Source organism: Myodes glareolus, chromosome X, assembly GCF_982192425.1.
Source record: "Myodes glareolus chromosome X, mMyoGla1.1, whole genome shotgun sequence".
Taxonomy (NCBI): domain Eukaryota; kingdom Metazoa; phylum Chordata; class Mammalia; order Rodentia; family Cricetidae; genus Myodes; species Myodes glareolus.
Genome location: NC_142053.1, coordinates 134717355 through 134789443, shown reverse-complemented (window position 1 = coordinate 134789443; position 72089 = coordinate 134717355).

Below are 72089 nucleotides of genomic sequence, written 5' to 3'. Positions count from 1 at the left end.
CTTTAACCTGCTTTTATTAATCTACTTTCTATCAATTAGTTTTTTACTTTTTATTCATTCTGTATGTCTGACTCCCTCTGTCTTGTTGGCGTTTCTTCTGCACTTGACTATCTCCTCCTACTTCCTCTCTCTTCCTGGAAGTCCCCCCTACACCTCATGCCTAGTTATTGGCCATTTAGCTTTTTATTATACCAATCTCAGCAATATACCTTCACACAGTGTACAAATAGCCCACAATATCTTTGTGTGATATCGAGCATGTATGACCGACCTGTGACTAGTGTCATACTCAGTGATAAAAGGATGAAGGCTCGTTCTCTAAGACAAGGGGCAAGACTAAACTCACACTTGTTACATACCTTCTTCATTGTTTGAACTTGTTGAGGAATGTATTTGTCTTTTCACTAAGGCTTGAGGATATTTTCTCTTTACAAAGTGTCTTGGTTGAATTTTTTCTTTGAAATAGCCTCCTTATATAGCCCAACCTAATTTTGAACTTGTTATGTAGCTAAGAGCAGCAAAAACCTCAAAATCCTCCTGCCTCTTCCACCCAAATGTTGGGATTCCAGGCATGTACCATCTGGCCCTTCTCCAAACTGTCTTCATTAATGGATGATGATATTATTGTTTCATCAGTACCAATACTTTACCATTTCAAACTAAATATAAGCATCATATTCATTTTATCCCCTCTACGTTAGGCCTCTACTGTAACTTGATGTGCCCAAGTATTTCTTTTCCATAGGTGGAGGCAATATAAGATAAGCGGGGGCATCTAAAAGGCACTGCAGTGCTTAAACACACACATTTCTCCATTCTGCTGTCCTATCTCTACTCCTAACATGGTCCAATTCCTTCAGTGATCACTTCTTTCTGTTTAAAACACTTTCTTCTTTTAAGGTGGTTACATTGGAAATACATTTTCTTGGTTTTCCAAGAACAGAAACAAACAAACAAAAAACAGCTCAAAAAAGTCTTTGTTTTACCTTTATTCATGAGGCCTCCTTTCTTCTCTCTCTTTTTCTTCTCTTTTGTTAGATTTCTAAGCTGGTCACAAACCCTTGAGAAAATCAACTAGTAAGTAGAAAGGATTATTCTGGTCATGGCAGAGCATGAAGGCGCTGAGTGTGTAGCACAGCAAAGGTGTTTACCTAATTACAGTTCAGAAGCATGGGGAGTGCCACAAAAAGCCTTCGGTCTCAGTGTCTTCTACAATGGCGCATCCCTAATGACTTTTTGATAAACCCAACCACCTAGAAGTTCCTTCACCTTCCAACAGGTCCTCAGGATGGTGATCTAGCCTTTGGCATATGGGCCCTTCAGGTGATGTTGAAGGGCCAAATCATAACATAGGTAGACAATTCTTTCGTTGCATGGAAAATGCCACATCATTTTCTTGCGGTGGCTCTGAGTTGTGATGAGACCTATACTGTGACTTATGTTGACTCTTCCTCTGTGGATGGCAATCGTGTCTTTCTAGCTGACTTGGAAATGCATTCTTTCTTTTCCTATGCCTTCCACCAAATTCAGCACCTTTTCAGGCATTATTTTTCTGAATATTTTTTCAAGCTCACACTTTCTCTTCTTCTCTTCTGAATGTCTAATAATATTGATTTTAGATTTTTTAATTGTATCACATATCTGTATTTTCTGTATCGTTCAGACAATAATTTCTGTTAGCTTAACTTTATCTTTGAAAACTATTTTTTCTATAATCCCCTTTCTCCTATTGTAAGCGTTAAAAATTTTTAAATTTTTCTTTTAATTTTAGAATTTCTATTAAGTTTTCTTTTGTGTCTTCCTTTTCTTTGCTGAGATTTTTTGTTTCAAAATAGTGATTATTCATAATAGCATTTTACAATGCTTGCATTAAAATGGCTGTCAAATGATTATGACATCTTGTCATTCTGGTGTTAGCATCTATTCATCATCTATCTTTCTAATCGCAATGTTCATAGTTCTTGATATTATGGATGATTTTTAATTTTTCCTGGACAATTTGAAGATTTCACCTCTGGTCGTTATTTACATCTTGCTATTCATTACCTCCATGATTGTAGACATCTTTGTTTGCATACATAATCTCTGCAATTGTCAGCTGCTCAGGAGGAGAAGGAAATTACCTTATAATGGCTTGGGCAGGATGCTTACAGAGAGATATACGTCATTATTGCTTGTCTGGAGTGGTATTCAGGAACTGACTGGTACACAGGCCCTGTGGATACCCACCAACCTGCCAGATACTGTTGTTTCAAAATTATAGTAGCAGTCAGGGGCATCCGGTCCTCTTGTCGACTAGCACACACAATCAGATCAGGGAGTCCGGATGTCCTGGGGAGTGTTCAGATGGAGCAGGACTTGAGCTGCTGCAAGGGCTTGGCCTTGAAGGAAATTCCATTTTCTCAATCATTTGTGCAGAAAGAGAAGGCTTATCTTGTCTTAGTGTCTGTTTTTATTTGGTTACTATATGCTTGTTGTTTCTGGTTCATGAGCCTCTCTGGCACCTGTACCAAGATATATAGAAACCAAACAGTTTGTCCTTCAACTCTCACGGCTTACAGGCAAGCCCTTGTTTTCTCCTTTTCATTGTCTTATGATTGCCTCAACTAATTCTTTCAGGGGTTTTAAACATAATGTGAAATGTGCTTACTCGGGTTTGCCTAAAATTAAAAGTTCCACTTGCTTTAATGAGGGCCATATTTTATCTTAAGATATAGAAGGGATCTTTGCAGATGCTGCTGTCCCCTGTCACCACATGCTGCAGCCATAGTCAACCTCACTCTGTTCTTCGACATCAGGGGTCATGGCGAGCCCTTGGACCACATCTCTTTCGAGTTGTTTGCAGATAAATTTCCAAAGATACCAGAGAACTTTTGGGCTCTGAGCATTGGAGATAAAGGATAGGCAGATAATGATTCCACCTTTGACAGAATTATTTCAGGATTCATGTGTCAGAATGGTGACTTCACATCCCACAATGGCACAGGCAGCAGGTCAATTCACATGGAGAAATATAAGCATGAGAATTTCACCTCACCCTGACGCATACAGGTTCTGCCATCTACTTAATGGAACCGAACTCTAATGGTTCCCAGGCTTTTTTTTTTAATGTACACTTTCAAGACTGATTAATTGGTTTACAAAGATGAGGTCTTTGGTGAAAGAAAGCATGAGAAATGTGGAAATCATGGAGCATTTGGGCCCAGGAATGGCAAGACCCACCAGCAAGTTCACCATTGCTGACTGTGGACAACTCTGATGCTTTTGACTTAAGGGCATCTTTATTTATTTAACTATCTATCTATCTATCTATCTATCTATCTATCTATCTATCTATCTATCTATCTATCTATCTATAAAAATTTCCACTTCCTCCCCTCCTCCCAATACCCTCCCATTCCCCCCACTCCCTCTCCAGTCCTAAGAGCAGTTAGGGTTTCCTGCCATGTGGGAAGTTCAAGTTCCTCCCCCCTGCCTCCAAGTCTAGGAAGGTAGGCATCCAAACAGACTAGGATTCCAAAAAGCCAGTACATGCAGATGAAACAAGACCCAGTGCCATTGTCAATGGCTTCTCAGTCAGCCCCCATGTCAGCCACATTCAGAAAATCCGGTTTGATCACATGCTCGTTCAGTCCCAGTCCAGCTGGCCTTGGTGAGCTCTCATTAGATCAGTCCCCTTGTATCAGTGGGCGAACGCACCCCTCGCGGTTCTGACTTCCTTTTTCATGTTCTCCCTCCTTCTGCTCCTCATTTGCACCTTGGGGGCTCAGTCCAGTGCTCCAATGTGGGTATCCGACTCTATCTCCATCCATCGCCAGATGAAGGTTCTATGGTGATATGCAAAATATTCATCAGTATGGTTATGGGCCAAGGCCAGTTCAGGCACCCTCTCCTCTGCTGCCCAGGGAACAATCTGGAAACCTCTCCTTGGGCCTGGGAACCCCTCCAGAATCATGTCTCTTGCTAACCCTAAAATGGCTCCCTTAGTTGAAAAATATACCTCCCTGCTCCCATGTCCATCCTTCCTCCCCCCCTGTAACAAGAGGGCCGGCTTGTTGTGGTTTCTGTCCCACCCGGTACCCCACAACTGGCAACTCCCAACGAAAATCACACACAGGACTCCATAAGATTATAAAGCTGATTGGCCCATTAGGTCAGGCTTCTTATTAGTTCTTATGACTTATCTTAACCCATTATTCTTATCTATGTTAGCCATATGGCTTGGTACCTTTTTCAGCTGGGCCAGTTAAATGTTGCTTCTCTGGTGGTCTGCGCAGGAGTGGCTGAGGGAGCTTCTGCTTCCAGAATGCTCCCAGTCTCTTTGCTCCACCCCTACTTCCTGTCTGGCTTTCCTGCCTATACTGCTTGCCTGGCCAATCAGCGTTTTATTAAAATATGATTGACAAAATGCAGACAATTCTCCCACACCAACCCCCATCTCATTCCCCCACGCCATCCCCAATCCTCCCCCTCTCCCTTCTCTCTAACCATCTCCCCTTACTTCCACCCCCCTCCCCCCGTGCACCCAAGTTTGCCTGGCAATCTTGTCTACTTCCAATATCCAGGAGGATAACTATATGATTTTCTTCAGGTTCACCTTCTTATTTAGCTTCTCTAGGATCAGGAATTATAGGCTCAAAGACCTTTAATTAAGGCTAGAATCCACTTATGAGTGAGTACATACCATATTCCTCTTTTTGGGTCTGGGTTACCTCACTCAGTAAAGCGTTTTCTGTTTCAATCCATTGCATGCGACTTAAGGGCATCTTACTCACCAGATCATTCCTTCTGTAGCTCAGGAGAGCATCCCCATCCCATTTGACTGCAATATCCCATAACCTCTGCTCTTACTGAGGTTCTTTGGGTTCCATATTTTCCCCATTCATCAAGTCAAGCTGAATTGCAGAGTTAAGTTTATGATTATGAATAAAAAATAAAAAATAAGATATAGATACCCACAGATAAAAATACACATTAATTATGCAATAACATCTTTTCATTATTTTAAAGTAATGTATGCAATGAGTACCCCAAGTATCATGTCACTAAGAGTTAGTGTTCTTGCCAAGTAACAAAACGAAGATAGGAATAGGGATGTGGTAGGATACTTGCATGGGGGACTCATTTATTTCTTTTCTCTCTTATTGTTCTTTCAAGGGTGTAAACAGGCATCTTTATTAAATTTCTCTTTAGACAACTTCACACACGTATGCCATGTATACCATAGTATCTCAAGCACACCCTTCCCACAAATTTCTCTCTCATGTGTGTGTCTGTTCATCTTGTTTGGTGGCTCATTGAGATGAGTCAAAGGTGACTGTGGGACCATGAATTTGGAGTTGACTCTTGGGGTCCGGTGGGCTCAGCTTAGGTATGCAAGTAAGGACAATGACTCTGCCTCTCCCGGCCTCTCACACCACTCAGTAGTTCAGATGTAAAAGGGAGGCCTCCATGAACCTCTTCTGCTTCCTTGACTGACACTGTTAGGGCTTGTGAAGATGACAGTAATATATATATATGCATCTAGAGAATTTGAAGCCCTGCACCCTATCGTCTGGCTCTTCTATACTTCCTTGACTCTCTTCTGTCATTTTCTTCACCAAAGTCAACTTGGTGAGGGTCAGGGATATTTGGAATCCAAAAGTCCTCCAAACAAATGTTTTGTTCGGTCCCATGCAGGTTCCCCAGTTGTCAGTCCAGAGTCCATGAACCCCCACTAACTCATGTCAGCTGTCTCTGTGGTTTTCCCCACCATGATCTTGACCCCTGTTGCTCGTATAATCTGTCCTCCTCTGCAGCTGAACTCCAGGAGCTCAGCCCAGTGCTTGGCTATGGGTCACTGCGTCTGCTTCCATCAGTTATTGGATGTAGGTTCTATATGAACCAAAATAGACCCTCTGAATATGGGTGACAGTCATGTGGCTTGGTCTGTTCGGGGTGGGGGGTGCTGGTAGTGGGACCAGGTCTTATCCTGCATGCATTAACTGGCTTTGTGGAGCCCATTTCCTATGGCAGGATACCTTGCTCAGCTTTGATATAGGTGGGAGGGACTTCGTCCTGCCTCAATTTGATATATCAACTTGGTTGACTCACCAAGGGAGGACGTATCACCTCTGAGGAGTGGGCAGGGGTGAAAGGCAGAGGTGGGGATGGGAAAAGTGGAGGGAGGGGGAACTGGGGTCGGTATATAAAACAAAAAAAATTAAATAAAATGGAAGAAAACTTTTAGGCTTTATTTTTGCATCTAGGAAAAATGAACAACACAGAAAAGTTCAAAACTGTGACCCTTCATCCTGTCTAAATCTGTATATGTAAGGCAAAACGTTTTATGTTTATCCAAACATGGTATCCAATATAATTTGTAGCATATAATGCACTCCAACCAAACACAACCACATCAGTTAATTTGGTGTGTGTTTCCTTGTAACTATTACTATAATGGCAAGGTATCAATTCTTACAGCTTATTTATTTAGTGAGTCTTTTTGTGAGAAAATTATTATACTAAAATGAAATAAAATAGGAAGATAATTAAGGAAACTGTTGTTCAAAACGTGATATCTTTCTGAAGGTCATTTTCTACATGGCAATTATGGAAAGAAAAATATATAATTTAGGTCTAATTCATGTTCAAGATCTGTGAATGGAACAAGGGAAGGTGGTATAACCTCAGTGGGATTTCCTGGCATCTTCCCAGGAAGAAAAGAGAAAAGCTGTTTTCTTCAACCACATTCATGCAAAATAGCATGATCCTAAGTACATATGGAAGGTGACATTCAGTATATGTCCATTTTTGCTCTAGGTTTATGGGACAAAAGGAGTCATAAGCAATAACTGTTTTATCAGGGCAATTAAGTGTATGTAAACGCTCCTTCTCCTGGACCTTGACATTTTTTGCTTGTCACAAAGGACCTGGATATGGTGGTAGGCTGTGGTGCTCTGTGAAAGGTCGCATCATCACCCTACAGCAAGGTTGTTCCATGGCATTAACAGCTGCAATATTCCTTCCCTGCATCTGCACCTTTTTCCATCATGAGGAAGAGTTTACTTCTTCTCAGTTGTGGGTTCATCCAAGTAATCACTTTCACAAAAGAATGAGATACATATGACAACGAATCTATGTTTTTAAATCCTTTGCCGGTACTGCAAGAAAGACAAGAAAGAACAACTTTGGTCTCATCTCAGAAAAATGAGACATATGTGCAGCAGAGTTGAATAACCTTGAGTTAAACTCAGTTTAGAGTTTTAGGAACTCTAGATAAAATGTACAAGAAATCCAGTCAAGTCTACCAGAGTTGTCCTCTTGAGCCCAGTTTAGATCAGCCAGGGTTTACATGATTCTTCAGTTGCATGCCAAATAAATATTGCAGTTGTAAACCTAGAGGCCTTTGAGTTGATTGCTTAGGTGAAAACTTAGCAGCTGAGGCAGGGAGAATGTTATAGCGTGGGTCTGAGACCTCTACCAAAGCTCATGGTTAAAGGCTTGGTTCTTTAGGGTTGCATTACAGAGAGGGAATAGAGTGTTTGTGGAGTATGGTTTGGTGAGAAGTTTTAGGTATTAGGTTGCATCCTCAACAGAGTTTGTGGAACCCTGGTTCCTTTTGTTTTCATGCCCCGCCATGAGATGAATAGTTTTCTTTGTGATACACTCCATACCCTGATACGTTGCCTCAATGCAGACTCCAAAGTAATGGGCCAACCAAACATAGACTGAAAGATGTAAAACCCTGAGCTCAAATCCCCTTTCACTGTTGCAAGTAGATTGTTTCAGGTATTTTGTCATAGTCATAGAAAAGGGACTAACACAAACTCTTTCACATGAGAGGGTCCTTGTAGAAGTGCCCTTATGACAGTAATGAGGCAAAAGTAGTGCAATTTGATTAATTTCCTAATGATCAATTCCATTATTATCTAATATGAATATTATCTAATACGACTAGGGATGGATAGTTTTGAAAGTCTATAGGATACACACACACACACAACCCCCCCACAAATCTATATATAAAACATACATACAGGTATAAGAATTTTAAAAAAATAAAAAAATAAAAAAGAATTGAAACCACATACTTCAAATATATGTTATTGTATGCATACAAGTTATGCCTTGTTTTAAAAAGAAATAAAACTAAAAAGAACAAAAGTGTATTCCTGGATAGCTAAGTATATCAATTTAAACTGAAATCAGGTAAAAAATGAAAAGATTGTGTGTGTTCCATGTGCCAGGCTCTGTTGCCCTGATCCAATCACCCTGCTTTGTCTATTGCAGAATGAAAAGGGTCACACACAGTCTTGATTCAATAGTGCACAGTATTCGTAAAACAACAACAAAAAATGGCTGCTAACTCAGAAAGCCATCCTCATCAGAGCAGCCTACCCCCAAATTGGGACAACCATTCAACATGCAGGCTAACACAGGTGCATCTGCACAATGCCAAATCCATGATGGAAACGAATAATGAGCAGGCTCCTTCCATAGAGGCGTGCATGACTCAGGAGTTCTTAGCAGTTCTGGTGCAACCAGCCAGGGAGAATTAGTTGCATGCTGATGATCCCTTTATTATTCCTAAAAACACTACAGACAGAACTCAGATCTTTTCTCCATCTACTTTTTTGTCTCCTTTAGTGTCCACTTACTTTTTTAAAAACAAGTTTATTCACGTATCCCTTTCCCTCTCATGTCTCCTCAGATGGAACACACTGATGCTGCCTTATCCATCTAAAGACATTAGTTTTTAACAGCTTAATCCTGGATCATGACATCAAATCTGCAGGGCCTACACAACTACTTGTAGCCAGTGCTGCTCATGGAGTGGAGAAGTGACCATGAAAAGGGGGGTCCTTTCTGTTTCCTGCTGCACAGTACCCGTATTCCCTGAAACTGGCAACCTGAATTAAATGTGCTGAGTCACCATCTACCAAGAGGATCAGCAGCAAAGAGAAAAACAACTCCGTAAACAGCAGTAGTGCAACAGAGAGAACACTTGGCTTCATTTCTGATGATCAGAGCTGGTCCTGACTCACTCGCCATGGAATAGTAAGCCCTGGTTCCCGAAAGTATAGTACACAGATCAGCAGCATCAGCATCCCACAGAGAATTCCAGGGCCCAGCCAATACCCACTGCACTTTAATGTGCATTTTAACAAGATCCCCAGGTGAGGAATGAGAAAATCTGACTTGGGAAAATTACTGAATATTACTTTGCACATATTACTTAATGCACAGAGAGAACTTGGATCACTGCCTAGCACACACCAAAGCTATGTAAGTGCTACCTACATCATGGTTAGGATTAGTGTGTTCTTTTTATATTCATCTTTTCTTGTACCAAATTACACACAGCATTTGCCATTCTATCCATTTGAAAGTACACAGTTCCTTGTAGAGTTCATGAGTTTTTGAAAAGCATATGACTTTGTGCAGCCATTCCCAACATCCATCTCCATCGCTCTTGTCATCTGGTCCTTGAAGACTAGCGTTCTATGTTCTGGCCCTGTGATGGTGCCTGTTGGAACTATTCACAAGTAAAACCATACAGTATTTGTCTTTCTGTGCCGGACTAGCTCATTTCACTTCATGTAATGCCTTGAAGGTTTAGTCATGCTGCAGCATACTAAAGCAGTCCCTTCCTTTTGAAAACTGAATGAAAGTCTACTCTATAGATTACAATTTTTTCACCTACTCATCTGTCAGTAAATGCTGAATGACTTCTATATTTTAGCTATTTTGAATGATGCTACTGTGAATATGGATATTAAAAATACATCTTCAGGGTTCTGGGTTTTTTTTTTTGTATGTCAAAGCAAAGAGTCTTTATTCAAGTTCGAACTTAGACTCTTCATGTGTCCAGTGCATTGGCACAATCAGAGTCTCCAGCTTAGTTGTGGTGGGGGTTTTATCATAGCAGAGGTTGGGGGTGAGGGATTTCTAAAGTTCAGGATCCCTGGCTGGCTGACATTGTTTAGGAGTGTCTTGGTGAAGGGGGAGAGGTGTGTGCTGAGCTAAGGACATCAGATGCTCCTATTTGCAATGGTTGGAACGTTAGGTATTGGAATCTTAGGTACTTTTCCCTTGGTTTTAATTATTTCAAATGGCCACCTGGAAGTAGAATTGCTGGATCATATGGTGTCTGAGTTAGCATTACCTGTTAATTTGACGTAGCCTAGACTCACCTCAGGGACAAAACATCTGCTGAGTAATGGCTTTTGTTAGGTTGCTCTGAGGGCTTGCAGTGAAAGACTGCCTTACTTGTTAATTCATGTAGGCGGGTCTAGACCACTGTGGGCAGTACCATTCCTTGAACAAATGCTCTTGGACTGGATAAAGAAACTAGATGAGCCTGGGCAAGCCAGAGAATGAGCCAGAAAGCAGTGCTCCTCCATGGCTGCTGCCTTGATTTCCTGCCCTGACTTTCTGAAGTCTTGGACTGTGACCAAGGAGTATAAGCCAAATGAATCCTCTCCTCCCCATGTTGCTTTGGATTAGCATATTTTTATCACAGGAACAGAATGAAACCAGAATGTATGATGATTGTCTTTTTATTCCCTGGGGGAATTGCACTACTTCTTCCTCCAGTTGCTCTACCATGTTACACTTCTACCAATAGTTCCACTATCTAGGCAGCAGCCACAAAACTTATTTCCTATTATTCTGTGTGTGATGGTAGACATGCTAATGGGTTTGGCATCTCAGTGGAGTTTCATTTACACTTCTTAATAATTTGTGATGTCCAACATCTTTGCATGTGCTTATTGGCCATTTGTAGGTCTGCTTGGAGAAATGTCAATCTAACACCTGTGAATTGAAAACATTTTATCCAATTATTTAGGTTGCCTTTGAGTCTTAGTATTTTTTGATATGGAATATAAATTCTCATTAAATCCAGTACTTGTGTGGTTTGCCAAGTAATTATAGTTTTAGGTCTTATACATTTAGGTCTTTCATTCATTTTGAGTTTGTTTTTTAACACGATGTTAGGCAAAGGATCATAGTTTTAAAAATATGCATATTCATTTCCTAATACATTCTGTTAAGAAGATGATCCTTGCTGAATGGCTTAAACACCCTATCAAAGCTCATTTGACCATATCGTGTGAATATTTATTAAAAGACCTCTATTGTATGCAGTCTATATGTCTGATATATATATTATGCCGGCACCACACTTTTGATTGCTGTAGCTTTCTAGTAAGTTTTGAAGTCAGGGAATTGTGGATCCTCTAATTTTGTTTTTTCTTTGTAAGCATAGCTTTGGATATGTGAGGTCTTTGAAGTTTCGAAATGAATTTTGAGATATTTTTCTATTTCTGTAAAAAATATCATTGAGATTTCACAAGGATTACATTGAATCTGCAAGTCACTTTAAGTAGTATGAACTTATTAATAAGATTGTTTTTCAATTCACAAATATGAGATCTACTTCCATTTATTTTTTATTTTTTTGTTTCAGCGTTGTTTTAGTTCTTATATAATTTTTCACTGCTCTAGTTAATTCTTAAATATATTATTTTGGTAGTATTACAAATGAGGTTATTTTCATAATTTCCCTCTCATATTGCTCATTATTTGTGTTGTGAAACATGCAGCCGAGTTTTGCACATTGAATGTTTGCTGGAACTTTGCTGCATACATATAGTGGTCCTAAAAAGGGAATTTGTATTAGAATTTTTAATGTTTATACAGAGAAGATTACAATATTTGAAAACAGAAAAATTTTCTCTTCTTTTCCTAAGTTCTGTAACCATAGGTGCATGCCCCCATTCCCAGATCCCTCCTATTTGTTTAATACAAGTGATTATATATATGAATTTTCACTTACATAGTTATTTTTGTTAAGTCCTAGAAGTTTTGATATAATATGCTTTCATTTTATACTTCCCTATATTTTTTAGTTTTCTTTATGATTTCTTTCCTGATGCATTGGTTGTTCAAGACCACTATTTAATTCTCATACATTTGTGACTATCTCACTCATACTTCTGGTACTAATTCTTAAATTCATCCCATTGTAGTCAGAGAATCTACTTTGTGTTGTGTGCCTTTTTAAATTCAGACTTAATTTGTTGTCTAACATATGCTCTATTCTAGACAACACCTTTCCTAGTTTGTCCTTTATTGCTGTAATACACACTATCAACATAAACAACTTGGTGAGGGAAGAGTTTATTTAACTCTTGTGTCCCATATCACAGCCTATCACTGAGGGAGGTCAAGGCTGAAACCTGGAGCTCGGAACTTGAAGCAGAACCATGGAAGAGTGCTTCTTGCTAGCTTGCTCATCATGATTTGCTCAGCTTGCTTTCTTATAAAGCCCAAGACCACATGCCCAAAGGTGGCACTGCCCACAGTGGTATAGGCTTTCTCACATCAATCATTAATCAAGAAAATGTCTCACAGATTTGCCTACAAGCCAATCTGATGGACACATTTTCCTAATTAAAATTACCTCTTCACAAATAGCCTTGGAAGTTGGCAAAATAAACAAACAAGCAAACAAACAAAAACAAAAAACCTAACCAATCAACACCCCGTGTACACTTGAGGAAAATGTATTTGTTGTTGAGGTGAGTGTTATGTACATGTCTGTAGATCTGCTTAGTTTATTATGGTTTTCAGTTTGTTCTTTCATTCCTCATATTCTATGTGGTTCTATCAATTATTGAAAGTGGGGCATTGAAATATCAAATCTATTATTGTAGTACTATCTATTTCTTTCTTTAGTTCTATTGGGTTTTGCTTCATTGATTTTCATGGTCTTTTATCAGGGCATAAATGTTTATGAATGTTACATATTCTTTCTGTCTTGGCTATTTTATTGATGTGCTAACCTTATTTGTCTCTTATAAGTTATTTTGATTTAAACTCATTTAGTATAGCTACCATTTTTTAGTTTTATTGTTATTTAATCTGAATATTTTCCCTATTATCCCACTTTAAATTATTTATATTTTTGGATTTAAAGTGAATCTGATATGGCAGGTATATAATTGCATCATTTAAACACTCATTCTAAGCTGGCCATGATAGCTCGTGCCCATACCCACAGCATCGGGAAGACTAAAGCAGGAGGACCGCAGTCAGTTCAAAGTTAGTCCGGGTTACATAGTAAGTTTCAGGCCACCCTGGGCTATAGTGTCTCACAAAACCAAAATGAGCAAATAAAGAAAATAAATAAAAATTCACTTTCTTGTTCTCTGTCTTTTGATTACAGAGTTTAATCTATTTACATTTAAAGTAGTAATTGATAAAAGAGAGAATTATTTCTATCCTTTTGCTCTTTGCTTTCTATACACCTTATAGGGCTCTTTGTTCTTTTCCTCCTGTGTTGCTGTTTTATTCATTCTTTATTTTTTGGAGTAAAAGGTTTGCATTCATTTTGCATGTATTTTATAGCTATTTTCTTTGTTGCAATTATGGGGATAAAAATTTCACATCTTACACTTGTAATACTCTAACTTGAATTTATACCAGCTTATCTTTAGGAACATGTAATATTCTTGTAACAGCTCTGTCCTATTACTAGTTTCTTTTGGTTCTTTGATGTCACAAAGTTACATCCTTATGAATTATGTGTCCCAAAACATGAACAAATTATTCTCTTAAATGCAGTAGTCTCTTAAACCATGCAGGAAACAACATGCAGACTTATAACTCTGCTAGAATGATAATAGTTTGAGACTAATAATTTTTAAAGTTATTAATCCCTTAAATCACAAGGAAAACAAAAAAGGAAAGTTACAAACTACTATTAAAATAATACTGGTTTTATACTTTCCCATGTATTGACTTTTATTGTGATTGGTATTTATCAATAGAGTATTAAATTACTCTAGTTAGTGTCTTTTCAGTTTCCACTCTAGGAGTCTGGAGTATCTCTTTAAGGGCAAGTCTGTTAAACTTCTTCAATGTTTGATTATTTTGAACTGTGCTAACATCACTTTAACTTTTTCAGGCACTATTTCTGGACATAGGATTACTAGCTGACAAGGTCATTTGTTTCTCGTTGACTCTATCAGAGTCCACAATTTCTGATAGGCAATCTGTTCATCATCCTAACTGATGATCTCTATGCAACAAGATTACTTCTTTGACAACTTTTTGTTTCTTAAAAGTGTTTATAATGTATTTTTATGTGTCTGAGTTTGTATTATTGGAGTCTATTAATGTTAGACGTTTTATTCATATCTTTCACTAAATTTGGGAACTGCTCAGTCATTCCTCAAATATTTACTTTATATCTCTTCTCTTTCTGGTAATCATCCCTCTATGTGTGTGTTGGACAACTTGATGGTGGTACACATGTTTTTTTTTTAATTTATTTTGTGAAGCTCTACATTTTTCTCTGCTCCCCTTCCTACCTCTCCCCTCCCCTTCAACCTCTCCCATGTGTTTTATATGCTGTTCACATCAATCTCATTTGTTTGATTCTCAGATGCAGTGGTGACATTCTTTGTCTCATTCTCAAGTTTAGAAGTTTAGTTATTCTTCTGCGTACTCAACTGTACATTTGAATCCCTCTACTGATTGTTTTCTCTCTCTCTCTCTCTCTCTCTCTCTCTCTCTCTCTCTCTCTCTCTCTCTGTGTGTGTGTGTGTGTGTGTGTGTGTGTGTATGTATGTGTAATTTTTTTAAATGCAAGAGTTTCTTTTGTTTGGTAATTTTTACATTTTTGTCTTTATTGATATTTCCACGTTGGTTATATGTCATTTTCTTGACTTTTGTCATGTATTTCTTTAATAATAATTTACCACTTTTAAGATTGCTATGTTAATCAAGTCCAAATGGATCAAAGACCCTAACATAAAACCAACCACATTGAACCTCATAGAAAAGAAAGTGGGAAATACACTTGAATGCATTGGCATAAGAGACCACTTCCTAAATATAACCCCAGTAGCACAGACACTGAGAAAAAAATTAATAAATGGGACCTCCTGAAACTGAAAAGCTTCTGTAAAGCAAAGGACATGGTCAACAAGACAAAATGACAGCCTACAGAATGGGAAAAGATCTTCACTAACATCACATCAGACAGAGGTCTGATCTTCAAAATATACAAAGAACTCAAGAAATTGGTCATCAAAAGAACAAATAATCCAATAAAAAATGGGGTACAGACCTAAATAGAGAACTCTCAACAGAGGAATCTAAAATGGCTGAACAACACTTAAAGAAATGATAAACATCCTTAGTCATCAGAGAAATGCAAATGAAAACAACTCTGAGATTCCACCTTACACTTGTAAGAATGGCCAAGATCAAAACACTGATGACAACTTATGCTGGAGAGGTTGTGGGGAAAAGGGAACACTTCTGCATTGTTGGTGGGAATGCAAGCTGGTACAGCCACTTTGGATATCAGTATGGTGATTTCTCAGAAAATTAGGAAACAATCTTCCTCAAGATCCAGTAATACCACTTTTGGGTACATATCCAAAGGATGCTCAGTCGTGCCACAAAGACATGTGCTCAACTATGTTCATAGCAGCATTGTTTGTCATAGCCAGAACCTGGAAACAACCTAAATGTTCCTCTACTGAAGTATGGATCAGGAAAATGTGTACATTTACACAGTAGAAAAAAAATAATGACATCTTGAAATTTGCAGGCAAATGTATGGATCTAGAAAGCATCATATTGAGTGAGGTAACCCAGACTCAGAAAGACAAATAGAATATGTACTCACACATAAGTGGCTTTTAGACATAAAGCAAAAAAATATAAGCTTACAACTCACAATCTCAGAGAACCTAAACAACAAAGAGGATCCTAAGAGAGACATACATGGATCTAATCTACATTGGAAGTAGAAAAAGACAAAATCTCCTGAATAAATGGGGAGCATGGGAATCATGAGAGAGGGCTGAAGGGGAGGGGAGAGGAAGGGAGGTGAGTGGAGAAAAATATATAGCTCAATGAAAACAATTTTTTAAAAATTTTTATTTTATAAATCTGTCTAATAGTTTTCCATTTGCTCTTTTTTAGTGAAAGTCTTTGTCAACTGGTTTCTTTGAATGTTCATACTTCTCTACTTCATTATATACCTCGTGGTTCTTCACGTGAATATACACGGGTGTATCTAATTATGTGGAAATTCTAAAACTACGATTCTCTTCTTTTCCCAGTGACCACTATTTTTATTATTATTTTATTTTTATTGTGATTGTCAGGTTATTTTATGCTGTGTTGTGGTATCAACTCAAGATCCCACTTCCTTCTGGAGCCTGCACTTTTTCTGGCATGCATAGTCACTTTTTAAATCTGTTCTGCAAATGTTTCTTTAACCTACTAGTGTTTAGTGTTTGGCTCTTAAAAAGAAGATAAAAAAGAAAAGAAAAACGACGAGGTAGTAACTAATCTTACTGCAACTTCATAAGCATATTTGGTTGATATCCATGTGAAGCCTGCTCTTTTCTGAAGAGACATGGAGAACGAGTGGATAGGGGAGTGGGAGGATACTGTGGTCAGGATTTAATATACGAGAGAAGAAAAGAAGTTAAAAGATATTTAAAGGGCTGGGTAACCTGCTTTACGTCTCCTGGAAACCACTTCAGCTAGATGGAGAAGGCCTTGCAATAATGTAGCGAGGTACATTGGTTGCATTTCTCTTACCCAAAGCTAAAATGAGTGTTCAGGGAATTAGTTAGCCACTATTCAGAGAAAAGACTTTTCCTTGTCCATCCTGAACTCTACAAGCTGTGTGCAGGTTATTCCAAGGAAGATCATGAACACACAGCTGCCTGCTACAGAGCCAGGAATGCTGAATGGGTAACTCCTACTCTCCTGAGGGTTTACTTGAGCACAATTTAGTATCCAGACCTTTTTCTGGATGTTGTATGCCCTCAGTAAATTTCCAAATACATAACATCCAAAAGATTTTACTAACAGACTTGTTGTCTAGAGACAGATCCCTGATGTTTTCTATTTTCTCTCCTCATCTTCCTACAATCCTTTGACTCAGTTTTTGGGAGGGTCAGGTGTGCACCAGCACGCCCAGCTGCAGCATCACTTTTCTTATTGCTCCATTTTAAGTCTTTGATTTTTAGATTAGTGAATAGTACAATTTATTTTGTGGGCTAGATATACATTTCTATGAATTTTGAGTATACGTCCTCGTCTAAGCAGGCATCAAAAGCACCTAGATAGGAACATTTTCATTGCAATAAAAATCTTCATGAGGTTCTCCTGTAGGTGCCAGTTACTTGCTCTTACCTTTATCTCCTGGCAACAATTGATCTGTTCTCTATCATTATAGTTTTGTTTGTCAGAGGACATACATATAAAATACAACCATGTTCTGTGTTGTCTTTTGAGGCTAGATTCTTCTACTTGATATTTTGGAGCTGATTTATTTATCTATATTCAATTTCCTTATATCACTGAAAAAAGATTCCCCTGTATGGATATACCATAGTTTATTTATTTACCTTTTCTTTTTGAAGGATATTTGTCTTGTTTTCAGTTGTTGGTGATTGCAGTGTACAGACGATTCAAACACTAGTATGTAGTTTATTTTATGGTTTACACCTCCAAGTACTTCATTTTCTTCAGAGATATTTGAAATGTTATCATGCACATTTCACTTTCCAAATGCTCATTATGAACATGGAGAAGTAAAATTAACATTGTGTTCCGTTTATGTACTCTTTAACCACCCTGGGTTCACAGGCTTCTTTAGAAATTTTGTTTCATTATTGACAGGAACTATGATACGTTTTGTTCACAGAGTCAATTTCATTTCTTCCTTCCTAGCCTGTGTGGCTTGTTATACTGAATTGGGTAAGATTTCTACCATGGGGATCAGCATGAGCGGGAATCAGCATGAGCAGGGATCAGCCTGAGCAGTGAGCATGGGCATCCTTCTACTGCTTCTAATCTTGCAGGAAAGCATGCTGCCTGTCATCATTAAACATATTATCTACATTTTCCTTAAATGTTCTTTGTCAGGTTGTGAAGAACTCCCTCTGTTTCTAATTTGTGGAGAGGATTTTGTAAGGAGTGGTTTTTGAAACTTTTTGAAACTTCGTTGAATGAATGTGCTGCATCCCTTGATGTAATCATATGATTGGTTTTCTTTTGACTGCTTGTGTGGTTGATTGCATTGACTGATGTTTTTGAGTACCAAACCAGGCTTGTCTTTCCAGGCTAAAACCTATGTAAACAGAGAGTGCTTGTTCACTTCCTGGCTGCCCAGACCCAAATAATCATAAGAATCTATATTAATTACAACACTGCTTGGCCAATGACTCAGGGGTATTTCTAGCTAGCTCTTACCACTTAAATTAACCCATTTCTGTTATTTTATATTTTACCACGAGGTTCGTGGCTTATTACCCTTTGCTTCTTGGGCAGCTACATGACATCTCCTTGACTCCACCTACTTTCTCTACATATCTCTATTCAGATTTCACACCTGGATTTACTCTGCTAAGTCATTGGCTGAAGCAGCTTCTTTATTAACCAATGGTAATAAAACATATTCATAGCATACCCACTCAAACCTGTTTGGGTTGTAGTGTACTCTTTATTTTAATATTACTGAATTGAATTTTCAAATAAGTTATTGAGGATTTGTATGCCATTTTTTAACATAAAAATTACAGCTTTACAGTTGTCTAAATGTACATTCTGCAGCTATAATAAAATATCTGTAGTTAAGAAATTTATCAAGAAAAGAAGTTTATTTTGAAGTCAGAAAAATCTAAATACAACTGTCTAGATGCAGTGGGGGGCACTTAAATTACATCACACAGTAAATGTTAGTATCACATTGCAGGGCCATTATGAGACTATAAGAGACGTGTGAAAAGCAGATATACATGCGGTTGCCTTGTTTTAAAACAACTTTCTCTCAAAGTAACTGTCTTTCTTAGAGTTTATATTGCTGCAATAAAACACCTTGACCAAAGCAACTTAGGGAGAAAGGCTTTATTTAATCATCCAGCCTGTAGTCCATCATTCAGGGAAGTCAGAACAGGAACCTGAAGGCAAGAGCTGAAGCAGAGGCCAGGGAAGAGCACTGATTACTGGTTTGTGTGCTTTTGGCTTGCTCAGCTGCTTTCTTATACCATCTAGGAATACCTGTTCAGAGGCGTTACCACCCCCAGAGATGAGGTCCCGTCCACACCTATCAATAAATGAAGAAACTGCATTACATACTTGCCTACAGGCAGATCTTATGGAGGTTATTTTCACAATTGAGAGTCCCTCTTCCCAAGTGACTCTAGCTTGTGTCAAGTTAACATAAAACCATACATTACAGGAACTGATCGTGTATCATAAGACCTCACCCAGTCCCGTGAAACAGTCATTAATGCATTCCCACCGTGTGCGTTCATAACCTAATTTCTTCCCACTAAACATCATCTTAAGGTCCCATCATCTCAGAATGCCAATCCATTAGGGATTTAACTCCAAGCACATGATCATTTGGGGGATAAAGCACAGCTAAGCCATCAAGGTAGTTTTCTATTCTTATGCTTCTTTTTTCTGGATTTGTATCAGAGTGATATTGGCTGTACAGAATCAATTCAGAAGTGTTCAATATTCTTCTATATTCCAGAAGAGACTGTATGAAATTGGTGTTATTTCTTGTGGAGACTTCATCTGGACCTGGGATTTCCATTCCAAAAAGGTTTTTACTGTAAGTTTAAGGAATCAACTGATTGGTCTCACCTTAGTAAGTTTGGGCCACTTTCAGTTCGCAAGGTTTGATCCATGTCATCTATGTCTCCAAATATATGTGGGCAGTTATTCACAGCCTTCTATTATTATCAGATTCATATCAATGAGCTGTGTAGTGATATTGATTCCATTTAGAAATGTGAATCACCATGTTTAACTTCTATGTCAATATTCCCAGAGATTTATATGTTTTAGAAATCAGGGACAGATTGGAATTTTTTTTCTGTTGTTTTTTCTATCTTGGTGACTTTGTCTTGAGTATTTTCTTGTTTCCCATTAGACTGTCTTTAGTTTATCTTTTTTCTAGACTCTTAGTGTGTGATCTTAGATTATTAATTTTGACTTTCCTTCTTGTTTTAATATAAACTTTTAATACTGCAATTTTCTTGAATCATCCTTTATTTATAGTCCATAGATTTTGAATGCTTTTTAAATCTACATTTAGTTTGTAAGTTTTTATAGTTTTCCTTATGATTTATTCCCTGACCAGCAGATTAATTTGATTATGTTTTTAACATTCATGTGTCTGGATATTTTGTTTGTCTTTGTGTTGCTGAGTTATAGAACATACTCTATACAATTCCAAATCTTTCAGATTAGACTTTTTTATTTAAAAATATTTTGTGTATGTGGGTGTTTTGTTTACATGTATGTCTACACTTCACTTTCATGTCTTGTGCCCATTAAGACTAGAGAAGGCTATCAGATTCCCTGGAGATGGAATTACAGATAGTTGTGAACTGCCATGTAGGTGCTGAGAATTGAACTGGGTCCTTGGAAGAAAGCCAGTGCTTGTAACTGATGATCTGTCTCTTCAGCCCCCTGCGTTAGGCAGCTTTTGCTTCCTGTCATTTATTCTTGGGCACAAATGCCTTTAATATTGTGCTTTCTCAGCTATGATTCTTTTCTTATTGCATAGTTTTTCCCTTGATCTCCAGTGACACTCTTGGTTCTGAATTCTATCTGATATTAGCATTTTTTATTTCATCTTTCCTCTGATTGGTACATATATTTTCTATATTATTATTATTATTGTAGATTTCCTTCTTAAGAGAGGGTCTCACCATATAGCCCATGATGACCTGTAGCTCAACCTTTAGCTCAGGCTGTCTTCAAATTCTTGGAACTCTTCCTGCCTCTGTCCCCTAAGTTCTGATATTCCAGGTGTGAGTACCATAACTGACTTATTTTATTTTTAAAGTAGGTACATCCAACTAGCTACATCACTGTATGACAAGAGGAGAATTTTGCGCAAACATCATATACTTTAATTATTCTATAAATTGCATCTTGACAATTTATGTTTTGATTGATATATTTAGATTACTTTATTAATGCAATTAGTAATATGTTTTGATTTATACATTTCATTATTTTGTGTTTACTGTATTTGTCATCACCATTTATTTAAGCCTGACCTCTTTTGACTGTTTGGGTAATGTTTGACTACATTTTAATTAAACAATCTGTTGACTTATGTCTGTGCAGAATTTTGGTTGGGTGGTCTAGGTATTAGAATATACATACTTACCCTTCCCAGTGTACTTAGAATAAATATTTGACCAATTCCAATAGAATTTAGGAATTTATTATTACAAAGGGACCTTAACCCTCTCCCATTTATGTCCAGTAAATATTCCATTATAAGTTATTATAACATTTCTTTTGATCATTGAACATATTTTTTTCAAGAAATGAGGAATACTCAATTTTGTTTACTGTATAATTTCTATTTATGTCTGAGGGGTTTTGCTATGTTGCTGTAAGACTAGTTGTAAACTACTGGGCTGATATAGTCCTTCTGCATCAACCCCCTGAAGAGTTTGGATTGCAGCCATGTACCACCACACCTAGCATTCCCCAGAAAACACAGATTTCTATGATAGTAAATATGTGCTGCTTATCATTTCTGTTGCTCTTCCTTTTGGAGATCGTTCTGTTTTAGGAAATTCTTTTAGCAATTCTTTAAGCAAAGGAATTTGTCAACCAATTTTTTTCTTCACCCGCGTCTATCTTTAAAACTGTTAATGAATATAAGGATTAATCCACCATCCCTTCAGCACTTAAAAATATTTCCTTTCAGTTTCCACAATCTCTAAGTGGAAATTCACGTCATTAAAGTTATTGTTCTGCTATAAATAGTGCATTGTTTTGCTGCTTTTAAAGGTAGTTTCTTTGTTTTTACTTCTCAGTTTGACTAGTGTAAGCTGTTTAGTTTATCTCACTGGAGTTCACTCATGTTCTTGAATCTATAACTGATCATTTTTTTTCAAACTATGTGAAATTTTGGTCAATATTTTTTTCAAATAAATTTTCTCTTATTTTCTTTCTTTTTTTCCTGGAAGAGACTCAGTGGTAAGTTGAGTACCATGTGTATGGCTTGAGAGAAAGACCTCAAATATTTTTCAACATAGAATTCATCTTCCTCTGGGACTCTGAGGTATGATTATTATACGTTTTAGTATTATGTTTTAGCCTCATGAGGTAAAGTTAATTTTTTTCAACCTTTTCCCTCTCTGTTTTCTATTGATCCTCTTTCCATTATCTGCATTCTGTTATTGAGCACCTCCACTGAGGGCTTCTCTTGTTCTTTTTTTAATCTCTGCTATTGCATTTCTTAAATTAGAAAAAAATTCTTTGCAATCAGGTCTCACACAGCCTTGGCTGGCTTCAAACTTGCTATGTAGCTAAAGATGTATTTGAACTTCTGCTTTTCCTGCCTCTACCTCCTGGCTGCTAGAATTCGAGGCATGCACCAGTACATCTGGGATTATAAAGTGCCGAGGAGCAAACCCATAACTAGGCCACAGTCTAAAAACTAAGCCAGCCGTGTTGTATTTCTTAGTTCTATCATCTACCATTTCTGCATATATATTGAGATACTGACCCAGTACGGTTTGCTGTTGTTGAGACACAACCTTTGCATCTATTTTTAGATAACTAACACCTGTGTTAGTTACTTTTGTATCATTGGAATCAAAATACCTGCAAGGAAGCAGCTTAGGCAAGGAACAAGTGGTTTCTTCGGGCAGATAGCTGCAGAGTCATTTCTGTCTGCCATTCCAGGAAAGTCATGGTGACAAAAACAGCTTGGTCCCTCATAGTCATGGTGGGACCATGAGGTGCTTGCTTGTTTGCATGCTGGTAAAAAGGATACAGAACTCTGGCCAGAACCAAAAAGTGGGTATAACATTCAAAGGATTCAAAGCCACCCCTAGTGACTTACTTTCTGTCTTGCTAAAAAACAAAGGAATTCATTGAGATCTGGAGTGGTGGCTCAGTACGGGGTGTGTACTGCTCTTGAAGAGGACCTGGCTTCAGTTCCCAGCACTCATAAGGGCTGCCACACCACTGCCTGTAACTCCAGTTGCAGGGAACCCGACGCCCTCTTTAGGTTTTTGCAGGCACTTGCAATTGTGTGCACATACCCACAAACAGACACATGAATGATATACATAATTAAAAACAATAGCATTTCTTAAATTAATTAATCAGTGGTATGTGTGAGTGCAGGTGCCCCTAGCGCTCATATGAAGGTCAGGGGACAACTCTTGGGAGTTGGTTCTCTCCTGCCACCTTGTGGAATATCAGGCTCAAGCTCAGGTCATTGTCCCTGCAGGCAAACACCTCAACTAGCTGAGCCATCTTGTTGGCCTGACCTAATTTTATTAGTTGGGCTTCACAGCCTTTAAAAGTAGCACTATAAGCTGGGGACCAGACACTCAAGCCAGAAGCTTATGGGGGCAGTTCCGATTCAAGCCATAACATCACCTTAAGTTCCTAGGGTATTTTAGTAATAGCTGTTTCAAAATTTTAGACTAATAATTCCAGCATCAATGTCATTTCAGTATTTTATCTTGGTTATCTGGATGTTTAGTAGTTTTTATTGTATCCTAGGTGTTTTGAATCTAATGTTATTAAACTCGGGGCCCTGTTGATGTGCTATAAAGAATGTTTATATTTTATCGGTGTTCATAGGCAATCTCCCTGGTCCTGTTTAGTCTACAAATCCTCTGCGCATTGCAGTCTCGGTGTCAGTTGTGTTTCCGAGTTTCTGCCGTACAGTTTAGCTTTTCACACATGCATGCACTCCAGTGGTTGGTGTTGTACTTGGACATTGGTCTGTTTCTTAACTCATTTCTTTGCAAAGTCTTTGCTATGCAACTTAGGATTGTATCTATGTATGCACACATCTGGGATGATCCCAGTAACTCATAATAACTTCACGACTCTCCTTCATAAACTTAAGATAAACTCCAACTTCTCAATTCCCTGCGTCTCCCCCTTTCAGTTCTCTAGCTAGACCTAATCAGAATCCATTTGTATCACACTGGTGGGGACACTCTAAAATAGAGTACCTCATGATAGGGGCCTTCCTCCTGAGTAACATCTTAGTGTCTACCATGTATTGGTTTTATTCTAGACACTTAATGTACATCACTTCATGAATGTCTTTTTATAAAACCTTTTATAAAGATGGAATTATTGTCACCATCCTTGCATTACAGGCTGAGAAAATGAGACTCGGAGCATAGGCAATTTAGCAAAAGGGTGCAGCTGTTATGACAGAAAGGTAGTGTGCTAGGATTTGAACTCAGGTGGTTCTCTTCATCGTTACATGGGTGTGCATTTCTACATCATATCTTTGTATGAGTCCTTCTTTATTTCCATATCATTTTTTACTCAATTTCATCAAAACGAATGTACAATAATTTTTATTTTAATAACATCTTCTTCCATTACCTTTAGAGCAATAATCCTCCCTAACCCAAATGTAAAGCATTAGTAGCTATCTAGGATTCGAGTTCCCTAAAGTTACATAACAAATCAGCACATACTAGGTGTCTATTGCTTAGACAAGTCCCCCTAGACAATCCAGGTTGTCTTGGAACTCACTATATAGCCTAGGATCACCATGAGTTTGCAGTCCTCTTGCCTCAGCCTCCCAAATGCTGGGATCACAGACATGTGCTATCACGTTTTCTTAAATTGGATGTCTTAAAGCAATATAAATGTATTATATTGCATTTCTAGAGGCCAAAAGTTTGAAATCAAGGTATTAGCAGGATATTACTCCACTCTGGGAGAATTTTTTCGTTTAGCTTCCAGTTTCTGGTGAAAGTGGGCACTCTTTGCTATACTTATTAGGAGGTTCTGGCCCAAGCAGCCCTGTTAGTCACTGACTTTCTCCCCATCCCTTCCCCGTAGTCTTCCTCCTTGAATCCGCTGGCCCCTAAATAAGACACCTGTTGTCAAATATCTGATTGAGCCTTTCTTTGGAGTTACCCAATTAAGAGACAAGCTAATTTGCCAACAGAAGAGAGTATGATCCCTCCCATCTCCCAACCATTGCTGTTTTGATTTTTCCTCACCTGGTGTCCAGAGATAGCACCCAGCATTTGGCTTTAACTGCGGTTTTCAGTAAATAGGGAGTGAAGAGGAGACCAGGAATCTAAGTGACCAGGCATTGTGGTCTAGAGCGAGAGAATCACATTAGTTCACCCTCAACGCTAGCTTTCCATTCTCAGTACTGCCACTTCCCAGTGCTGTTGACTAAGTTATTAGTCACAGTTTGCTCTATGACCCTTCCAGAGGTCATACTGTGAAAAACATGTTCTATCTATGATTTAAGGAACCCTCTTCGTAAGCCACAAAGCCAGTGGCTTGTCTGTCATGGTTGTTTGTGCTACCAGGAATGGAGAGGATTTTGCCATGGCTTGCTATTCCTTATAGCTCTCCCTTTGAGAACGCAACACACTTCAGTAATGTCTTCCCTTGGATGGGCTAATCAGGTGCGCTCAACCAAACCATGTTCTCAGACCACTTTTCTCTTCAAGGACTTCTCTATTACACTGTCAGGGAGTGAGGATCTGTGCTTTCCTGCTTAGGCGGCCCTTCTTGCTGCCTCAGATTGCATGGGTGACAGCAGCATGGCTTGGGCCCTTGAAAAAGGCACTTCACCATATTCTTGGTGTGTGTGCGCGCATGAGCGGCCCAGTCTGGCAATCCCACATCATCTCAGAAACAAGCGCTAGAAGTACCGGCCCAGCCCAACATTCTAAAATCACTCCAGATAGCTTTCATCTCCCAGGCCCAGAGGACAAGCTCTTTCACGGTGTGTTCTATTTTGACATTATTCTACTTCCTTTTTCCCATTTTAGGGCAGTGTGAGGGGCGATGTGCATTGGCTTTTGCGGGATTTAATCAAGCAAGATTTGACAGCATTTCATATTAGGTATCATCTTTTGTGTGCATGGGGAGAAGGGATGAGAAATGTTCATTTAACTGGTGCCAGAAGAGAAAGAAGAGAAAGACAAAAAACAAAACAAAACAAAACCCCTGATAACTGCGTTTTTTCCATGAAAGTCCTGGCCCCTTTCTAAAGCACGCTATTCATCTATATTTCAAATCAGTTGGGAATCATATCTTTCCACAACAGCATTTCCTTACTTCCTGGAAACATATATCACAGGATGTATAATAAATGTTTATGCTAGCTGTAAAGAGGAAAGTAACATTTCATAAAATTTCCCATAGACCCCAAGGTGAATTTAATATAGGAGCCTGAGTGACAGATCCCAAAGCAAGTGGATGTGGGCTTAAAGCCCATTCTGAACTGACTTGGTTATGCTCAGCTGATGCTGGCGGTGGGGAGGAATGCAGGATCAGAAGGCTGAGGTCTCTGGGTGATAAATTGGAATGTGACTCTCGCATTAGCTCTGTACTTTCTCATGCGCCTCTCCCATACCACACAGGAAGGGCTGTCGATGAGCACATGGTGGCCAGTTCCCCACTGTGTCACTGAAGGACAGAACAAGAAGAAACACTTAAAACCAGTCAGAGATCAATTGTCAGTGACTCCTACAGGCCCAATTCTTCCAGGGAGTCCGAGGCTATCGGGAGATGGCCTTGCTTCAGTGTGCTGGCTACTATAGAACTACTTAGCTGTATTCTACCCTCTTCTGGGGTTGTTCAAAATAGGAGAGGTCCAGCTGCCCAAGATGGCCATGGCCAGTTCACCCCCAAGCAAAGCGTGTGGAAGAGTTCTCAAGAAGTCTGCATTTGTTTGTGAATCAGTATATCTAGTGTCAGAATCAACTAATTTCCTTTCCTTTTCTATTCTTTTATTATTAGAATCAAACTAATTTTATTTTCTTTTATTATTAAATTTTTTGAATACGTGTGTGTATTCTAATGAGAGAAAGAAAGAAAGGGTATGGATCTGGGAAAAGTTGGGGGAGGGGAAACCATAACCAGAACACATTGTATGATTTAAAAAAAAAAGATCTTCAATGAAAAAGAGTTGACATTTACTTGTCTATGCATTTATTCATTTATTTATTTGTTGTATGTGTCCTAATTTTCTTTTTGATTTCTGTGATAAACAACATGACCAAAAGCAACTTGGAAGGAAAAATGTTTCTTTTACCTTTCAGCTCATGGACCAACATGAAGGGAAGGCAAGGCAGGAACTCAAGCATGGCAGGAGTTTGGAGGCAGGAACTGAAGCAGAGGCCATGAAGCATGCTATTTACTGACTCTGCCCCCCAGTGGCTTGCTTAGGCTGCTTGCTTATACAACCCGGGATCACCTGCCCAGGGTCAACACCACCCACAGTGGGCTGGGTCATTCCGCATCAATCATTCATAGGAAAACGGCCCCACAGAGTTGCCCACAGGCCAGTCTAATGGAGCTATTTCTCAACTGAAGTTCCTTTTTCTTGATTACCCTAGCTTGTGTCAATTTGACAAAAATACTAACCAGAGTTATTTATGTGTCCATACATGTGTAGCGGTGCCCATGTGTGTATGTATGTCCACACACACACACACACACACACACACACACACACACACAAACACGCACACACACAGTGCAGCATGTATATTGAGGTCCGAGGACAACTCAATGGGATCACTCTTCTCCTCCTATCATGCGGGTCTTGCACAGATGAAACTCAGCTCAGGAGACTTGGCAGCAGAGTTTCTTTACCTGCGGAACCATCTTGCCAGCCCACTCAACTGTTTTGCTAGAGAATTGTAGGTGGAACCAGACTGAGCGAATGAAACAGGAAGTCATCGTCCTGCATTTGTCCTGCTGATGGTGTTTTATGAATGACCAGAGGAAAGGAATCTGAGGATAAGATCTGATATGAGTAATTTTCATGAGGCCTGAAGCTCTGAATAACCATCTCTGGAAGCCAAATGCCTCTGGCTGAGGGAACAGTAGGTGAAGCCTGAGTGTAGGTCTGTAAGGAGAGAGCCTGCTTATGGCACTGTAATCTGGACACATGAGTCAAAGCCTTGGAAGAAGGCAGACTGTAGTCGGGAATTGATATGCCCTATAATTCATTCCTTCTCGTTCTGCCACCCTGGTCCCAGAAAATGCACCCCATCCATTTCTAGCATGACGCAAACAAGCGTTACTTGGAATATCATATCTCTGGCACAAACACAGTCACAGTTCATTCCAAGAGACAGTTCCAGAGCAAGACCAACATGCGAGAGCCTCCCCTCTTATTAGTTGAGGGATAGCTGAGTCTATTGTAATGGCGTGCTTTCTCCTCTTCTGGGTTCCCTGATAGCTTGCCCAGGCCAAATGGGACTCAAAGTGACCCCAGGGAACAGAATGGGCTCTTCCCTGTAATTGCAATACCTTTAGTCCCAGCAATCTGTAAAAGGACAGTTTTGCAGTTCTGAGGGTACATGTTTAAGAGAAATGTAAACCGAATGCTATATGCTGAGGTTGCTCAGGATGTTGGCCGCTCACACTGAACACACTGAACCTAAGTGCAGACATTTCTCTAAATCAGGAATAGTCACACTTGTCTTTTACTGAGTCCAGAGCTCTGTACTTCCCTGCACAGCTCTCAGGACTAGGTTTCCATCCTAATGGAAAACTTTTCCCATCTAACACTTTTTAAAAACATCCTTCTGCTTCTTCAGAGAGTGACTCACTGTTTATCCTTCTCTGGTAAGATATACTCTGGGATTCTCTCTCTCTCTCTCTCTCTCACACACACACACACACACACACACACACACTCATGAGTTTAAGAGGTCTTGATTTTATTCTTTGACAATGTCAAGTTCCAGGAATTGAACAAGAGAAGAAAACACTGTCTGCTGTCCACAGGACCAGTGAAGCAAAAAGCCTCCCACTTTGTCTTGAGCAGGGTTTCTATGTGCTTTTGAGCAAAGAACCAGCACTGACCAGCCCTGGCCATCCAATAACCATTCAATTAAGCAACAGTAATTTCAGGGGATGTTCATGATCCCTCAGCCCGTCCTTTGGCTTGCCTTTTTCTGCTCCAAGAATTGGTGAGACCTACAGGGTTGCCTCAGCCCAGTACTGTGCAATTAAGATACACATATAATGCAGACACACACTGACTTTGTCCTGTTGTGCCCACTACAGAAACAGAGAGTGAAGAAACTCAACCAGTGACTCTAAGGCCAGAAATCAGCAGGGTGCCTACCCGACAGGTGAGGATTGCCTTTCACACTTCGATTTGAGAAGCGCTGAGCTGAAGTATCCTCCTACCTCTAGAGTTTCCCAAATATGCCAGACCATGAAAGCTATGCCCAACACTCTTAAAACAAAGGATAGGTGAGGCCTCTTTCTTGTTCATCTTCTGCTACTTTCCCAAAAGACAACAGAGCAACAAACTGATGAATAGGAGTTTATTTTCATCATATTTCAGGAGGCTGGGAAGAGCAAGAGGATTGTGCTTGCACCTAACAAGGGCTTGGGCCTGTTTGATTTCATAGTGGGAAAAAAAAGCCAGAAGTGATCACATGGTAAAAAAGGAAGCAAAAACAAGCAGAGGAAGCAGAAAATTGCTTCTATAATGACCCATTCTTGAGGAAGCTGACCTTGTCCAGCGAAAATACTGTGTGCTCTTCCATGAGAATGAAGCTGCCATGTCTCAAATAACCACTTAAGGTTCTTATTAGTTTTCAAAACTGTTACGCTGGAGAAAAAAAATTTTAACATGAATTTTGGACGGAACAAACCGTATCCAAACCATAGCAGCACCCCTCTGCTGGGTAATCACAACCTGTAGAGCAGAAATGGAAATGCCACCTGAAGAGACCAAGAGAGGGTCTTGCTCCAAATGGGCCAGGCATATGAGCTGAGGAGCTCTATTCCAGGAAAACATTGCATGGCACAAGAGTTGGCACACGGGCTCTGGAGCCAGACTCAGTGGAGAGTCCATCTTCATCTCGGTTTAGCTGTGCTACCTTGGGCGTATTGATTAACATCTCTGTGTCTCCTTTGCCCTGTCTATAAAAGATCTGTAAAGAGAGCATCAAGCCATAGAGTTCTTGGGAAGACGAATTCAGGAATTGTATATCCACGGTTCAGAACAGGGCCTGGGACTCAGTAAGAGCCATAAAACGGTTGGTTCTTACTCACAGGAAGGGTGCTAACAGCCCTGCTTAGACTGGTCCATTGACATTAGATGAAAGGTGAAAGACACGCACACTGACCAGAGGAGAAGCCAGGTGGCAGGAAGCAGGCCTGTCTAATACAGAGACCAGACCAGGCCTCTGGGCACCCCTCCTCCACAGTGTGCTCACAGTTCAGCTATCCTCTAAGGACCAGGGAGGAGGGGGACAAGAAGCCGAATTTCTCAGCAGGAGTCAGATAGACAAGACTTCCTAGTGGGGAGGAGAACTGTCCTTCCCTCACCCCTAGCAACCAGACTGCCTCCCTTAATAAGAAACTGCCGGCCTTGGTCCTGATGTCTCAATCCTCCCTCCCTCTCCTTGCGCTCTGAGCTGCTGCCTCCACCACCATCATGCCGCTGAACCTCCCTCGCTTGCCTGGGAGAGCTGCCAGGAAGAATTGGCACAGCAGCAAGCTCCAATAATGCTAAACAATGGATTAATTACACTCCTTGTCTGTTTATCTGGAGCTCCTGGGGTCACCAGCACGTGTGGTCACAGCACACAACCACAGGTGTGAGAGGTTGGTTGATGGCTGCATCTACTACCCACGGCGGCACCCTCTGTGTCTCCCACCCCACCACACCACACACCTTTGCGGAGCTCGGTTGGAGGCAGCGAGCCTGCCCCTCCCCCAAGAGAGATGGAAAAGCTTTTTGCCATCTCTCTTTCCAGCTTCCTTGGGGATTTCATGCTGAGTGGACTGCTTATCTTCCAGACCCTGCTTGGAGAGCTGGGGGCTGGGGGCCGCTTCTTCCCAGGCGGGCATCTGGCATGGAGTAACGGCTGGGCTGGCACAGCTCTGAGCCCACCTGGCCAGGCTGAGAAGAGGCAAGAGCTCCTTTCCGCGCCTCCAAGTGCAGGGTTTCGCAAAAGGAGGCCAGCCTCAGAGCGCAAGCTACTAATTAGGTCACGTTCTGCTTCCCACTGCCACGTTACTTTCCCCCTACCCCCAGAAAGGCTTCACTGTGAGTCTAAGACCATCAGCCCCAGCACTCAAATGCAAATGTCTCCAGGCAGAAGCTGGTAGGCTTCTTCTGGCACAGGCAAGCAGTCCTGACAGGACTCCATGAGGGACAGGAGCTGTCTACAGGGAGGGGTAGCTTAGATGAAACTAGCTTAGAAAACACGGAGTCACTCTGTGTGTGTGTGTGTGTGTGTGTGTGTGTGTGTGTATGTAAAAGAGTGGGAACACTCACAAGAGAGCAAGCATACAAAGGCCAGAGCAAGACTTCAGGTTGTCTTTCTCTATCGTTGAGACAGGATCTCTTACAGAACTGTACGAGCGTTATTATTTTTTTTTTCACACAGGCTTGATGATCAGACGGTTCTTGGGATCTGCCTCTCAATGCTGGGGTGACAGGAATGCGAAACCATGTTTAGCTTTTTGCATGGGTGATGACAATTTAAACCAAGTCCTTAAGCTTCCAGAGCAAGACTTCTCGCCCACTGAGCCATCCGCAGCACCCCTGCCCCCACTCCTGCCCCCACTCCCAGTTGCTTTGAAGAAAGGCAACACTGGATGAACTCATAGAAGCTGTGTGTTGTGAATGGGCCCTGGATGTGAGGTTAAGTGATTTTGTGTTTTTTCTTTTCTTTTATAGTAAAGATCCTGGTGACTTGCTCCAAGTCACTTCTACACTGAGTCAGTTTCTTATGGGTAAACTGAGCAGGTCAAACTTACCCCGTCTAGCCTGGGATTCTAAAAATAATTTCAAGCCAATTTCAAATTGACGACAAGCTCTTATATCCGGCTGCTCACTGCTACTATAAAAGTGGTGTGTTTTACCTCTTCCCCCCTCCCCAACAAAAGCCCCCAAATGGCGCTGGCATTCCCAGTTTTCATTTGGCAAGGGGGAAAAGACCAGAAACGATATCAAACTTGTGCCTACAGTCCTGCAGAAGGCGAGGTTTGCTTTGTAGGATGTCTGGGGTGGTGGCAGCTCTTTGACGCTGGAAGCCCTAGGCAAGCCTATACCTTTTGGGTGGAATCTGAGGTCACAGTCCTCTTCCCTGCTCCTCTGCATGATCTCGTCTCACCTGAGAACTTGGTTCTGCTCCTGTCAACCTCAGATCCACTTCCATGACCCAGAGCCAAACTTGATTCAGAAGGATGCAAGAGCAATCATTGTTCAGTCCTTGCTGTTGGTGGGAAGCCACCAGTAGCTTTTCTCAGGTGTTCACATTTCTGGCCTCTGGCAGTAGATGCTGCAAGGGTCCAAGGGTCTTCTTACATACTTTCTCTGTCAACTGCTGAGTCCCTCTCTGGAATCTGGTCTCAGCTGACAGGAGATTTTTGTCCAAGGTGGTCTCCTCCGTCTCGATGGGAGGCACTATTCAAGCCCAGACTCATTGTTTTTGGGGAGGAAGTCTGCAGATCTCCCAGCTCGGAAAGTTCCTGAAGTATAAGCTGAGGCCCCATCGCAGCGTTCCATTTCAAGTTCTTCCGCCTGCCCCATCCTGCTGTCCCCCTTACAGATGTGGCTCTTGAGGGCGGCCCTAACACATTTCTTGCATGCTAATCTCTGACTCAGATTTTGCTTCATAATAAGCTCAGCCTAAGACACCTCATTTCTTTTGGCTTCATCTTTGGGAGAAGGAATTGTAGCTCAGAGGGTGGGGCATGTCTAAGAGCAGTTTCCTTCCGGAATCCACACCACTTATTCAGGTAGCTCCTGGCACAGTTAAAGGACAGACTTGTGGGCCCAGGTATGCTCCTGTCTTGGTGCCATAGAGAGGGAGGGAGGCCCTGGCTTTGAGTTCCATTCTTAATAGTTCACGCGGGTTTGCGAAATGCATAGAAACAGCAACACCCACATAGATTCCCTGAAACACAAACTGTTAAAGCTCTGGCCCTGGTCCAGGAGCATCCACCCTGCCTCTCCTGGCATGGCTTCCTACTTCCTGGGTGTGTCACCGAGGCTCTTGCATCACACACTTTGCCCCAGTAATATTACATCCTGGACTGTTATTACCTAGTTAGTGGTACCGGGAGCTCCTGACAGGAGTTTATGGTACCTCCCCTATGTCCAACACGGAGAGAATTGTGGCCAGGGATTCTGCCAATCAGAAATGGCCCCTGAAAACAATTCCTTACTACCACTTCCTGGTTAACATTAAAACAAAACGTACTTGAGGAAGTCATGCAGCAGTCTGGTGGCTCCCTACCTTGGAGCTCTGCGCCATAAGAGGAGTCCATGAGGTGAGCAAACTCTACTCTGGGCCTCTGAACACTGCCCTCAAACAACTGCATTAACAAAACATGCATCACTTTAGCGGTATGTGCCTTTTGAGCTGAAGGAACAAGAAGGAAGAAGGTTTAAGCACCCACAAACAAAGGGTTAGAAGCCGCTCCCATTTTCCTGCCTCATCCTTGTTCTGGAGACTGCTGAGTCAAATGAGACCATTTCTCATTAATGCCTATGCATTGCCATCATGTTAGGTGGTCATGGTTGCCTACTGTCCACCAGCCCACGGGGCTCATCTGCTCGAATGAGCTCAGGGAGCTCACAGGTGCCAGGAAGTCTTGCTGGTTCGGTGCTGCTGCTGGGGAAAGCCTGGAGCAAAGCTGCCCCACTCACCCAGAGGGGACTGCTCCTGGCTCTACACCCAGAGTCTCTTCAGGAAGCCACCTCCCTCTGAGGCCCAGATCACTCCTTGCTCTAGCTTTAGTGTCTGCTAGGAAATGGTCACTTTGATGTGTCCCTTCCCTGGCCCCATGAACCAGACACTCTGCTAAGTGTGAAGACTGTTTGTGGTAAACAATACCAACTCTCCTCCACCATGACTGTGCCTAGCAGGAAGTGTTCCTATAGTCAGCCCTTACGTAGCCTGAACTGTCTAGAAGAAGCCAGTGGCAATCCTTGCTCTGCCTTGGTATTGCCTGTCTTCCTTTTGACATCCTTTCCTTCTCCATATGGCTGGCATCCCGTTAGGGCTCTCACAGTCCTGCCACATGATTCTACTCAAGACTCCACGTTTTGGTGGAGCTTTTGCTCTCAACTACCCTTGTACTGGGTTCCAGCTGTCCTCACTCTACTTGAGGCATCTTGTTCCCTGCTGGATAATACAAACAAAACAAACCCTGCTAAAGGGTGAGCTCGCCGACATGCAGGAGAGGAAATGTCCTTTGTTGTGGGGCACAGAAGGGGCCCCAGTGCTCAGGTCAGAGTGCTAAGTCTCTGAGCACTTAGACTTCCCACATGTGTGACCGAGGCAAGGGCTCAAGTGAATGCACTTAATCCTGTGTTATGGTTCAAGTGTGAAATGCCCTCCAGAAGCTCATGTGTTTACACACTTGGGTCCTTAGCCAATAGCTCTGCTTTGGAAGGTTATGGGGAGGGGGAGATGGGGCCTAGCTAGAGGAACTGGGTCACTGAAGGATGCAGCATACGGGTTATAACTAAGCACAAGTTCTGGTCTAAGTTTTTTGCCTCTTGACTGTGAATGCAATGCCATACCCAGATCATATTCCTACTGACCCAGCCACAAGCTTCTTCTGTCACCATGCCTTCATCACCATGAGACACTATACTCTGAGTCTATAAGTCAAAATAAACCTCTTCTCCATTAAATGACTTCCTTACCCTATTTTATGACAGCAGCAAAGAATATAACGCACCCATTTTCCTCACCCTTCAGCTGGAGAAGATGATGCATCATCTAGTCTGAAGGTCACTGTGAGAATTAAATAAAGGAATCCTGAAGAATTTTTATCATACCAATGATAAATTTGTTAATAAATTCATTTTTTTCTCTAAATAGTCAGTGAGCATGTTTAGAACCAGACATTATACAGGTATGGGAACATGGCAAAGGGAAATGGTGGGGTGTTCAAATCTTTACCCTCATATAATTTACACTGAAGAAAATAAAAGGAAGCTAAGCAATGTCAGATAGCAAAGTTTAGGAAGAAGAAGGCTGAAGTCAGGGAAATAGATAGGGGGTAAACTGAGATTAGCGCTGTCAAGGTCTCCCTGAGTATGTATCTATGACTAGAAACCAAAATGAAGTGAGAGACCTTATGTTCCATGAGGATGACGTTGGATGCATTCCATGCAAAAGGAACAGCAAACATGACGGCACTCAGACAATAGTATGCTGGCAGAATATTAGGACGTGAACATGAAATAGCCCCTATATGGACATATATGGAACCTCATATACTATGGTGGGTTGAATGAGATGTCAGCCACATGTCTTGGGCATATGAATGTTTTGTCCCTAGTTGGCAGCCCTGTTTGTGTGTGTATGTGTGTGTGTGTATGTGTGTGTGTGTGTTAGTGTGTGTGTGTGTTATTCAATGTTTTATAATCTATTACTCAAATTGTTTTTGTTGTGATTTTTTGCCATTCTAATTGTTCCAAAATTGGCCAGTAGAAATCCCTTAGAACAGATTATTGAACTCTTTTTGCACGCACACACACACACACACACACACACACACACACCAAGGATTCACAGTAATGCTTTTTAAAAAGTTGTAAAGGAATTGGAGCTGGCAAAATAGTTCTATGGATAAAGATACTCAGCCTAAGTCTGGAGACCCAAGTTTGGTCCCCAGAATCCACATTAAGGTGGAAGGACAGAACTGACTTAACAAAGTTGCCCCCTGAATTGCATATCCGTGATGCCTCCCATAATAAATAATTAAATAAATGGGGTGGAGGGTTAGAAGCAAAGAGGTAAGGAAAGTCCTTTACAGATGAATACCAGCAAATAAACATATATACACTGTCAGGTTTACAGTATTTTGCAGTGAACAATAGAATAAATGATTCAGACAAGCAACATAAAAAGGAGATACCAGGCAAAATGTTATTGAGAACAAAATAATCTATGCAGACACAGGGCATCACATATCTACTCAAATTATGGATTAATTACCAAGGTCAAAACGTGTCTTACTGTGGACAGATAAAACTTAGCATCATTAATAATAGAACCAACAACTATCATGCAGCTTCTGGCCTCCACACTTATGCCATGGTATTCATTCCCCCAACACACACACACATGCACACAGGCACACATACATTTACACCATACACACGCACACAATAATTATTTTAATTAGAAAAACCCTTTTTAGTGACATTTATAGAAGTATGTTTACCCTCTTTGCTTAACCACTAATACAAAAGCCTTTTTCTTCCTGGGGTTGTATTCCAAGATCCTCAGCGGATGCCTGAAAATAAGGATATAATAGCACCTATGCAAAATTTGTATCCAAAATGCACAATCTGTATTTAATCATGAAGAACCAATCAACCGTTTTGAGAGTAGGGCTCACTCTGCGAGGCAACTAACCCTTACTGTTAGAAAAGTTCATATCATGAAAGCCAGCAAAAGGTAAAGGGGATTGCTGTAAATTAGAGGAGACCAAAGAGAACTGAGGACCATGCGCAACACATGGCTCTTGGGTTCTATTTCTTTTTAAATAATTAAGCATATATTTGGAACAGTTTGAAAATTGTAAATGTAGATTATGCATTCAATGATGTTGTTAGATGTGTTTTAAATATCTGAGGCCTTTGAAGTTTTTTAAAATAGTACCCATACATCAACGTATGTAGCTGAGCGATATCATGATATCTACAACTTACATATCGTACATTTACATATGTGTGCATGCACGTGCACGCATGCACATATGAGTGTGAATGGACTACATGGAAAATGAGAGCGAGAACCTGCAAACACATAGCAGTCAATCATCTACAGGAAATGGATAGACACACTCAGTGCAGTCTTCTTTCTACTTCTCATCAGGCTTGAAAGCTTTCAAGGTAAAATATGAGAAAACTAGCAAACAAATCTTTTCCCTTTTCGCTAACAAAAAGGATATTAGGAACCAGACTTTTAAAATCTTTATATAATTAACAAGTTAATTTGAACCACTTTTCTGAAAGCCAAGACAAATCATGGAATGATTTGATCAGAGGGGCTCAGTGGTTAAGAGCACTGGCTGCTCTTCCAGAAGACACAGGTTCGATTCACAGCACATTGTGGCGCACAACTATCTGTAACTCCAGTTCCAGGGGATCTGATGGCCTCTCCTATGAGGCACACAGATGACGTACATGCAGGCCAAAACACCCATACAGATATCTTTTTTATTTCAAATTTAAAATGACATAAACTGATTAGATATAACAAATGAGAAAAGACAGATAAGAATATGACTGTGAGATCTTTTGACTTTTTCTCTGTTCTCATCCCTGTATCCAGAGCCAAGTAATTTCCTGTTTAGGTGCCTTCCCTCTTGATCTGAACTTTAGCTTTCTGATGCCCATTCTTATGTCTTGGCTCAGACCTTGCTCCCATTTCCTTTCATCCTGGATGCTTGGTCCTCCTTTCCGGTATGCCTTGCCTAAATTGCTCTGTAGTTGAAATCTGAGCAAACTTTCTAAGATGTAAACATGACCAAAACAATCCTCTTTAAAAACTTTTTCCTGGGGCCAACAAGATGGCTAAATGGATAAAAGTGCTGACTCTGCAAGCCTGGCAACCTAAGTTTGATCTCTGGAACCTACACAAAAGTGGAAGACGAGTACTGACATCATAATGTTCTTCTCTGACAGTCACACATGTGCCATAGCATGCATTCCCCCAACACACACATGCACACACATACACATCATACACACACACACACACACACAATATTTTAACATAAAAATACATTTCAGTGCCTTCTATGGAAGACTGTTTACAGAAGTCTTTTTGTTCATGGGAATATATTTTAAAATCCTCAGTGAATGCCTGAAAGTAAGATAGTATTGAAATACATTGCTTTTCCATATATATGTGTGTGTGTGTGTGTGTGTGTGTGTGTGTGTGTGTATGTACATGTGTATGCGTGTGTAAAAGCAGTGTAGTGTATATGTGCACACACGTATACATGCAAATACTTGTGTGCATGTATATGTGTGTGTAACATAGAATTTAGTATATAGATTAGGTATAGGAAGAGATTGATTTTAATAAATAATTAGAAAAGCACTGTATTAAGTAAAGTTGACTTGGAAATAAACACTGTGATACTGAGATTGTCTATCAATAACTAAGATGACTGTTTAAATGATGTATTAGCTATATTTCACTGCTGTGACAAAGTACCCAAGAAAAATAATTTAACCAAGGAAGGACTAATTTGAGTTTACAGTTCCTTACTGAAAGGGAAGGTACAGAGGTCACAGCAATTCTCACTTGGATCATAGTGAAGTAGCTGGTCCAATTTCATCCACAATCAGGAAGCAGAGAGAGATGAATCCTGACACTCAGTTTACTTTTTTTCCTTTTTACTCAGTTTGGGTCTCCAGCTCACATTCATGATGGCTCCACTCTTTAGTTAACTTTTCTTGGAAATGCCCTTACAGACATACCCAGTGACTTATCTGTTTATCTTGAGGTGATTTTAAATGCCCTCAAGCTGTCAATGAAGAGTTCCCAGAATGGAAGGCTAATGTGTATGGAGAGAATACACTGAGCAAAGGGGTAATTCAAATTTTAGGTGGCACAGGACTGTGCAGGATCTCATTAGACATATTCAAAACAGCAGACAGTTTAAAACATGAATTACTTATTTCTAGAATTTTCTACTTTATATTTTCAGACTATGGCAGTTTTCATAGCAGGTAATGAAAACTGAGAAATGAAACTATGGTTCACATAACAGAAGGACTGCTGTATACATCCTGGTCTGGTGTCTAATTTCCAGCATCTTCATGCATTGCTCAGGACACGTTTCTGTAAGCCTTTCACAGATTGTCCAAAGCAATATGATAGAGATACATCAGCAATGTCCTACATTTGCCTCTTTCTTCACTTTTCCATGCTGGACTGCCTTCAACATCCCTTGAAACATAAGCAAAGTGTCTTGTCTTTGGGAAACACTTTCTGACTCCATCAAGCCTAAGTTCCTTGGCCACCTCCGCCTTTCCAGAATTCACCGATTCTTCACTCCAGCACTTCGTCTTCCTTCTTCCTCCTTGTTTCTTTCTTTGGTCTTTGAAAGCATGAGTTTTTCAGAAATGGCATTTATGCCTGAAAGATGGTGGTGCTGACGAAATAATCAATGAATGAATGGAGGCAACATAAATAAGAACACCAGTTAGGGTTCTTCCTCTGCGAGCACCAGGAATCAACTCTGGCATGGAGAGGAATTTATGCACAGGATAGGCCACGTTATGTACTTTAGGAGTAGAGTTCCCTAGAGAAGAAAGCGATGAACAGACTGGGAACCTGAGCAGTAGAATGTTGACATGAATCTCTCAATACCACTCCCATTGAATGAGCTCTAGCTATAAGGTTGTGAAACAGTGAACTTGTACCTGTTGTATGGTTTCCATGCAAGGTATATAGAGTTTGCAAGGTAGAATAGATAGACAGGTACCGTGGAGACTTAACTTGCATTCCGGAAGACCAACAGCAGGTCCTCTGCTCTCTTTCCTTCAATGTTGAAGTTTCAGCGTAGCTTGTTTATTTGGAGTCTCTGCTGTGTCTTTCGTAGAAGATATCCAAAAGATTCAAATGTCTTGTGTTTATGGACAAAGGACTCTCTTACATATTAAAACACTCACTGTATATTCCTTTCTTGCAGCTCATGGCTACTTGAGATGCTTATCCTTTCTCTTCTTTTAAACTTTGTTTCTATTAAGGCAATCTTTTTATTTTACATACCAATCCCAGTTTCCTCTCCCTCCCTACCTCCTGCTCCCCTCACCATCCCACTACCCACTCTCATCCACTCCTCAGAGAGGGTGAGACCTCCCATGGGGAGTCAACAAAGTCTGTCTCATCACTTGAAGTGGGACCAAGGCCCTCCCCTGCTTGTATCTAGGCTGAGCAAGGTATCCCTCCTTAGGGAATGGGCTTCAAAAAGTCAGTTCATGCACTAGAGATAAATGCTGGTTTCACTGCCAGTGGCCCCACAAACTGCCCAAGTCACACAACTGTCACCCACATTCAGAGGGGTTAGTTCAGTCCTATGGGTTCCCCAGCTGAGATGTTTATCCTTTCTGATGTGAGAAGAAACTTCACTCTCAGTGATGTGGCATCCCGACACACTTAACTGCCTCTATCTTTTTGCCTGCCAACAATCCAGCTCAAATAAATCACAAAAGGCCCCACTTCCCACTTCTGTTCTGCAAGCTGTCCTCTTAATGCCTTTACAGGGCCAGCACTCCTCTTCCAGCTTAGAAAGGCTGGTGTGAAAAGGGAAGAGATACTGTGTCTGGAGAAGGGACACCTTATCAGAGTCACAGGTAGATCAAAGTCACATCTGAGAAGCCCCAGGTGGGTTGGAAAACACAAAAGTCCCCCTTCTTTCCTTCCTTCCCTTCAGTGGACTGTGGCCTTTTTATACTTTATCTTACAGTCAGTCCTTTGTCAAATCCGTGTGCCCAAAGCCTTCAGACTAAGATTCCAGGCCAAAGACATTGCTGCCATCCCAACCCCTTGAAACAATCTGCTTCTTGTAAAACAAAGCCAGTGAGATGCTGGAAGGAGTTCTATCACCTTTGGCAGCAAGGATAACCTATTTCTCTCACCCCGAGAAGTTCAACTTTGAAAATCATAAGAAGAAACGGAGAGCTCCACTCCTTCTCCCACAAGGGAACACTGTGGCCACCTTCAAGACACCCAGGAAGCCAGTGTTTCTCTGTGTTATTTCACCAGAGGACTGCTCACTCTGAAACCCACTTGTCCTGATGCTTCCAGACTCTTCTTGCCTGCATCTGTAGCAACTCAGGCTTAACTGGGGATGTTTAAATCAGGGCCTCCTGTGGTCGATCCCATACTGATATTCAGCCTTTGTGCATCTGGAATGTGCTTTGGCCTCCCGGAGCTCCAGAGGCCATGCATCCGAAGTTCATAAATATTTGAAGATTCCACCTCCACACTCGTGCAGCTGGAAGCCTGTCCCAGAGCAAGCCCAGATGGTTTTGACATAAGACTGCTTGCTCGTTGCTCAAAAATATGATCTGAACCCAACAGCTTACAGAGATACTAAGATCTCACTATGGCCCAGTACTGCAATCACATCTGGATTCTCCACTGCCCTCCCCTTTGCTCTAACCCTGATGACCCCTGAGCTAATACCTAATCTTTTTTCTTGGGCTGAGGTCATAATACTGGAATCATGCATTCATTTTCTCCCAACCTACACTGCATGGTTCTCCGGTACCTGGAGTCATCCTACCACTCAGCAAGCAGCCGTTTCTCAGACACCAATTTCCATGAATATATTCATGCTAATGAGTGCCACTGCTTCAAGTATTCTTTGAGATGTCTTTGGTGATGCAGTGATCATCATCACCATTGTCATCATTATCATCATCAATAAATGACCATGAATTATATTTGAGTAGCTCTTATCTGCCTCTAAAGCATTTGTACATGTATTAGCTCATTTTGTCCTTATGGCAATCATAGAACGTATGCAAATTACAGTGATTATCCCCATTTTGCAGATGGAACTGGTTATTTAACAGAGCAAATTATTTGCTCAAGACCACATGGGTATCAGAACTGACCTCATACTTATGACCCCCCCCCAAACAACCCACCCCCAGGTCAACAGTTGGCCCAGTATCAGAACAAAGAGCAGAGGCTTTGGTCACAGAAATATTTATACAACAATCCCAACTGAGACTAGAATTTGGCTAGGTGTGTTTCTGTTGTTGTTTATTTGGTTTGGTTTTAACCTCTTAGTTTGCATGCATCCGTTCTATCACCAAGCCTGAGTGGAAGTGCTAGGATGTGACCCAATGTGAGACAGTCCCTACAAATCCTTGGCTGCCATTTTCTTGATCAACCATATTTTATTCCACACCACTGAACTCGGTGTCTAGTCCTAGTGCAACTAGACCGTCTGTGTTCTTATTCTATTCATATTTTGCTAACACAGAGAAGAAATCCAAGCCCTTTCTCAGATAATGCTAGTATGAATTGCTTCTGGCAGGGGAACACAAATTCTTCATACCCTCTCAGCAACTAGTACATCCCATGTGCTTGCAAGGATGTAAAAGTTTAGTATTGCCCATTTGACACAAAGTAACTTTTCCTGTCTTTCTTTTTTTGTGTGAATTGAACTTGATTCCAAGCCATTAAAATTCATTTGGCAAAATGTCTCCCCTGACAGGTCTTAGCAGCTCCACTGTAAGTGGATGGGCTGACCTGCCATTAGGGGCAGCAAAGTGGAAGAAGCAGCAGCCCACAGGTGTTAGCTCCCTAGCCCAGCCCTGTGATTTCGAAGCCTGTTTTGCAGAGATTCTTAGCCTTGTACATATTCCGAAGCAGATTAGGACAACAATAGACAGCCCACCAAGGAGCCAGTGTCTGCACTGTGGCTCTTGCCAGCTATGTTCCTTTACCAAAGGGTAAACAGCCATTCTGCTTGTGACTCTTTTTCATTTCAGTGACTCCACAGAATTGAAAACCTTTTGCTCTGATGGATGAGAATCAGTTTTAGAATAGGAAAGTACTTGGAGTCACTGGGGAATGAGTATAATCTCCGAAACACATTTACTGCTCACATTCAGATGAAGATTAAGTGATTCCTTTAATATGCATCAACTCTATTAAACTTCATAGGAGCAAAAGCCTTTTGAAATAAATTAGCCAGATACTTTCTGGAAACAACAAGCGTTTGAGGCTAAATTCTCCTATGCCATTACTTGCCCTCTTGTCAATCTAAGGAATGAACCTGATAGAAAGGAGGGGGTGGAACAAGGAGCCAACTAACTTGTATACAGAGCATATCCCAACCTATGTTCTAAGCAAGGCATGAATCACTGTGACTGTAGCATGTTATTTAACAACTCTGAAATTATTGTCATCAATGTATGAAGAAAAAGATGGAGGAGCTTTTGGATTTTGCTGAATTTTGGTTTGCTCATCTGCAAAGCTGAAGCAAAGGAATGCACAGAGTGGTACTTGCGAAGGTGCAAGCAGTCAAAAATTCATGGTACTAGAAACCAAATTTGTGTCTGTCCCCCAAAGTAGTTGCCAAAGTAAATATCTCAGAGTGCAAATTTCATTATGGAAATATTCATAGCAAATATCCCAGGAAATAAAAGTAGAAAAATAGTAGACGATGGCAGGGAAGAGAGAGAAACCTGGAAAGGAGAAATAATCTTTCTTATTATTCAGATTATGAATAATCTGGCTACCATTGTGGATAGCTGAGACTCAGTCCCAGTGAATCCATCCAGGAGACGGTGCAGAACTTAGTACATGGAATGATCACACCTGAAGGAAGAGGAAACTGGGGTGTTCTCCCTCCAACTCTTCCCATTGCTGACTGAATGTGCCACTAGTATGAACCCTGACCCTTCTCACCTGCTCCTCATCCACCAAAGAGAATCCCTCAGGTGAAGAGGTGAAAGCGTTAGGAAAATGATCTCATTGCTAATACGTACAATGGTGAGTGCCGAGAGTAAGCGGTAGGGTGGCAACAGTCTCCACTAAAACTTTGAAGGCTGTATAGATGCTTGTGCTCTGGTCACTGTGGTCTGCTGACTCAATGTGGATATTTGTGTCTATATGGTTCATGACAGGGCAGTTTCCACATTTGACAATAGCTTCATCTGAAGACCACTTTCTTTTTATTGTAGAGATCATTTCGAAGACTTAAACCATGGTTGCCCTCTCTAACCATACCCTGGCTTCATTCTTCTTTAAATATGGCGAAGAGCATGGGAATGTACCTAGAACCTATGCAGGCCTCTTCCCAAGATTCTTCCTGTGATGATGAACGACACAGTTGGTGTGTTCTGTTAGCCCTAAGAGGAGGTCAAGCAATGACTGCTTCCAACATGCAGTGATGACTCTGGGGCAGTATTCTTCAGTATTCTTATGCACACACATATGGGATCTAACAACATGCCAGGGAGGAAGACAAAAGAAAAGAAAGGAAAAGAAAAGAAAAGAGAAGAAAAGAAAAGAAAAGAAAAGAAAAGAGAAAGAAAAGAAAAGAGACGTGAGGACAGGGACCCATTTTCCATGAAGTTTCCCCTCCCCTGTACAAAAGAAGGATTTAATATATGGGTTGGTGAATGTTAGCTATAGAAAAAGCGACAATGCATTTGATTATAAAAATGAATAAAACATACAATTCTGCCACCTTAACAGGAATACAGTTTTTATCTATTTGTTTACTTATTGTGGGAAAAACGAGCTATGTGGTGACTACAGAGTAACATTACTATTAATATGGCTGATCTTGGACATTCAAAACTTTTCAGAATAAAAGGTTTTCAAATTCTTCCTTGAGTGAGCTATATGACTGCTGGAAAACTTACATAATATTATTAATAACACCATTAGTATGGTATATTATTAGATTAGTAATAATCTAATCACACTGTGGAAAATCCTTCAAGAATATTAGCAAGAAATCACTTCTGTGGCTTCTGAATAAAATTAATTCAATCATGGCCAATCAAAATCATGTCGGCTGTTGGAGAAGGCAGCACAGAAGAATGCTAGTTGTTTAAGTTCTAATTTCTAGAAGGTTAGTGGTCTCCAATAACCATACAGATGATAGAAGTGAAGGAACAGGAGAGGAGGTGCAGGCTAGAGTCACTGTTTCATCAGCAGCCCCAGACAGTGTTGATTAAATACCTGCTGTGTGTCAGCAATGACGTCATGAGGCACTCAGGGAGCACCTTTTTTTTGGTGTGGTAGTTACAGCACTCACTATATTTGTATTAGCCCCCCGCTGCAAGACATGTTAACTACGGACCTCCATGGGTCGGGGCATGTAACCTCCGTCAAGCTAGTTGGAAGCTTATAATCTCTATACCACAGCAATTGGTTAGATTTGAGTACATGTTGCAAGCTAGGCCAATCAGGACTCGGAAGCCTAGCTTAGCTTCAGAATAAGAGTTGCTTTCTCTTGTTGGCAGGAGTTCTGAGGTGGTTTAAGCTCGATGTTCCTGATAACCACATGCGAAGTCCGGGAAAAAAAAGGAAATCTGAGAACCCAACTCACCTAGACAGATCTTGGAAATCCAGTCAGGCAGCTGAGTGGATTCAAGCTGCTACTGAAGGTGAACCCAGTGGCAGGAGCTAGGATGTCAGTGTTGTGTTTAAGCTAAGGTTTAAAATCACTTATATATTTCTACCTGAAAAAAGAAAATAATCATATATAACATGACATGTCTAATAATACAGGTTATAAAATTCCACTGCTCTGGGAGAAAGGAATAAAAGACACTTCCTATCTGGAGAACTTGGGGGCTCTAAGGAAGTGACTTGAGGTGGATATTGGTGGATGAATGGAAAGTGATTAAGCAGAAGAAAGAAGAATCTCAGAAATAAAGTTTTCTTAGGTTGGTTCAAGAAGATTCACAGGGTTTGATGGCTAAAGAATAGGGATCTTTTCTTAAGTGAGAGTAGAAAGCCTTTTCCTTACGGAAAAGTCCAGACTTCCAGAAGAAAGAACTGATCCTGGAATTTCTCCAGGTGTTACAAAGGCCTTATGGACAAAGGGCAGATTGCTCAAACCCTTTCCGCTTCCTTGATATCTGGTTGTCCTTGACTGCCAAAGTTCTGGCATTGACCAGTAGGAGCCAGGTTCTTTTGGGGGAACAGGTCTTCTCCTTAGCAACTCGTTTATTGCTTTCTTACCTTGTTGATAATTTCAATAAAACCTGTGCCAAGAAGGCATTGACTCAGCCTTTTCCTTGCATTTCCTTTCTAAGAGGTTTCATATTATAGGTTGCTTCTGTAATCTTTTATTTATGCATATTTTTGCAGGCCCCATTTTCTTTGTTTTCATCTTATAGAGGGGCATGCAATCAATGGTTCTGAGTTTGAGTATTTTGCATAGGTCCCTATTGATAAATAAAGCCCAGGATACTTTCCATTCGAGTCAATTTCCCAATTTGACAACTCCACTCCTGTGGAGTTCATGGAAGACTTTACCGGCAATTGTGCTAGAAAAACACAACAACATGGCTCACTTTGAAGAACGCCCAGGTTCATAGAGCCACAGCACAGGAGTGTAGGGGAGTCTTTAAGAGATCGCCGAGTTTGAGGGAGAGAGAGAGAGAGAAAGAGAGAGAGAGAGAGAGAGAGAGAGAGAGAGAGAGAGAGAGAGAGAGAGTTTGGTCTCATGTTCCAGAAAACTCGAGAGACCAAGGTAAGACTCGGGCTGGAAAATGGATCAGCTAGATCAATTATAGATAATAAGGGGGAAAAACACAGACCTGGGGCTTTTGAGATTTTTGAATTATCTCCAGCTTCAAAAAACTCAGGTGAATAAATACAACAGTAAATATTAACTATGATAAAGCCCAGGGTACATGTATTCCTCAGTTTTGTTTATTTTTTTTCATAGATTTAAGAGCATACAATATGTGCCTGGTGGTAGTGGTGCATGCCTTTAACCCCAACATTGGGCAGGCAGAGGCAGGATGATCTCTGTGAGTTTGAGGCCAGCCTGGTCTACAGAGTGAGTTCCAGGATAGTCAAGGCTACACAGAAACCCTGTCTCAAAGAACCGAAAAAATAAAATAAAATTACAAAGAGCATACAATATGCTACTTTAACAAACCTGCTCTAGCATCTACATCTCTCTTTTTTGAACATTTTATTAATAATCTTCTTTAAACTTTTTATTTTCCACTGTGCGAAGTTACATCTTTATGGTGAGCACACACCCACGATAACTATCATCTCTATCAGTACACTGTGTTAATCAGAACTGAATCTCCCAGGTTTGTGTGTGTGTGTGTGTGTGTGTGTGTGCGCGCGCGCGCGCGTGTGCGTACACGCAGACGCGCACATGCGTAAGCATGTAAGGGTGTATACTATTCAACTAGAAGGTCTCTAAAAGAAGCAAGATCTTCTGTAGGCAAGTAGAATCTTCCAGGAGGGCATTCCCCAATTCCCCATAAGAAAAGAAGGGAAGTCTATTTAGCATCAGGACCTAAGCATCTGAGATAAAGGATAGCTTCTGGTTACAGCACAATGAATATAAAATAGTGACAGGATCTGGACACTCTTTCCTCTGTATGATGTATTTTTTTTCTAACTGAAATCCCATGCAATTGTAGCACTGAGGCCTGCAATGCTCTATAGCTCAAGAAACATTCTGTGGAACTAGACTCCCCTGCAACACACCTAATTTTCTAAGACCAGTGATATGGCATTTGTCTTTCATCATCCCAGTGGAGTTGCATTAACACCAACATGTCCGCTAGAGTGTGATAGACAATGAATTAGCACTGGGACAGAATTATATGGGAAGGCAGGCATCAGAAACACGGGAGAGAAAGAGAGACAGAGACATATAGAGAGAGCCTTTTGCAGAACCATATTTCTCCTGTAATTCTTTCAAGACTAAGTGAGAAATTTAATGTGCAAATAATGCAGCATAAGTTGCTGCAGTTGTTACTTTACGTCTGTCTTGGGTCCCCAGCCTTAATAAGTATATGAGTTCCTGTTCGCTTTTATGACTAAAATGTAGCTCAGAAAGCGTATGATAAGGAGTTCAAAAATAGAGTTTGAACACTTGCACTGTTATTAATTAACCACATGACCTTGGGTTAGTCCAATAATCCTAGCAATTCTCAGCAGAAGTACGCAGAACATTCCAGGATGTCACAGCCACAGAGGTGTGTCTCACATAACTAGCTAACGATGGGCGAGCACTGAAGCTTGGACACATTTTGAAAGACATAAACTATACGGGGAATAGACACAGAGAGAAAGAAGGCGGAAAACAGAGAAAGGGTGGGTGGACAGGAGCAGTGCACTGTGGAGATATGTTTGGGAATGTCAAAACAAACCTCTTTGATTGCTGCATCGAATGTATTCTAAGAAGTATAATACAAACAAAATACATAAATTAGACTATCTCAAATTTATATTAATAGCCAGATGATTCTTGTTTCTTGTATGAAGAGAGAACATTCTAGGCAGCCGTAGACAGAATAATGGGCACTGAGAATGAATGATTCATTGTCTCTTGAACAGGTATGAAGGGGTCTGCAGGGAGCTTAAAGCCATATGATAGATATGACCATTAATGTTAAGAAGTAGTATCTGAAATGCCCTTTCTAAGTTAAAATTGCAAAAGCAATGCCTTATGGAAGAGAATGCAAAATGAGCATTAATTTTCAACTACTAAGTTAGGTGGGATGCATTGTCTTATATTAGTGGCTTTCAGGCTGTGGGTCGTGACTCCTCTGGGGGTTGAATGACCCTTTCACCGGCGTCACTTAAGACTAGAAAACATGAATATTTGTAGTATTATTCATAGCAATAGTAAAATTGAAGTTATGAAGTAGCAATGGAAATACTTTTATGGTTGGGGGCCATCACAACCTGAGGAATTGTATTAAAGAACCACAACGTTAGGAAGGTTGAGAAATACTTTCTCAGATCAATGTATCCTAGTTTCCAGGGTTAAATGTTCTTTTCCCTGAACTGGAAAATTGTGTGAAACTCTTAAACTACACTCAGCCAAAGCAGACGGTAAGTGCCCTATCAACATTAGTTATAATGATGGTAGATTTTTACAGAGCCCATGAGTTGTGATAGCATAAATGCTTCCACTTCCCTTTAATGTTCATACAGTATTCCATTTTTAATAACAAGACTGTGAGGAAAGGCAAGAAAAAGAGATTTTATGCTGCACAAAGTAAAAATGGCTTTAGGTACATTTCTGTCTATGATGCAACAGTTATTTCAAAATTAAAAGAGAGGCAAAGTGATGAAATGAGCGGATTTTTAAACTGCTCTGCAGTTTATAATGAGGTGTAAATACTCTATAAATTCAATATTTCATTATTGTAAACAATAAAAAGGAGTTTGCTTATATGTCTTTCAGTTGGTTTGCTTACTGCCTTATTAAATATACCTGCAGAATGGAAGTACCGAAAACTTCAAGATTCATTTGCCCCCCAAATAAGCCTATCAAAGAAATTTTGATTGCCTATATTTTCCCTTCTATATTCTACCTCAGAGACACAGATTTAGTTCAATTACAATCTTAGTCCCAGGTAAGATTTGGTCTTCCAAAGCTTAGTCCCAGGTAAGCCAGGTAAAATCTGGCTGATTTGGTCTTCCAAAGGTGTCTGTAACAGCGTGTCCTTGTCTGCTTATCAGCAATACAACCTACACCTCTTTCACTAGAGGTGCAATCTCTGGCCTTTCCCACTGAAACCAAGCAGGACTGTGGCTTCCCCGCAATTGATGCAATGTGACTAGGTCAGTAAAAGTGATGGACTTGCGCGCTGATCCTAGAATACTAATGTTAGAGTCCTGGACTACCATGCTGTAAGGTAGCCCAAGCCAGTCCCCATGCCAAGATGGACACATAGGGAAGCCCCTAAACCCCATAACAATAAGGACTCCAGATAGGAATGCCTGAACCAATATGTGACTGTAGCCTCATGAGAGATACCAACCACAAACATTTCCAGATACAATAAAGCATAATAAAATTATAAAGAAGCACAGGAGATGTTAACAGCCAAAACAATCAACCAAAGGTAGAAAAAAACCAGAAACATCACAATACCTGATTTTAAGACATACTTCAGAACCATAGCAACTCAGCCAGCTTGATATTAGTATATCAACAGACACACAGAGCAATGGGATGGAATAGATGTCTCAGAAGTACACTCAGACATCAACAGTCATGTGAACTTTGAAAGTGATGCCAAAAACTTACACTAAAGAAACGACAGCCTTCTCAATAAAGGCACTAGGAAAATAGTGTATCCATACACGAAAGGTTGAAACTTAACCCCACCATTCACTCCATAAAAGAATCAACTCAAAATAGATCAAAGACCTAAATGTGAGACCTAAAACTAGGAAAGTCCTAGAAGAAAATAGAGAGCAAGCACTTGAAGACACTGACATAGACAATGATATTTGGACATGACCTCAAGGCACAGGAAGACAAGTGGAGTTTGAACAAGTTTCTTCATAGAAGAGAAAACAAGCAGTGAAGAAGAGAAAGGTTTTGGCAATACTTCATCTGAAAAAAAGTTAATATCCATCATGTATACCAAAAAGACAAATAAAAAGCCTCAACAAAAAGCAACTAATTAAGGAATGGATAAGGCGATACAAATAGACAGTTCTCAGAAGACGAACAAATGGCCAAAGCGCACGCGAAAGGTGCTTAGCGGTTGGGGAGATGGATACCTTAGGAAAGGGCCTGCTGTACAAGTGTGAGGTCTGCATTCAGAATCCAAATACCTACGTAAGAACTGGCACAGTTTAGCCGGGCGGTGGTGGCACACGCCTTTAATCCCAGCACTAGGGAGGCAGAGGCAGGCAGATCTCTGTGAGTTGAAGGCCAGCCTGGTCTACAAGAGCTAGTTCCAGGACAGCCAGGACTGCTACACAGAGAAACACTGTCTCAAAAAACAAAAAACAAAACAAACAAACAAAAAACCTGGTACAGCAGCACACACAGAAACCCAGTGCTGAGTGACAGAGGCAGGCAGATCCCTGGAGTTCTTGGGTCCTAGCTGAATTGATGGGCTCCAGGTTAAGCAAGAGATGCTGTGTGAAAAAAATAATGTGGAGAACAATGAAGGAACATACTCCACACAGAACTTTTGTCCCCTCAAACATATGCACAGAGATACAAACACTCATACGAACACACATAAATCACACACAGACAAACACAGCAATATTCTTAATTATAAGGGAAATGGAAATCAAAATTTACAATGAGGCATTATTATCTTGCCTGAGCTAAAATTATTATTATTATTATTAGTGTGTTATGTGTGTATGTTGTTTGAGACAGACTTTCTCTGTGTAACAGCTCTGGCTGTCCTGGAACTTATAGACCAGGTTGACCTCGAACTCATAGAGATTCACCTGACTGCCTCTCAAGTGCTGGAATTAAATGCATGTGCCACCATACTTGGCTTAAAATTGTTATTATACAAAATGAATAATAGCAAATTGTGGCAAAGATACAGAGAAAAAAGTACTCCTATACTCTTGGAGAGAGTATAAATTAGTACAGCCATTCTGGAGAACAGGGAGGCTCATAAAAACTGAAAACAGATCAACTTCATGATCCAGCCATACAACTAAAGGAAATGAAATCAGTGTGCCAACAAAATATCTCATAATTAACCCAACTGCCTGTTGATGGAAGAATGGAAAGAAGGAATATTATTCAACGATCAGGAAGAAAAAACTATGTCATTATCAGGAAAATGGGTGGAACTGGAATTGCATTTTATGTGAAATAAATTACATATAGAAAGGTAAGTACCACATAGTCTCACATAAGAGGAAGAAGTTTTTTTTTATTCATCTACTTATTTTACATCCCTGCCGCAGGCTTTTCCCCATTGTCCCCTTCCAGCCCAATTTCCTCATTCTCTCCTCTGACCTTCATCCCCTCCTCTTCCTTCTCCATCCAGGAAAGGGCAGGTCTCCAGTGAGTATCAACAAAACATGGCATATCAAGTTGCAGTAAATCTAAGCACCTCCCTGTGTGTTAAGGTTGGGCAAAGCAACCCAGTATGAGGAATAGTTCGGGAATCCCACAGAGAAGGAGGAGAAAGGATTGTAGGAGCCAGAGGGGTCAAGATCCCCGCTTCTTTTATAACCCTAAATGTAAATCTGTGACTCCAGGAGGTTGGGGAGGAAAAGGGACGGGATAATAAAGATATGGCATTTTTGATCAGTGCATATATTGAAATATTATACTGGATCACATTAATACATGCAATGGATGCATGCTAATAGTAATAATATGGCTAAAAATGACTAATGTATTAAGCTAGGTTTGCCTGCAAACTGTTGCATAGCAATTTTAATGAAGCATACAATACTGACCTATAAAGGACTCAGAATAATGTAATGAAATAGCATGTGAGTCCTGGCTGGCCATTTCTCTAAACTTTTCTCCTGAAAAGCTACTTTGAGCTGATTGGTTTCATATTTGCATATTTGTAAAACTTTTTAAAATAGATGGTTCCTATCCCTATCTCACCCCCCGAATAAAAAATTAACTTTATAGTACTAATTGTTCGCCAGAGAAAATAATTTTCTTCTAAATTTGGTCAAGGGCAAGCAAGTGCTTCATGCAGATCCTAACTGGTCCTTGCCCTGTCTGTAAGCATAAAGGCTGGAAGAAACCTCTGATTCAGTCCCTCTGGGCTTCCCTTTCCCTGGTGTTAGCCCGAGAATGAACAACAAAGCCTCTAGATGCAACCATGCAGCAAATAAAAAGGAAAGCGCTTTATAAGCGACCCAGATGCAGATCATAAAGCTGCAGTGTGTTCACACTTTCAATATATGTGGCTCACTGTCCCATCTCCTGCCCTAGCTGGGAAACACAGGTGACACCCTCTTTTCCAATATGTGCACTTGAAAAGTCGTTGTTAATGATCCATCGCCTGAGTGGCACAGGCTGGTACGTTTCTCCAGGATAGGGACCGCATCTGTCTGCTTTATTTTTCTCGCATTAGCAGTATAATACGGCTTTATGTTTAATATTTTTTCCTACGCAGATGTACAGAAACCTGGCACAGTGTTAAGCCTAAGAGAAATAAGGGAGTGAATGCCCAGCTTGGATTCTACAGGAGGGGTCATTACAGAAAGACCAAGAGGGTCTCATTAGCCGGGAGTTTTGCCCTCGAGGCAGCCCCGTGGCATGGCCTCTAAGGAGAGCGTTACAAGGGTTCTATAGTGCCGATCCTGAGACTTTTGGAACTAGCATCCAGATGTCCATCTGCTGCATGGACACCGAGAGCATTGTTTGTGATGAGAGGGTGATGTGTTCCCGGTTTCTATTCACTGGCTGTGCACGGCTCCTGTTTGCTTGGGGAATTAGAGCTGGAGTCTTGGGTGTGAAAATCCCCAAAGAGCTAAAGACATAATTTTCGGTTTTCAAATCTCACATTCAGCTCAGCCCCTAATTGCCCACAGAATTTCTGTTTACATGCAAGGATAAGGGACCATATGAGCTTTCTTTTTCCTTCTTTTTCTTTTTCTTTTCTTTCTTTCTTTTTTTTTAACCTATAGGCTGAGACCTCCTTGCAGAAGGCTGGCAATCTCGCCTTGGGGGATATTTCGCAGCTCATTATTTTTCTCTTTAGCTACGGTAGCCCCACTTCTGCTCATTAGGCTCCGTTCACTACATCATTGCTTTTCTTTAATGTGGCCGCTCTATTAAATGCCCTTACCTGGCAAAGCCCCCCAGTGTCCCGAACGAGGCTCTGCTCTCCCGCTTTCATGACTTGGTTTGGACAGCACTTTAATAAGCGTGGCACAAGCACCAGCATCCCGCATTTCCCCGAGCCACAGAGCCCCTCTGCAGCAGGGAGGGGGATGTCACAGTACTCGAAGGACATGCCGCTTAGTGTTCAGAGGTTCCTGAAGGCTTTCACAGAAACGCAATGAGGTAGACCAAAGGAGCGGCTCTTAGCAGAAATATCGGCGTCCCATTTATTCAGCGCTACCAAATATCAAAAGGCAATTGATTAAATATTGATCTGACAACCTCTTGAAAGGGAACAGGTGCTTCTCACAATCTGGCAAGAAAACAGGGTCAGGAACACCAAATGCGGGTATTGCAAAAGCGTGTTTGTGAAATCCCCGTGTCTTCTTGCCATGATTAAAAGGCTTGTTAGTCACGGGTGAGATGCTATAAGGGTATGTGCCTGAGTGTCACTTCACATTAAGCTGCATGAAATTCAGGTTTCTTCTTTACAGAGTCCCTCAAACTGACCAACCAGGGCAGTTGCCTTTGTGGTTTCAATGAGCTGCTTTGGAAATTTTCTCAAGGTCAGTCCTTGACCTGAAATAGTCTCCAAAGAGTCTTTTGGAGGTTTTGTTTTCAAGTCCAGAAAGCTAGTTGATGACTCGCAAATAGGACTTGCCTGATTAAAACACACACATGTGTACACATGTGTGCATGTACATGTGTATGTAAGTGCCACAACTCTAACTGAGAAGTCTCTGGAAAACAGCTCTGCATCCCTCCTTTCCCTCTCTCCCACCCTTTCCTCCTCCCCCCCTTTAGGGCTTTCACGGACTCTCGCGTTTATATCTTTTCGTGTCCACTTGAGTTTTCCTTCTGCTTTTCCAGAGCTCAGAATCCTCTCATCAGCTGTAACAGACTTGGCTTTCCTTGTTTGTTTTTTCCTGTCTGGCACTGGCTTCTGCTCCCTAATCACTGGCTTCCTATCATTGCCGTAAGCTGGGTGGCAGTCCCAACGTCATTATCCTTGCCCTTGTATGTGCAAAGTCGATGCTAGCCATCCACATGCCCATCATTCCAGCTGAGATCTGTGCACCGCTAGCTCTACACATGGTAAATCCAATTGCTGTTTAAAATGTCTTAGGAAAGATTGTACTGCGATTTAGCATTGAAATGAAAAGGTATCATGTACACAGAAAGCCATGTAAAGAAAGCGATGGGCCTGAATTTCATATTAGCAAAGCAAATATTCATCATTGGAGGGGTGGCATCAATTTCATATTTTTTTGCAGATCAACAGCAAAACACTTTATAAGAAGAAAGGAAGACACCTACAAGTAGATGAAGCTATGTTATATTTTGCTTCTGACATATAAGGAAAGGGGTTGTCATGTCTTATGACGAACAACGGAACTGAATACAGAGAAATTGTCAAATATTTCAGAACACACAAAGGAAGTTTCAAAGCTTCAGAAAGCTGATGTGACCAATTCAGATGTCAATTATTAATACAGTGAACATCGGTTAACACGTGCACTCAACTTGTCTATGTGTGCATGTGTGTGAAGACCGTAGGTCATCTTAGGTGCTTTTGCCAATTGCCTCTTCACCTCATTTTCTGAGACCGGGTCTCTCATTGAATCTGGGGTTCAGCTTGTCCTTTGGGGAGACTGATAAGGTAGTGAGTCTCAGAATCCATCCGTCTCTGTTTCCCAGTGCTGGGATCACAGGCACACATCATCTCATCCGTCCTTTTATGTGATTGCTGGGAATCCCAAATCAGATCCTCATGTTTGCTTAGTAAGCTTCTTACCCACTGAGCTATCTTTCCATATTCCTGCAAACTCTTCAGCTCCTAGCAATGTTTGTTTCAGTCAAGGGATTATTAATGCTGTTGACAAAGCACCAGAGTCTAATGTTGTGAAATGACTGTCACATCTTAGACGCAATAGTGCATTCTTCTGAAGTTCCACATCACCCTGTTCATGGGTGCACCGTGAACTACTGTGGAAACCCACAAACACTGACAGGTCTGAGTTTGACAGATCTCAAAAGTTAGATTTTTTTCAAAGAATGCTATGAATGTATATTATCTCTGTTTCCTTGTGATGTGTGTGCACTTTGCATAGTTAAAAAGCTACTTCTCTATGTGCAAAATAAAAAGATAATGGGCTGGTGGGGAGGGGAAAAAAGATAATGGACTGGAGAGATGGCTCAACATTTAAAAATCCTGAACACTCAAGCCTAAACAACCTGAGTTCAGTCCCTGGAAGCCATGGGGAAAAGGAGAAAAGCAGTCTTGAAAAGTAGTTCTCTGTCTTCTCCATGCACACTCCAGCACGTGGGTGCCTGCAGCCACCCCCTCCCCCCCACACACACATACATACACACAGTTGAGAAGTTCTACGATTTTGTTTTTTTAAAAAAACATTATAGCAGTTTAAGTGGATGTGCTGAACAGTTTTATGTCAACTTGACACAAGCTAAAGTCATCTGAGAGGAGAAAACCTCAGTGGAGAAAATGCCTCCATAAGATCAGACTGTGGGCCAGCCTATAGAATATTTTCTTAATTGGTGATGGTTGGGAAGGGGCCCAGAACATTATGGGTAATGCCACCTCTGGCCAGGTGGTGCAGGGTTCTATAAGAAAGCAGGCTGAGCAAGCCAAGGGGAGCAAGCCAGTAAGCAGTATCTCTCCATGGCCTCTGCATCAGCTCCTGTCTCCAGGTTCCCATCCTGCTTGAGTTCCTGTCCTGACTTTCTTTTCCAATGAACTCTGGTGTGGAAGAGCAAGCCGACTAAACCCTTTCCTCCCAGGTTTCTTTAGTCACTGTGTTTCACTGCAGCAAATGTAACCCTAACTAAGACAGTGGAAGGGTTTCTCTGCTTTTGAAAATATTTTGTCGCATCTGTGTTGAGGATTCTCTACCATATGACTCAGCTATACCACTCCTCGGTATACACCAAGGACTCGCCATCCCCCTCCACAGATGCTTACTCAGCCATGTTGCTACACTATTCACAATTGACAGGAAACAGAAACAACCCAAACGCCCCTCAGCTGATGGAGGGATAATAAAAACGTGATTTATATACACTATGGAATATTATTCAACTGTAAATAAAAATGAAACCAGGAACTTTGTGAGTAAACGGATAGAACTAGAAAAATATCATACTGAATGAGGTAACACAGATCCAGAAAAACAAACATTGCATAATCTCTCCCAATGCCGACCACCAAGTCTTCAGATGTGAGAACATACCCTGGAGTAATTACAAGAAAAAGGAAAGTGACCATTGGGAATGTCTCTGGCAGCTTCTGGATTGAACTAACTGATGTGGAAAACGTTCCCTCCCGGACCGTGGGCAGCACCATTTTGTATCCTGTGGTCATAGTCTAGGTAAAAAAGAACAAGGGAGCCGAACAACAGTCTCTTTGCTTGTTGACTGTAGATAGAATGGCCAGCCATCTCATGTTCTTTCTACCATCCCATCCCTGCTGTACTGATTGTACTCTTGAATGTGGGCCAAAGTAATTCCTTCCTTCCTTAAAAAACACATTTGCCCCGGGGAGAGGGGAAGGAATGGTGGTGGCACATGCTTTTAGTCTCGGCACTTTGGAGGCAAAGACAGGTAGAACTCTGTGAGTTCAAGGCCAGCCTGGTCTACAAAGTGAGTTCCAGGACAGTTGAGACTGTTACACAGAGAAACCCTGTCTCAAAAAAACCAAAAAAAAAAAATAAAACAGAAGAAGAAGAAGAAGAAGAAGAAGAAGAAGAAGAAGAAGAAGAAGAAGAAGAAGAAGAAGAAGAAGAAGAAGAAATGTTTGCTACATCTATTTGTTAAACAAGGACAGGCATTTTTGTTTTGCTATTAGTGTGAATTAATTGTGCACAATAATGGATATCATTATGCCGTTTGCATATACAGCACTTTGGTCATATGTACCCTCCCTCCATTGCCGGGCTCATCATCCTTTCTGCTCATCTCCTTCCTGTTCCCTAATAAGCCCCCCCCGCCCTGCTTTTCTGTCTTTCTTGTTGTTGTTTAGATTCCACATATAAGGGAAAACATGAAATGGTTGTCTTCCTGAGGTTGGCTTATTTTACCTAACATGATGCTCTAGTTCCATTTATTTCCCTATAAAGAATATGGTTTGGTTTCTCTTAACAGCCAAAATACATCTCACTGTTTGGTGGCATCTAGAATTGTAAGCCAGCTACAATTGCTGTCAACTTAGATGTAATGAAACACAGAATGACCAATATAATATTAACAGAAAATATGGGAGAAACTTCATCCTCATTTACTTAGATATTTGAGAGCTCAGAACTCTATCTCTCACTCCACTGACTGGAGTGCTGACAATTGGACGCTATCCAGTATGGTAAGATGCTAACCTTCTATGTGCAGCTATTCATGTAAATTTGAATTAAATTTTACCTACCTTTTCATGAACTACTTTAAACGACTTTCTTCTTTGTATTACATTATCGCTAGATATTTTAGTACAGAAATTCACTTTCTGTACTAGATATGTTTTGGTTAATTGTCTTAACTTCTTTCTCCCAACAGATTTTCCTGAAGTGAATTTATTTTTCAGATTCTCACATCGTTTCACACATAGTAGAATCTCACCATCATGCCTTTAATACTTAATATGTGCATCCAGAAAGATTGACTATTATTTAGAAGGTCGATATTTTCCTGAAGAAACTAGCATTTGAGGGGAGATTTGAAGGATAAACCAGAGGCAATAGAGGTATATTGCAGGAGAGAGAGGATTCTAAATAGAGAGGGTATCCAGGAGAGAGCATGCAGCTTGGCAGGGAGTGGAAAATCAATAGGTCTGGAGATGGAGGGAGGTGGGGAGTGAGGCTTCAGTAAGGAAACGGTCGTGATGGGCCGGGAAAGCCCTGCTGGGATTTCCTATTTCCTCCTGAGGGCAATGGAAGAGCTACTGAAAAGTTTATGCTTATTTTGAGCTACCTTAAAATTTTCAATGAAATGAATATTTGTTTTTCTTTCTGAAAAGCATTTGAAGGAGAGTCCCTGAAATTTTGAGTAAAGCATTCCTACATTTAGCCAGGATCTGCATGGAAGTTTCTTTTGTATCTGACCGGTATCTCTTTCTGTAGCCTATATATATGTATGTATGTATATATTTGCATTGTATTATTGTTTGGGTGACTTAAATTCATTGCTATTCTCTGTGATTTTCCTATGTAGTAGTGAAGTCTTAGGGAACAGGTAAGACCCCTGTTTTACATGTTAACTTGACTATTTTTTTAGTAGTTTGGAAGAGAAGTCTGATCCAAACAATTAACAAAGACTGATTACCGGAATCATCTGTGCTCCCAGGGAGACGGGATAGCTGTCTGGAGTCTTCTTTCCCTTGGACAAATGAGTCTAGATCTTATACTTTACGTATTAAAAAACCTGAGGATGTATGACTTTTATATGTAAGAATACAAATACATGGGAAAAAGTCAAATCATTGATGTGAGTCTAACAACTTGCCTATATTCAAATAACCAAATATTTTTAAAGATATTCATAGATCTAATCTACATGGGAAGTAGAAAAAGATGAGATCTCCTGAGTAAACTGAAAGCACGGGGACCTTGGGAGTAGGATTGAAGGGGGCAGGGGAGAGGCAGGGAGGGGAACAGAGAAAAATGTAAAGTTCAATAAAAATTAAAAATAACAACAATAAAGAATTTTAAAATTTCTTCCATGGGCTTTTGTTTTGGAACCTTATTCCTTAACCAGTGGTACTATTTTGAAAGGCAATAGACCAATGGGATGTGAGGCCTCACTGGAGAAAGTAGGTCACTGGGGATGGATACCCAGGGATAAGATTAACCTGACTCCTTCCTACTATCTTTTCTCTGGTGAGGAATTCTGCCACTATGTAGCTGCTCCACCATGACTCCCTCACCATTGTAGACTGAAATGCTCTGAAACAGAAATCAAGATAAACCTTTGCTCCTGAAGATATTTGTCACGCATTTGATGACATCAACTGCTCCAGCTCCTGTCTCTTTTCGGGTTGCCCCTGGAGCTCCAAGGTGTACTTACTATCTTGATCAAATATCCTGGTCAAGTAGATACAAAATGTAGACTTGTGAGACACCCTTGACTTTTGCCATACTTTAGGCTCTCAGCCGCTCCATCACCAGGCTCAGTGCGGCTGCTTCCTAAGACGTATTGCGTCTTTTCTCACACGTTTAGTTACTGCCACAGTCTGTATCCTAATCACTTCCTTGAATCTAGCTCGCTGTTCCTGAAATCTGGAGTACTATTACAAAATTAAAATCTAATCCTATGCTTATTCTGCTTAAAATTCCTAAATGACTCTCTACTGCTTCCAGGAAAATACTCAGGCTTAAGAAAAGATTACACAAGTCTTCATGATCGAAACTCTGCTCACCTCTCTAATCTCTCTCTCTCCTCTCCTTAGATTTCCTCATGCCTCCTCTTCATCTACCAGCAGACATGGCAAATTTTAACTTCATCTTGTACAGCTGTTCTCTTAGCCAGGCTTAATTTTCCATCTTTGTTTGACTGGTCTGCAAAGTTCAATCTGGAGAGCTTTTACCTAGCTCAGCCATTTTTGGTTTTTAGGTGCTATCCCTCAATACATTGTTTTGTTATAACACTTAAGATTTGATGGGGCAGGAGCTATGTCTTAGTGAATAAGAACATGCACCATTCCTTCTGAGGTTCCTATTCACAGGACCTAAGTTTGATTCCCAGCACCCAATAGTTGGTTTACAAGTACCTGTAGCTGCAGCTCCAGGGAATCTGATGCCCTCCTCCTCTGGCTTCTGAAGGCACCTACACTCATGTGTGCACAGTCACACACATATGTAAACATATAATTAAAAATAAATCAAGTAAAAATACATTATGTTAGCTGGGTGGTGGAGGCACATACCTTTAATCCCAGCACTCCAGAGGCAGAGCAGGTGAATCTCTGTGAGTTCGAGGTCAATCTGGTCTACAGAACTAGTTCCAGGACAGCTAGGGCTATTAGACAGAAAAGCCCTGTCTTAAATAGAAGTTGGTTACAGTCATTTGCGTAGGTGTAATGTTAGCCATAATTTCAGACATATAAATGAAGCACCTCAAAATTATTTGTTAAAAGACTGATCCTCTTTTGTTTTCATATAGTCAAAATGGCTATCAAAATCCATCATGACTGTATATCTATCTTAAGAATGAAAAGATAGGTACTTCCTGGTTAATAGCAAGCACCACATTCAGACCTAGGAGACAGAGGAGCCGGGACTACTTTAGGACAGTTCATTGAAGATGTGGTCCTGGTAAGCAAACATAGAGGGTGAGCGTGTGGGACACTTAGGTCATTACCAATCGCAGCAATCTGTGAGTGCAATGTAATTATAGCATCCACTTATCTCTATTATTTATTTATTTATTTGTAGTACTAATAAAACAAAGAAATTTTGGAGCTAGTTTTAAGAGCATGTTTGTTATAACAAACTTACTCTAAATAGGTACAGAAATGAAGCTAATTTTCTATAGGGGCAAAGAAATGATATCTCTGTGTTTTTTCTAATAGATTACTGTGGGTGATAGATAAAACATAAGATTAAAGTATTTAAGAATGCAGTCAAGTGAAAACCAATAAAACTCTTCCAGGGAACAGAAATAAAGTAGAAACTCAAAGCAGTAATTATACAAAAGTTATAGGCTTCCTTGCCAGTAGACTGCTATCAAGAATTGGGTTTAATTGGGTCTGCAGGTGGGGTTCAACTATTTAAGACTGCCTAATAATTAGGACTGATTGAAGTGATCTATGACTCTATTAGTGGACTGGTGGTTGACCAGTGTCATAGTAAGATGAGAGCTTTTGGAAAGCTATGTTAGGCTTGGGCCCTAGTGCATCAGGTGGAGCCACTTCTAAACTACCAGCCAGAAAATAAATGACAATATTATAGAGAACAATACTATGTCTGCCTCCCAAACTCCCATCCAACACAGTTGTGAAAGGCAGAATCCCAAAGCATGAAGAAACAAATATGAAGAAATGTTGACAAACATCCTTTTTGAAGAAATACACAAAAATGAAATTAACGTAAATAATAAAAATGACTTTAATATTAATGTATGCTCATAAAAAATAAAGGAAAGAGTAATATGAGAGAGAGTGGATACTTAGAAAATATAAGTTTAAAGTGACTAAAATGAAATAAGAACAGGTGGAATCAAATGTGTTATTTAGCAAACTTTGAAATAAAAATACAACTATTAAAACAAACAAATCAATCAAAGACATCAGTTCTGAGTCAGATGTGGTCAAAAGGGAAACTAGTGAATGGGAAGGTAGTTCTGTGGTGCATACAGAACACATTACAGAGACAGAACGAGATGCGACAAGAGCAGGCAGAGAGAGACTAGGGTAAGGGGCCAACATATGTGTAATTGGAGTTCAAAACAGAATTTCCTAACGTATGGTGGAGATGGGTAAAAAGCAATTAAACTCAAAGTCATGCCAAATCCTTAACGATAAGAAAAACAAAGTCAGGCAGATTATCCTGAATCCTCAGGGCATTAATGACAAAGTGAAAAACTTAAAAGCTATAATATAAAAATATAAGAATAAAAAGTTCATTGAAAATGAATTGAACCCATGATATATTTTCAGCTAAAAGATATGTCACACACCAGATCTTCACAGTGATAAGGTAAGACAACCTTCAACTTAGAACTTCATTTTCAGATAAAATATCATCTCCTGGTGAAAACAAATACAAACATCTTCAAGAGTAAAGAAATCAGAAATGAACCAGGGGGATATTTCATAACTGAACCCAGAAGAGTGAGTAAAGAAATACCTACAGTATAAAATGATAAATTTAGCTAACTAAAATTATTTTTTAAAGTAATACCTATACATTATGTGGGTTTAAAATGACGTAACTAAAATCCTAGACAAAGAATGGAACTAGAAAAAAAGTATCCTGAGTAAGGTAACCCAGACCCAGAAAGACAAACATAACGTGTACTCACTCAGAAGTAGATTTTAGACATAACACAAAAGATAACCAACCTATAGTCCATGACCCCAGAGAAGCTAGGTCACAAGAAGAACCCTAAGAGAGACATATATGGATCCCAATGGGAAGGGAATTTGACTAGATCTCCTGAGAAACTTGGGAGCATAGCTGGGAGAGGGGAGAAGAGGAAGGAGGAGGAAAAGGTGAGGAAACGGGGTAGCCAGAATGGGGGAAGGATAGAGAGGAAGAGCAGGAAAAGAGAAATCTTGATTGAAAGAGTCATTATGGGTTTAACAAGAAACCTGACACTTGAGAAATTCCCAGGAATCCACAAGGATGACCTCAGCTCAGAATCTAAGCAGTAGTGGAGAGGGTGCCTGAACTGGCCTTCCTTGTACTCAGATTGATGACTACCTTAATTGTCATCACAGAAACTTCACCCAGCAACTGACAGAAGCAGATGCAGAGATCCACAGCTAAGCACTGGGCCTAACTCCCAGAGTCCAGTCTAAGACAGGGAGAAGTGATAATATGAGCAAAAGGTCAAGACCATGATGGAGATACCCATGGAAACAGTTGACCTGAGCAGGTGGGATCTCAGTGTCTCTGGCCTGACAGCAGGGGAACCAGCATAGGATCAAACTAGGCCCTCCAAATGTGGGTGACAGATGTGTGGCTGGGACAGTCCGTGGGGACACTGGCAGTGGGACCAGTATTTATCCCTAGTGTTTTAACGCTTTTTGGAGCTCATTCTCTTTGGAGGGATGCCTTGTTCAGTCTAGATATAGGGGGGAGGGCCTAAACAGAGAACTCTCAACAGATGAATCTAAAATGGCTGAACAACACTTAAGGAAATGTTCACCATTCTTGCCATCAGAGAAATGCAAATCAAAACAACTCTAAGATTCCATCTTACACCTGTAAGAATGGCCAAGACCAAAAACACTGATGACAACTTCTGCTGGAGAGGTTGTGGGTAAAGGGAACACTTCTGCATTGCTGGTGGGAATGCAAGCTGTTACAGCCCCTTTGGATATCAGTGTGGCAATTTCTCAGAAAATTAAGAAACAACCTTTCTCAAGACCCAGCAATACCACTTTTGGGTCTACTAAAGGATACTCAATTGTACCACAAGGAAATGTGCTCAACTATGTTCATAGCAGCATTGTTTTACATAGCAAGAACATGGAAACAACCTAAATGCACCTCGACAGAGGAATGGATAAGGAAAATGTGGTACATTTACACAATGGAGTACTACACAACAGAGAAAAAAATGACACCTTGAAATTTGCAGGCAAATGGATGGATCTAGAAAACATTATATTGAGTGAGGTAACCCAGACCCAGAGAGCCAAATAGAATATGTACTCACTCATAAGTGGCTTTTAGACATAAAGCAAAGAAAACTAACCTAAAATTCACAATCCCAGAGAACCTAGACAGCAACAAGGACCCTAAAAGAGACATACATGTATCTAATATACATGGGAAGTAGAAAAAGACAGGATCTCCTGAGTAAATTGAGAACATGGGGGCCATGGGAGAGGGTTGAAGCAGAGGAGAGAGGAAGGGAGAAGAGCAGAGAAAAATGTATATCTCAATAAAAATCAATAAAAAAAGAAAAAAAGAGTCATTGGTCATTGATATCTCTCAACATCAAAGGTCACAATTTCTCCAATAAAATAATGCATACTAACAGATTGACTGAGAAAAATAGGACCTATCCATCTGCTGCATCCAAGAAAAAGACCTCAATATCAAAGATAGACATAACCTCTGAGTTGGAAAAAGATATTCTAAACAAATGCGCCAAAGAAGCAAGTTACTGTAGCCATTTTAATATCTGTCAAACTATACTTCAAACCGAAACTAAACAGAAGAGATAGGGAAAGCTACTTCATACTCATTAAAGGAAAATTACACAAAGAAGACCTTACAGTTTTTAAAAGCCAAGCCCCAAACACAGGGGGACCCAAGTTCATAAATCACATATTGGCACAATGACAGTGGGAGACTACAATACCCTACTCTAAACACAGAAACGCTGGAACTAACAGATGTTATAAACCAAATAGACCTAACATACTTACAAAATATTGAACCTAAACACAAAATAATATACCTTCTTCTTAGCACCTCATGGAGTTTTCTCTAAAATTGGCCACATACTTGTACGCAAAGTCATTCTCAACAGGTACAAAAAATCGAAATAACACACTGCATCTTATCACATCACCACATATTCAAGCTGGATAGCATCAAAACGGAAAGCTTACTGAAGAGGCCTCAAAGTTGTCACAGAACACAGCCAGACACCAAATTCTCAGCACAAAGGAGATTTATTAACCTTTAGCAGGGACAAGTAGGGGTGGTGGCTGCCTCTGGATTGGACAATGACAGAAGGAGTGGTTCCCACAGGAGTGGTTTTTAAAAAGAAAAAGGAGAAGTCTATGTTAGTATGAATTGGTAAGTCATGATTGGAAATGATAGCCAATGTAGCCAAATAATGCATTATGATTGATGGAACTTGGTGTTTCGATAGTTGGACCTTGGTGTTTTTGTCAGACATCAGAAAGTAGCCAAATAAAGGAACAGACCTTGGTGGTTAGCTTTAGTAATGTAACCCAATGGTTCAGCAAGGGAGGGAAGGGGAAGGGCAAGACCTGCCAGCATCATGCTTGCAATGCTTGGACCTGTTCGAGAGTTCTTGACTTTCTAACTCATTGAAACTGCCAACTCACTACTGAATGAAAACAGGTCAAGACAGAAACAAAAGACTTTCTAGAATTCAACGAAAGTGAACACACGACATATCCAAACTCATGGGACACAGTGAAGGCAAGTTCACAGCACTAAGCTCCAATGTAACAAAATTGGAGAGATCTCATTCTAGTAACTTAACAGCACAGCCGATTAACAGCACAGCCGAAAGCTCTAGAACAACAAGAAGGAATTACACCCAGAAGGTGTAGATGGCAAGAAATAATCAAACTCAGAGCTAAAAATCAATAAAATTAGAAGTAAACAATGCAAATAATCAGTGAAAAAAGAGTGGGTTCTTTGAGAAAAATCATTAAAATTGACAAACCATTACCCAAATTAACTAAAAGACACAGAGAGAATAGCCAAATAAACAAAATTAGAAATAAAAGGGGGATATGACAATACACCCTGAGTAAATGTGAAGAATCATAAGGAAATAGTTAAAAACTGGCACACCAAATTGAAATTTTAAAAGAAATGGTTAATTTTCTAGCTACATAGCACTTACCAAAGTTAAATCAAGGTCACATAAGCAATTTAAACAGACCAAAAGCCCCAACTGAAATAAAAGCATTTATTAAAATCTACCAACCACAGAAAGTCCATGACTAGATGGTGTTAGTGAAGAATTCTAGCAGATTTTCAAAGAAGAGCTAATTCCAATACTCCTCAAATTGTCCCACAAAATAGGCGACTTTACCCAGTTTTTTTACAAGACCATATTTAACCTCATATCCAAATCACATAAACACCCCCAAAAGAAAGAGAATTATAGATCACTTTCCCTTATGAACATATACACAAGAATTCTCAATAAAAAAACTTGCAAACCAAATTCAAGAAAACATAAAAAAGATCATTCACCATGATCAAGTAGGCTTCAACCCAGCGATTCATGGATGATTCAAGATACATAAATCAATAATTGTAATCTGCCATATAAACAAAGTGAAAAAAAAACCAAAAGTCCTCGAGAAATTAGAGATACAAAATACATACTTCAACATAATAAAGGCAGTTTACAGCAAGCCCATAGCCATCATCAACTTAAGTTGAGAGAAACTCAAAGCAATTCCACTAAAATCAAGAACTAGACAAGGTTGTCCATGCTCTCTTCACTATAGTTCATGAAGTCTTAACTAAAGCAATGAGACAACTGAAAGAAATCAAGGAATAAAAATTGGAAAAGAAGCATTCAAACATATTTAGTTTCAGATGATATGATAGTATATATAAGTGATCCTAAGAATTCAACCAGGAAACTCATACAGCTGATAAAATTCTTTCAGTAAAGTAGCTGGATACAAAATTAACTCACAAAATCAGTAGCTTTCTTACATACAGATGCTAAATGGCTTGAGCAAGAAACCAGTGAAACAACACCTTCACAATAGCCTCAAATAATATAAAATATCTTGGAGTAGCTCTAATCAAGCACGTTAAAGACTTGTATGATAAAAACTTCAAGTCACTGAAGAAAGAAATTGAGGAGGATATCAGAAGATGGAAAGATTTCTCACTCTCATGGATCAGTAGGATCAATACAGTAAAAATATGCATCCTACCAAAAGCAATCTACAGATCCACTGCAATCCCCATCAAAATATCAATGCAATTCTTTACAGACCTTGAAAGGATATTTCTCAACTTCATATTGGAAAAAAAAACAAACCTGGGATAGTTAAAACAACTCTAAATAATAAAAGAACTACAGGAGGTCTCATCATCCCCTATTTCAAGTTGTACTATAGAGTTATAGCAATTAATACAGCATGGTATTTGCACAAAAAACCCCACAATGATCAATAGAATCTACTTAAAGACACAGACATAAATCTACATACCTATGGATACCTAATTTTTTAATAAAGAAGCCAGAAACACATGTTGAAAAAAAGACAGTATCTTCAACAAATGGTGCTGGTCAAATTGGATGTCTGCATGCAGAAGAATGCAAATAGATCCATAGCTATCATCTTGCACAAAACTCAACTCCAAATGGATAAAAAACCTCAACATAAACCAGATACAATGCTATTGAGAAAAGAAGTGGGGACTATCCTTAAACTCATTGGCACATGAAAAGACTTTCTGAACAGAGCACCGCTAGCACAGAAACAAATATTAACAATTAATAAACGGGATGTCATGAAACCGAGAAGCTTCTCTATGGCAAAGGACACTGTAATTTGGACAAAGTGGTGACCTACAGAATACGAAAAGATTTTTACCATCTGCACATCCAATAGAGGGCTAATATACAAAATATATTAAAAAACTCAAGAAACTAGATTATCAAGAAAACAAATAACCCAATAAAAATGGGGGTACTGATCTTAATAAAGAATTCTCAATAGAGGAAATTCAAATGGCCAAGATACACTTAAAGAAATGTTCAACATCCTTAGCCACCAGGGAAATGCAAATCAAACTACTTTGTGATTTCCACTCACATGTATCAGAATGGATAAGATCAATAGAATAAATGACAGGTAATGCTAGCAAAGATATGGAATGAGAATGTCTGAAAGAAAATAGCCACCAAAAGGATGGCACTATTAGGAGGTATGATCTTGTTAGAGGAAGTGTGTCACTGTGGGTTTGGGCTTTGAGGTCTCATTTTCTCAAGCTTCCCTCAGTGTGACAGTCAATCAACTTCTTGTTGCTTGCAAGATGTAGCACTCTCAGCACCAGCACCACGGCTGCCTGCATGCTTCATGCTCCCCTTCATGATCATAAAAGACTGAACCTCTGAAACTGTAAGTGAGTCATTCTAAATTAGATGTTTTCTTTATAAGACTTGCCATGGTCATGGTATCTCTTCACAACAACAGTGAACCCTAAGACTAAAAGAATCATCTCTCCATTGCAGGAGAGCATGTTAACTTTCACAGTCACTATGGAATTGAATGTGGCAGTTCCTCAGGAAGATTAGAATCAATCTACCTCAAGACTGACTCATCTATACAACCCTTGAATGTATATACCCAAAGGATACCTGCTCCTACCACAACTTACTCAACCATGTTCATTACTGCTCTATTCACAATAGCCAGAAATTGGAAACAACCCATATGTCCCTCAACAGAGGAGGGAATAAAGAAAATGTGATACATTTACACAATAGAACATTACACTGCTTTTTAAAAAATGATGTCATGAAATCTGCAGATAAATAGATGGAACTAAAAAGCAATCATCCTGAGTGAGAAAAACAAATATGGTATGTATTCATTTATATGTATACTTTAGTTGTTAAACCAATAATAATCAAGCTGCAATCTGCAGAACTACAGAGGGTAGATATACAGTAAGGGACTAGAGGATATAAGTAGATCTCATTAGGAAAGGGAAACAGAAAAGATAATTCTGGAAGGATTGGGGTGGAAGCTGGAACAGAATTATCAAGTGAGGAGGGTGAGGGGAGAGGAGCATGAAGGGGGGAACATGAGGAGAGACAGATAAAATTGGGGGCCATTCAAAGGTAGTATGTAAACCGAGTACAGTAGAAGTTTCCTAAATTATATACATACATAAAGCAATCTTAATGAAATCACCAAATAATGGGAATACAGGGGCCCAGCTGAACATCTCGTGTTACTAAATGAAGATTCTAGTACCAGAATTGGGTTACATCTAATTCAGTTGTTGAGCAAAGAGGTTTTAATAAAGACTATAGATTGCTCTCTACAAACTGACAGCAAGTACCCATTGCTGAAGACAACACCTACACAACACACTGAACATGGAAAAGTCGAGCTGGTGTCTACAGAGATCCTTCATCCCTATGTTCTGGAGGAAGGTACTCTGTATGCTACCAAAAGACAAAGATAAATGCCAAGGAATCCACAAAGCCTTTGATCTACAATGCTGTCCTGACTGAAATATAGGCTAGGGCAACAGTAGCACAAAGCTTGTGGGAATAATCAACAAATATCTGATTAGTTTTAAGGTCCACTTCACCTGATGGACCCTATATGTGTATAGATGACCAAGTACCAGAATGCTAGATAGCTCAGGGACTCAGATCAAACCGAATGCTACTGGTCAAAAATACATAATAATAAAATGGTAAAAATAATTTCTAATGACATTCTGCTATACTCATAGATCAGTACCATGCTCAGAGAAGCTTCCTCCTGAGGCAGATGGGAACAAGTCCATAGACCCACAGCTGGCTATTATGCAGAGACAGAAAGACCTTAGAACACTCAGAACTAAATGGGATGTCTCCATTAAACCCCTTCCCTCAGAGCTCAGAGAATCTCATGGAGGTGGAAAGAGGGTAAGAACCAGAGAGGATGGAGGACACTAAGAAAATAAGGCTCTCTAAATCAATGTGAGCAAAGTTAACACGAACTCATAGGGCCTGTATGGATCTTCACTAGGTCCTTTGGGTATATATTATGGCTTCATTTTAGTGATTTTATAGGATTCTTGAGTGTTCTTTTTTCCTTCTGTTTGTCTTGTCCAACTTCAATGTGATAACTTTTGTTTTATCTTATTGTATTCTACATCTTCATATTTTTTATTATCCCTTAGAAGCTTGTTCTTTTTAATGAGAGATAGAAAGGGAGTAGATCTAGTTGGGAGGTGTCGATGAGTAAAGGGAGAGGAAACCATAATCAGAATATATTATGTAAGAAAATGTCTATTTTCAATAAAAGCGAAAAATAAAAAAGGAATCATCTTTGAAAGACTAAGTAACCCTTGAACCTGTCAAGCCCATGCCCACAGGCATAATGACTACATTCGTATTACATTTTTCTCCCTCGTTTAAATTTATTCTGCCAAATGTACATTCAAAATTACCATTGATTGAAACCATTTCTAGCTACGAGTATTGACCAAACATGTATTTTGTTGATCAAAATAACTATAATGAATGAAGCAAATCAGGACAGATTATAATGCAAAGAAACATTATTCCAAATCTGGTATACCCTTCCATTTAGTGATCTGGGAGGGGGTATTTGAAACTCAAAGAAATGTATGAAGCATGATATAAAATGAGCAATTATATATGCATTATTCAGAAAAGACGTTTATTTTGAACAATACTTTTTTCTTTATTCTTCTCTCACACAATACACCCCAACTGCAGCTTTTCTTCCCTCCTATCTTCCCAGTACCACCCCTACCTTCCCCTCCCCCACATCCATTGCTCCTCTGTTTCCCTTCAGAAAGGAGCAGTGATAGCAACTGAACACAGCACAGCAACACTAGGCATAGACTCTCATGTCAAGGTTGAACAAGGTAATCCAGTAGGAGGAAAAGAGTCCCAAGAGAAGGCGAAAGAGTCAGAGACATCCTACTCTCCTTGTTCCACAAAACCCCAAGCTAAAAATCCACCGCATGCTCAGACCCATGCAGGCTCTGTGGTTGCCACTTCAGTTTCTGTGAGCCTTAGTTGATTCTGTGGACTGTGATCTTGTGGCCTTGGCCACCCTGGTTCCTACAATCCTTCTTCCCCCTATTCTGTGTTTGTATTCTAGCTCCTACAATCCTTTCCTCCCCCTCTTTCCCCTTAATGTTTTTGTTTGTTTCTGTTTTGTTTGTTTGTTTCTGTGTTTTATCAGTCATGTTTGGTTCTATCCTAGGTCTCTGAGCCATTTAGCTTCCTGGATCCGGGCCACCCAGGTAGTATTGGGCATGGACTCCCTCCCATCGCTGGGGCCTCAATTTATACCTGTCATTGGTTGGCCACACCCACAAGCTCTGAGTCACCATTGCCCCAGTGGATCTTTCAGGCAGAACAAGTTGTGGGTTGAAGGGTTTGTAGCTGAGTTGGGATCCCAGTCTCATCATTGGGAGCCTAGCCAGGTTACAGAAAATGGTTGATTCAGGCTCCATAGCCTGTATTGCTAGTAGTCCTCCCTAGGATCACCCTCATAGATTCCAGGAAGTTTCCATTGCAGTAGGTTTCCACATCACCTCCTAAATGCTCTACCTTTTATTTTTAATATACAGTATCTAGTTTCTGGACAGGATGATATAAATTCAATTTTATCCCTCTTCTAATTTATTTATTATAATTTAAAAAGAATACTTAATTACTTCATCTACATCAATTTCCTTCCTTCCTTCCTCTTCCGTCTCCTTCTATGTACCCGCTTCCTCCAAAATTCAAGAACTTGTTTTCTTTATCTGTTATTGTGTGTTTGTGTGTGTGTGTGTCTGTGTGTGTGTATGAATATACAACTTACTGAGTACATTTTCTTTGCTCTTGTGTACACGTGTCTGGAATGGGCCACTTGGGATGGGACAAGCTGTGTGGATGCATGTCCCTAGAAGAAATTGATTCTCACTCTCACAACAGCCATTGATCACGTGTTGCTACTCATTTTGATGTGGTATCTTGTGAAATTTTCCCCATCAATGTTGACCTGTCACATGGTGTCATTATGCTGGTCTTATTCAAGCATCCATATTGTCAAGAATTCATGGATGTATTTTTTTTCTGTCATGTCTAGCAGCAGGAGTCTTGGTCTTCTGGCTCCAACAGTCTTGCCATGCCCTCTTCCCAGTTAAAAGAATATGGTGCAGTGGTTAGGGGTGCATACTTCTCTTTCAGAAGACTCAAGTTTAGTTCCCAATACGTATATGTGTCAGGTAGGTTCACAGTCAGCAGTAACCACAGCCCCAGGGGATTATCTCCAGAGATATCTCCTGACCCACATTGGTACCTGCACACACATAATTAAAAATTTTTAAGTAAAAATAAAATATTTCTGACAATGTGGATAAAACTATGTGCTTTCGAAAATAAAATACTTTAAAAAGCAATGCACACATTCATTGAAAATAAAAGATCCAAAAATATAAACCATTATTTTAAACACACACACATATATAAAGCAATACATTTGGGTGGTATTTTTTCAGTGCTAAAGTTTGAACACCAAACCTTGGACACAGTAGGCAATCATTATATCAGTGCCATTCACCCCC